Genomic DNA, 68,570 nt, shown 5'->3' on the forward strand with positions numbered 1-68,570 from the left:
AGGTAAGCTTGAGAAGACACATTTTCTCATCACATTAAGTAATTATATTTATTTTTCCATAATTATTGTGCATTATATCAGTATTACTTTATGCTTTTTAAAAGGAAAATTTTATTTGAACTCATATAATTTTTTTTTATACTTAACTTAAACTTTAAATGTGAATTATCTTTCTTGCCCTATTGCATACATGATAAGATTAACAATTAACTAAAATTTATCAATAAACTCACACCCAATAATTAAACCTTAGTTTCACGCAATGTTTATCCTACGTTCATTTTAGCTAAAGTCCTAAGAGCTCTTATACATAAACAAGTTTTTATTTATTTATTTTTTTTTTTATTTTTTTATTTTTTTATTTTTTTATTTTTTATCAATGGATGGTGATTTTGAAGTTCTGAATCCTCCAACTAAGGTATGAATTGATTTATGCAATTTTTTTTTTGTTTGATTTCAATTTTTTTAGAGTTGAGAATATGAGTTTTTAAGTTTCAATCACAACCATCAGCATTGAAAGTTGAAAAGATGAGTTATTGTGTTTTGCTGTGTAAATGGTGGCAAAGCCTCCCCTGCCAATTTGGTTTCCTCGAATCCACTCCATCACCATGGTTGAAAATCTCGAGCTAACCTAAAGAAACAAGGGTTTGCTACCCCTTACCTTAGATCATGGAATAACTGAAAATTGGTTCATTAGGAGGCAGCAGGTACCACAACACAAACAAATCAGCTAGCAACAATAGCGATGGGAGCCATAGTGAGGTACGCAACAGCTCCAGCAATGGGGTACATCATCTTAAGAAATTATGTTAATTTCTACACAAAATAATGTTGTACTACATCAATAGCGACGTAATACTGTATTACATTAATGAAAGAACGCCATACGACTTTATGCTTATGCAATTTGGGATTAATGAGATATTAGTTCTTTAATAAAAATTATTCAATTGGAATTTTATTTTTTAAATGGGTGTAAAGATTAATTTACATATTGAATTGAGTTTGTGAGGGTAGATTAGGTAGTAAACTTGGGTTTAAAGAGATATTAGTTTTTTACTTGAAAATAATATGGATATAGAGAGTAAATTGAGTGTAGAAAGAAGTTATAATGGTTCAAATAAAATTTTCCTTTCTAAAAACATGTTGCATTTTTATATTATAGTAAATTTGCTTAAAGTGAATGAGTTCCTTTTTTTTTTTTTTTGAAACAAAGTATGATATTTATTGATGATGAGTTTAAAAACGTCCAACCGAACATTGAGGACATGATGCAGACAAACGATCTTGATAAAAAGCTTTGTCGGAGATTTCAACTTGGTCGAAGAAAAAAAGTGTCCCGCACCAAAAGATTACAAATGAGAACTATCCTCAATGTGAATGAGTTTTACACTTTGCAAAAGATGTGAATACTAATATGATCATTAGTTAGTTAATGTTTTTAATGTGCTTTTGTTCTTATAAGAAATAGATTATAATTTATAAAACAAATTCAAATTTGAGTGCCAGAAGGTAGGCGGGCACACAACTAACTTGACCAACAAGACTAACCCACTTTTGCAATAAAATTCCCAAGTGAAAAGTTTGTATCCTAAAATCTCAATCTAAAAAAATCATTTTTTTTTAAATCTCTGGCAGTAAGCGGTTGGCCACTGCGATTAATCTCCATATAATTAAAAAAAATAAGAAATGACGCCTAGGTCTACCTAAGCGCCCACCTTACCTACCTAGACCGCTTAGGTCGCGATTTTTACTTATATATAAATTGAAATAGATAACTTTCATATTGCATTATTTTTTAATAAATTATAAGAAACTTGTTGAATAGTTGAATGAACACTCATTATTTGCCTATTTCCCCCTGTTTTCAATATGTTTTAGTATTTTATAATTTATATATCATTTTATTTTGCAACTTATGTATTCCAATACAATTATATAATATTTTAAGTATAAGTAGATATTTATTTATATGTTACACAACAAATTTAGTTAAAATTAAAAAAAAAAAAACAAAAAAAAAAAAAACCACCTAAGCCCCCTAGGCAACGCTAGACCTCTACCCATCACCGGACTAGTGTTTGATGCTTTTTAGAACATTCCAAAAAAACCAACCCCCTCCCACAACTTGGAAATTCAGCTCAACCCAATCTATCTTCTTCTAACACTCTTGTAATTGCTGTGTGAAATTAATAGGACATGCTAATGCAAGATTAATCCAAAATGATAATACAATTTTTTGCAAATTAAACATCAAACCATATAAAGCTTATGCTTTAATTCTATAATTAACTGACACTAAAACCAGCATAATCCACAAAGCTATAGAGTGGCACCACTCCATCCCCATACTTCTCAAACCCATCCAACTCCTGCTTAGCTTTGGCCCTAAGCTGCTCCACCACCTCCATAGACTTCTCCAACCCATACATTTTCACGTAGCTGAACCCCTTCTTCTTCCCATCGTCATCGGCATCATCCCCGTGTTAGAGTATGAGTGTGATTCATACGGTTTGGTTCCTTGTTGTCTCAGATTGCTATAAAGAAGTCTTAGTATGTTTATGAGAGTTAATTCGGCTTTGGTTTGGATTGAAACTCTCTGTTGATAAGCTTAAGAATAGAACTCGTACAGTATTCCTTGTAGGATTATTATAGGGTAATCCAGATTTTGTAGTATAAAAAAGCACAAGCCACTGCTCTCACAAATAATATGCTCTTATTGTTCCAATTACCTATAACTTAGAGAGCATTGAGTTTTGCAGAGAGGAGAAGGTTGTGTGTAGATTTGTCCATGTCTTCTTCATCCATGAACATGTCTGTGTTAAACTTAGAAACACAAAACTTTTCAAATCAATTTCATATCTTAGAAATAGATGGGACAAATAGTCTCGTGCATTCTATAACTTATTTAGACAGGCTGACAGAGTTGAAAAGCTTGCTGAAATTATACAAAGATTGGAGCAAGGTGATCTAAAGCTTAGAGTTCGGGCTTCGGAATCTGAGAGGGCATTCCGGCGGGTTGCAACTGTCCAGAAGACTGTTGGGAATGTGAGTTGAACTTATTCATGACCTAATGGCATACACACATGGGAAAGACTCCGTCAAACAATCTGCAGGTATGTGTTGCAGATATTACTTCAATATTTGCATATGTAGAACATATTTGATGCATTAGTTGTGATTTAGTTGGTAAATTCTTGTGTTCTTGGCTAAGTATATTATAAAGGCTGTGTTTTCTCTTACACCCCGCCCTTCATCTTCTCCTTGAGAATATCATCAACCACCCGATACAATACCCCTACAGCTCTCCCATACGAGTGATTTTTTAGTGTACCGGTGACGGGTAGTTCATCACATGTCATTATACAAATGCTGAGATATGTGTGCTGAATAAAAAGTTAATTACTTAAAAAAATAAAATTTCTCGTCACTTTTATTAAAACACATGATATATTACTTGTGTTCCCGTCATAATTAAAAATTTCTCATTCCATACCTCCTCAGTCTATCCACCCCATCATCTTCACCACCACCCAACAATCATCGGCAAACAGTAGAGCACTGGCTCATCTCCCCAAATTTCTTCTCCTGCGCCAATTCCACCGCATTTGGCCCGCCTTCGAGGTCCAGGAACTGCCCGGCCGCCATTCTGGTGGACCCCACGGTCTGAGCAATCTCCGTGATCACACGCAGGAGGCGTGGTTCCGGGACGAGGTCAGAAGGGGTGTTTGACACAATGTGCTGAAACCCCTATGGAAACAGACTATCGCCGGCGAAGAGTGCCATGTTGTCTCCGTAGATTGTGTAGTTCGAGGGCTGGCGTCGCCGTGATGGATCGTCATCCATGCATGGAAGATCGTCGTGCCTGAGCGAAGCCGCATTTACCTATCAATTGTCATTCAAAGAAAAGCAAGCGACTTTATGGATATTCCAATCACAAAATACAAAACCCAAGTAAAAAATTGAACAAATTAGCGGCTAATTATCCAAAACCGAGTTAAATAAACACGATTTAAAGCAGGATTCCACATCTTTATTCTGAAAACCCAATTCGGATTCTGAGGAAAAAATCCATTTGATGCAAGAATATTCATTGGGTTCTATGGAATCAGTGTAATTAGTTTCTGTAAACAACCATTCACTGATTTAGTTTCTGTAAACAACCATTTCGAGAGCACATGCGGTGGGGAAGGCGGCGAGGCGGTTGCCGCCGAAGAGCTCACAGGCGGTGACGCACATGACAGGTGAGGCTCGGTTGGCGCCGTCGGCCAGCATAGAGTAACGCATGGATTGATATATCTGCTTCGGATACCGAATGGGTATAGCTTCGTGAAGCTTCTGATTGATGCGGTGATCAGGGTCGTCCAATAGGTTTTCAAATCGAAGTTGTTGGATCTCGATTGGGTTGAAATGGACGGTGGCGGTGAAGCGGAGGAGCAACGGGTGGGGAAAGCAAACTTGCTTGGCAGATAAACGTGGAATAATGTAGATATCATTGAGAAAGCAGCCATTATTTCCTGGCTTCTTCTGGGCTAATTTTTAGTTGGGGCTAGAATATGAAAAGTATTTTTATATAAATGATAAAAAATTTTAATTTTTAATTTATTAAATTTTTAATAAATATATCTTACCATTTATATAAAAATACGTAATAACAAGGCCACGTTCTACCATTACAAACCTATAATAGAAAGAGAAAACTCAATAATTACATTTAGTGACTAAGATATTTGTCGAAGTTCGTCAGGTTCCTAGGGAAGTTCTGTCATCCGCGAGCTAGCATGGTATGCTATATTATGCATTTATATTGGGAGAATTTTCCTCGATTCTTAGATTTTTTTCTTCTTTTTTTTTTTTTTTTTCCTTGGGTTTGTGATTCTTATTGGGATTTATTTTCTGGGTTTGTTTTGAATAGAAGCAGGCTTCCAATTGCTATAAATGGGGAGTGGTAGATTTTGGTTTTTTTGTTTGTTTATTTACTTATGAGATTAATGGGTCTCATTGTTGACCGCCGCATAAGAGCTTTCAGCCTCTTGCATGTGCTGTAGCTTAGGTGCCGAGTCAGAAGCAACAAAGGTATGTTGAATCTTATAAGGTCATCTTCAACCGAAAATTAGTCAGAGGGATTCTTTTAGCCTTTTTATCCTTCAAGATATTAATATTTTAATAAACAGTATATGGTCATATTTGTTTCCATTTCTAACTGAGGGCCAAAGGGTCATAGGACCAAACATAAGTTATTATTTAAATTTAAAAACTACAACAACTTAAATTTAAAATCAACTTAAATTTAAAAACTACAACTTATATTTAAAAACTACAAATTAAATTTAAAAAAAAAATTTGAATCCAACGGTAATTAGCTGTTGTATTTGAAATTTTGGCCTACCATTCTTTTCGGATATAACCAACAGGAATAATGAAAATTTTGGCCCGGCCCAGGGCTGGATGGCTGCTTTGGGCTAACTGGTTGGCCCTTTGGCCCTTTTTTGTCTAGTGGGGCGCACGAGCGTTTTGGCTTAACCCTCGGTTAAAGACGATTTTCGGACTATTTTTGGCCCTTTGGCCCTCTAGATCTTTCGATTGGAGATGACCTAAGATGACTTTTGATTAAAGTTTAAAGTCTAGAAATTTTTTTTATTAGTTTCCCTAAAAAGGAAATTAAGCCAGTCGACTATATTTAAGTTATACAATTGACTTGCAAATTTTTCCGTTTTGCTATTTCCAGACTTGATGTAATTCTTTCGAGTTATTGAAGAGCAACTTACTATCTTTAGCTCAATGCATTGTAGGAAACTATTAAACCATGTCTCCAGACTCCAGTACAATGTTATTAAATCATCACAATCATCAAATAAAACATCTGGAATATAATTGGAAAGCTTGTCAAAGCCAAGTACATATATATCCTCACTAAATGAAGCTAGGTTAACCATAAAGGACCCAACTTGTGTTAAATTGTTAATTGTTAGGAAGAAGAAAATTCAATTGGAGTACATAAACATGATTGCTTTCCTTTAATATGATCCAAATAAATACGAGTCAGATTTGTTGATCAAGAAATTATGCTGGCCTGTATGCAACTTGAGTTCAAATCTTCTCGGTATAAGTTGGATTAGTTTAAAGGGTGGTACTCTGCACATAATCACTTTTACTTTTCACACACCCTATCAATTTTCGGTCGTCTAATCGAATGAATTGATTAAGATCAATAAACAAAAATTAATAAAATGTGTGTTGCTCTAGTTTAAATTCAGATATTGCGCTATAAAAATAAGTAAATAAAAAGATGTCTTGTCCAAAATCTCATTAGCTAAAGAGTAATGTTATTCATACCATAGATGGCATTTGATGTAGATAGTCACATCATTTGAATTAATCAATTAATCAATTTTTAAATTTAGTTCATTATTTAATAAACTAATAATTAATAAAAACTACTTAATTAAATGATGATTGTGGTATACAGTCTTTCTCCTTCCTTTCCTTAGGTTTTGCAAATTTTTCAAATGGTGTGGTTGTCCACATTAGATGTTACCTAGGGCGTGTTTACCAAATTGGAATGAAAGTCTAGGAAACAGAATTGCACGAACTCCAAGTCATTTCAGTGTTTACCAAACCGTGGGGAATCAACATTCAGGTGGGACCCACCCAAAATCCGGAATACAATTCATTAAACATCCGGAAATGGATTCTCGATTTGGGAGGTGGGAATTGAGTTTCTGGAAATAGATTCATAAGGGATCCAAGTTTTCTACGAATACTATCCTCATGCTTTTTTGGTAAACCCAAATACGCCTCACAATTTCACCTCCTCAGTTCCATTAACAGTCTATAGACCCATCTCTCTTCTCTCAATCCCACCATTTCCTAACAGAGGAGCTTCAACTCCGATGAAATCCCGACCCCTTTCTCCTTGCCCCTTTGCCGCAGACTATCCAAAACCCATGCATGAACTCACAAAGGGAGGGGAAAATGTGTGGCATGTCCGCATGGTCATCTAAGAACAGGGGGTGGGGAGGGTTGTGATAGGTGGCGAGGAGCTGGGTTTGGGGATGTTTGGGGGGGGGGGGGAGAAGATGGCATCACAGTTTTCTATTTTTTGGGGTTTTTTTTGTGTTATTTTATATTTTTAATAAATTTGTTAGTTATTTATTTTGCTAAATAGTTATGTTTTCATGTAGCTAATTGGATTTTATGAGCATATGTGGTTATCAAAATTAACCATTAACCATTAACTAGCATATAAAAATATTATTTAGAACAAGGGCAGTTTAGTAATCAAATAAGTTTCAATTTTGATTTATGTGAGTGAGTAAACAACTTTTATGTAATCAATATCATTTTTATTCTGATTTCATATAGTTTAGTAAACAACTTTAGCATGACTCCAATTCTAATTCCACCTCATTTCATCTCTTCCTCAATTCAATTTTTTCTTAATTTAATTCATCATACTCTAATTACGAATTAGTAAACCGACCACTGGTATAGAAATGTGGCATTTATTTACTACACTGCTCACTTAAACAACTTCGACCCCCTTCATCACGTTCGTCTCCCTCCTCCTCGGATCTCCGTCCCCTCCAATCCCCAATGGCGCCCATACAATTCCGTGCGCTCCTCATCGTCTCGGCGGTGCTGAGGGTGGTTTTAATCCTGTACGGAGAGTGGCAGGATGCCCACATGGAGGTGAGGTACACAGACATTGATTACGTAGTCTTCTCGGACGCAGCTTCTCTAATGGCGTCCGGTAAATCCCCATTTCAGAGATCCACTTACAGATACTCTCCTCTGCTCGCCTTTCTGCTCCTACCCAATTCCATTCTCCATCGCTCTTGGGGCAAATTCATCTTCTCGGCTGCAGGTACTTTGTTTTTGTATTCGGAAATATGCGCAAATAGAACTGGTTACAGACTTTTAATGGAAAATAGAACTGCAGATACTAAACAGATAATAACCCGTATATAAATTGCGCTTTCTTTTCCCTTTGGTGTTTTATTGAACTTTTGTAACCGGTTTCATTTGCACATATTTCCCCTTTGTTTTTTATACTTTTGAGTGGGGATATTCAAGTGACATGGTTTTTGTGTTGTGCAAATTGTGTAGATTTGCTTGTGGGTTTGTTTATAAGGATCATTCTGAAGCTTCGCGGGGTGCCGGAGAAATTGAGCATGATTTCTGTGATTGTTTGGCTCTTTAATCCGTTTACTTTTACGATTGGGACTCGCGGGAATTGTGAGCCAATTGTTTGTGCTTTGGTTCTTTGGGTCTTCATATGTCTTATGAACGGTGTAAGTTTCTTTCTTTGTCTGATATGTACTGCCACTAATTATAAGTTTCTTTCTTTGTCTGATATTTACTGCCACTAATTATGTCAGTAAAAAATGAGTCATATCTCTGAATTATCTTAATACGAATCAAATCGAATGCTTTTTATGAAAGTGAAATTATATACTTGTATAAACCTCAGCAGAGATTACAGAAAGGGAAGCATTATTGGATGTAAGGTTCTTTTATGTTTCTTTCGATCCGGTGAGAGTATCTTCTGTGTATTGCATTTATCAAACTAGCAATGCGCTTCTATTTCTCGTGTTTTCTGTGATGATGTTCGAGCTTCTCATGATTCATTCTCTTTGAGGTGACTGTGCTAGATACCAACAAACATGGCACTGTCTTTGTTGTTTTCCATTTTTTGATAATAGAATTATGATTTCAATATTCCCAAATGTTTCTCGGATTCAAAAAATCCTGTGCATTTTGTGAGCATGATCTCTCTATGAAAACCCAAGTAGGCATTGCATTCTGCTATAAGAAGCGTTAGTCAAACTAAATTTTTGGAATGGTTGTTATCGCTTCTGCCCATAACTGTTTTTTTCTTCATGACAGGACGTGTGTTACAAGCTGCATTTTGGTATGGGCTTGTTGTCCACTTCAGAATCTACCCCATTATCTATGCACTCCCTATCCTTGTGATTCTGGATCCGCATGTGTTTCGACCTGGTCAGAAGCCTAGACTTCAATATTGGAATCGTCAGCAAGATTCACCTCAAAGCAGTTCTGTTACAAGACTCACTCAGCTTCTTTGCCCATGGTTTCTTTTGAAAAGTGCATTAACACGAGAAAGGATACTTTTCTCCTTTATATCTGCAGCCGTATTCTTCCTTTTCACTGGTTTATTCTATCATCTGTATGGGTGGGATTTCCTGTATGAAGCACTGTTGTATCATCTTACCCGTACCGATCCAAGGCACAATTTTTCCATTTACTTTTATCACATCTACCTTCAGTACCACCGTAAACTTTTGATATTGGAGAAACTTGTCTCATTTTTGCCTCAGTTGATAGTCCAGGTTGTTCTTGTTTTTAGTTTCGCCGAAGACCTTCCATTCTGCTGCTTAGTACAGACAGTGGCATTCGTGGCTTTCAACAAGGTTTTTCTCTTTATTACTATTTTCTCATATATAAATTGCTGGATTAGTAAATGTTTAACGTACCTGATTACTTTCGATGTTGCATTCCTAGTGGTTATTCTCATCAAAAACCTCTGCTTCAATACTGGACTTTTCTCTTTTTTTTCGCTAGCGTGCAATAGTGTACTTTCAAACATATGGTTTCTTATATAATTTTGTTTTCCCGACTGAATCTAAATTACTTCTGCTCATTGTTGACAGGTAATGACTGCACAATACTTTGTGTGGTTCTTTTGTCTCTTGCCGCTGGTTCTCGCTTGGAGCAACATGAAGCTTAAATGGAAAGGCCTATCCTGCATCGCATTGTGGGTAGGCGGTCAACTTCATTGGTTGTTTTGGGGTTATATGCTTGAGTTCAAAGGGCAAAATGTCTTTCTTCAGCTCTGGATGGCAAGCATCATATTCTTAGCGGCGAACACGTACGTCTTAGTTTCGCTCATCCGCGACCACAGATTTTCTCAAGTTTTCGCACGGTTGGAGAAAACCTCCAAGGACTCGAAGAAACTTAAGTGATGATTCAGTTCTCTGTTTCTTCCCGCTGTTTTTGTCGATTAGATGAGCACATTTTGGCTATTCATTGGTTTTGATGTTCATTTTTCTTTCGCGTTTCATTCGGGCAATGTTGCAAAATAGTATGGTGAAAATTTTGGTTAATATACATTATGCGAAAAGTACCGATTGAAAAATATGCGAAAGAATGTGTATTGACGAACGTATATTTTTATGTAGTTTTGAGACACTTAAAAACCAGCTGTTGAATGCATACATAGTATGGTATTTAACTCTTTCTGGACTTAAATTTGTAGGTTATACTAGCAATCTGTCATGGTATTTATTTTAAGCTGCAACTGCAAAACTTGTTATTTGCTTGAGAATTATTATGATATGAATTTTGGTCGATTTACTTGGAAACATTATTATTTAACTTTATATACTACTGAAAAGACTATATTTGGTTCCTTACATTGCAAAAAACCATTAATCAGTTAATGACGACGACGGAACGTTATTTTACTACACAAACATTGAAATCTTAATTGTTTATTCTCTTTATCATCCTCTAATGTTAATTATGAGAATTTTTCGCATCATAACTCTCGATTTATTTAACACATCCACATAAATAAAATATAAGGTTTTGATTATGAGGTTTGCATGTGCTAAGAAACACATTGCCATTAGATGTGAAATAACTCGAGTAAATGGTTGGAATATAAATTTTTTTCAACTAAAAATTGTAAGTTCTACCCAAAAAGTTGACCCTTCCAAAAATTCTCAAGAACACAAGGCTGAACCTAAGCCCAAGAGGAGATTTGAGAATAGTTTTCAACCAGCAATAGACGCGTCTCGATTAGAACCTCATTAGCTGCGTCGTTACCCCAAGCGCAAAAATGTCATGCATCACCGCCGTTGGCTCCATTTTATGCTGCGTGAGCAACTCTGCTTTCTGCACTTTGCCGGTGTGGGCAGTGGCGGATCCAGGATTTTAAACTCGGGGGGTCCCAATTATAAAGGTCAAAAAAATTATAGACAAAAATACATTGAAAATTTAAATATAATACATTTCATTCAAAAATCATATGCAAAACAATATTACAAATTATAAAATCATAATTCAAGTGTCCATTACGAGGTTTCATAAGTTACTAGGGAGTACCTAAGTTATTGATTATCTAATATGAAGCACTAAATTTAAAGGGGTGTGCTATTCACACACCCCTTTTTGCTTCTCACACACCCTTTGTTTATTTCTGTCATTTGATCTTCTTTAATTCAGTCGATCCGACGGCCGCAAATTAAGAGGGTGTGTGGATAGCACACCCCAATTTAAAACACCGGTCAAATAAAACTCTCCCCAAACTCCCACTATCTTTCTAACCAAACACACCATTTTTCTCTTTTACTAGTTTCCAAACATCCACCTTCTCTCTCACTAAGAACAAAGCTGCCATACCTCCACCAACCGCCTCCCTCCCCATTCTCCCGAAGCCATGCTAGCTCCACCACCAAATTTCACCAACCCATGACAGATCATATCCATCTTACTAACCTTATGAAGGAAATTTCACCCATAAGAAAAATTACTAAGATGGTTGAAATAATTTGGGAAAGTTTGGGCTTATGTACTGCCCCCGCCAGACGACAGAGAAAGGTTGGAGGAGAAGTGGGTGGCACCGACGGATGAGACAATGGCAGAAGCAAGGAGGAGAGAGGCAGGAAGGGTCCCTATTTCTTTCTTCTCCGTGCGCGGTCATCTTCTCCGAGAAGAAGACAGCCACTGCAACCTACACAGACCTCATGCTCGAGTATGAGGGGTCCCCGGAAAATTTATAGCAACGATTTAGGATTGCCAACGGGTCCTGGGACCTCCCTGGTGATGTGGATCCGTCCTTGGGTGTGGGACGAGGTTTTCTTCTTTGTTGACAACACATCACACAATTCAATATTATTTTGCCAAAACAATCCATATACCACAAGCGAGATGACAAAGCGAAAGTCGTACAATTAAATATTATTTTCCTTCTGTTGAAAGGATACCTAATGTCTGTAGAGGCGAAAAGCCAAGTACGTAATTAACTTGACAATTTTTACAATCCTGCAACAGAAAAATGAACACAGGGACACAACAATTTGAAAATTCACTTCAATGAAATATTTGTTTGAGAATACAAGTCCGGCATCCTTAACATTTTATCCTCCAAAAATTTGAGGAAACACTTGAATAACAGATTGGATTTATCGTCACTTCTTAAGGATACGAATGCACTCATCGTCACCCCAGTCATGAAGAACCCACTGCGTATCACAAAAAAATTGATAATATCGCACCCTTTTATCATAACGTGCGTATCTTGTTGCGAAAGAAAACTTAGAGAAAGACAATAAACTTAAAGGAATAATGTATAGCCAAAGTTTAATTGCACATCAACCCTTAGTTTTCTTGATTTCATATGTACTAACCATGATAATTGCAGCATCAGCATTTGGTATACGTACGATCGAAAAAGTCACCTCCAACATTCTCAACGCGATCGCACTCTGGAGCAAGAGAGACAACATGACGAAGATCAAAGTTAATGCCTCGAATCCAAGGACAGGCCTTGACTAGTAACCGCAGCGTAGTCCCATTACCCCCACCTACGTCTACTATTGTCTCAATCCCTTTGTAATACCTCTGGACAACTTTCAATCACTGCAAGCACAACCATCTTTGCACCACAGGCCATTGCATCATCGAAAAGCTTGTCGTGATCAGGATTGGCCGAGCAAAAGCTCCATATTGTTAGAACCGAGAATGAACACTTGATAAAACTCGTGATAAAAGTCTAAATTGTACTCAATAGCTGGGAGAATTTCCGTTATTGAATTCAAGAATACGATTTGCAATAAATAGCCTTACAAAGGAAACTGAAAATAAAGCAATGCAGCCCACGTACGAACAGTCCTATTTATGTGGTACACGACTAGAGATTAAAATCAACTAAACAACTTGTCCCTCAAGAATAGGGATTATCAACCACTACTTGAAGCATACCTAAAAACAAGGAACCTAACTGTAACGGCTAGGAAATCCTAACAACTTTAACATCCTCCCTTAATCTGAATACTAACAACAATCAGTTTATACTTGAAGGTAAACAAACACCCATTAACTCCCGCAACTTTTGGAACACGTCCAACTTCAAAGGCTTTGTCATTATGTCTACAACTTGCTCCTGAGTAGAACACTGAGCCAATTCCACGATTCTATCCTTAGTGAGATCACGAAGAAAGTGGAAACGAACATCTATATGTTTACTGCGACCATACATTACTGAGCCAATTCCACGACTCTATCCTTAGTTCTTTGAGAGCTTTATTGCAGAACTATTATCACAGAAAACCAATGTGGATTTGCGTTGTTTATGACTGAGCTGCTGTAAAATCCTTCTTAACCATATTGCTTGACACACACTTGAAGTTGCATCAATGAATTCAGCTTCAGTGGTGGATAATGTAACCACAGGTTATTTCTTCGAAGACCATGAGACTACTCCTGAACTCAGCATAAAAACATGCCCTGAAGAACTCTTCATGTTGTCTTGATCACCAGCATAATCACTATCCGTGTAACCAATGAGATCTTCATTTCCTCCCTTCTTGTAGAACAACCCAAAATCAATTATGCCCTTCAAATACCTTAGTACCCTCTTTGCTGCTTGTAGATGGAGTTCAGTGGGACGTTCCATATACCTGCTAATTAAACTCACAACAAACATAATGTCAGGTCGTGTGGCAGTCAGGTACATAAGACTCCCCACGATCTGTTTGTACATAGTGTTGTCAACCATGACCCCATCCTCATCCTTCATCAGCTTAAAACTAGGAATAGCAGGATTATGCACTGGATTGCACTGATCCATGTTGAACCTTTCCAATACTTCCTGAGCATATTTTCATTGGCCAACATAAATACCTTCTAACCTTTTCACCACTTTCATCCTAAGAAAATAACTCATCCTTCCAAGATTAGTCATATCAAATTCAATCATCATAGAATGCTTAAACTCTTTGAATATACTCATAATTTCCAATAAAAATAAGATAATCAACATAGGACATACAATTAACAGCTTACCTTCATCCATTGTTTTAACGAACAAAGTGTGTTCATGTAGGCACTTCTCGAACCCCTCCTTAATAAAGTAAGACTTTATACGACTATACCAAGCTCGAGGAGTTTGTTTAAGCCCATATAAGGCCTTCTTAAGCTTGTATACTTTCTGTTATTCCCTTTTTTTTTTCCATAACCCAGAGGTTGTGCAACAAACACTTCCTCACTTAATTCTCCATGTAAGAACGCTGACTTGACATCTAGCTGATAAACCGACCAACTTTTCTAGGCTGCAAGTGAAAGTATAACTCTAACTGTGTCCAAGCGAGCTACAGGTGCAAATACTTCAACATAATTCACTCCATATTGCTAACTGTACCCTTTTGCAACCAAGCGAGCCTTGTATTTATCCACTTCACCGTTCTCATTAAGCTTTGTTTTGTAAACCCATTTAACTCCAATCATTTTCCCTCCTGATGGTAGCAACTCCCACATGTTGTTTCTTTCTATGGATTCAATTTCTGAATTCATAGCTTTCTTCCACTTTGCACGCTTCTCAGCTTCTTCATAAGTGATGGGATCACTGTCAACAAACAAAGCTAAATGAGCCATGTCTTCATCTTCAGAAAGGCCTTCTCCACTCACATAATCTCTCATCCATGCTGGCTGTCTTCTAACTTGTTTGTCAATGGAAGTGACTTCATTTGGTGAGTCATAAGAGGAATCTCCTTCTGACGGGTGGTTGTTTTCATCTGATTCTTCACTGTCTAATGCTTCTTCTTCGGTAGGGTCCACATCTGCATCATCTCCTGCATCCTCTTTCTTATCTTTGGTACATTTAAGATCGGCCATGATCGCCTCCTTGTGTTTCTCACCCCAGTCCCAAACTTTGTCTTCTTCAAAGACCACATCCCGACTTACAACTATTTTTTGATATAGTGGATCAAATGGTCTCTATGCCTTGGATTCTTCACTGACTCCAAGTAAGATGCATTTTGAACTCTTGTTATTGAGCTTAACGCTCTTACTGTTAAGGATATGAACATGTGACAAGCATCCAAAAACCCTAAAGTGTTCCACTGATGGTTTGATGAGTACATGAATGGTCTAATTGACTGCTTCTGGCCAAAAAGTCCTTGGGATTTTCTTCTTTGAAAGCATGCTTTGAATCATATCCATAATAGTTCGATTCTTCCTCTTCACAATCGATGTCAGCTGCCTTTGAATGCTATGTATATTGCATAAAGTTATGAACTCCTGTGATGTAAACTCACCCCCACGATCTGTATGTAAGCTCCTTATACCTGCACCAGTTTCTTTTTCAACCCTAGCCTTGTGACTCTTAAAGGTAGCGAAGGCTTCTGATTTTTCTACCAAAAAAATACACCCATGTCTTTCTATTACAATCATTAATAAAGGTAATGAGGTACCTTTTCTTGTTGTTTAACATAGGACTTATTGGTCCACATATATCAACATGCACGAGCTGAATGATTATTGATGCCCTGCATGTGCTTTCCTTTGGAAATGGGTCTCTTTGTTGTTTCCCTACCAAGCAATCTTCACATACCTTCACATGAGCCTTAAGCTTTGGTAATCCTTTCACCATTTTCTTTTGTTGAAGAATTTTCAGACACTCCAGCTTAAGTGTCTGTATCTGCGATGCCAAAGTTGTGGTTGGTCTTCTGTCAAGGAGATGAGGCATCCTTGCTCCCGAAGTTGTGAACGAGCCAAGATAATGAACATTTTGTTGGCTACCATTATTGTCTCCATAATCAAACCCCAATCAGGATGAAATACTTTGCACTTGTCATGTTGCATGATAATTGCCAAACCTTTTTCTTGTAGCTGTCCAATACTAAGTAAATTATTTTTGAGGTCTGGCACATAGAACACGTCAGTGATTACTTGCATGATTCCATTCACCTCTATACGCACATTCCTTTTCCCTTGCACAAGTAACCTCGAGTTATTATCCAGCTTCACAGATTCCCTGAAGTTGTCATTAAACTTCGAGAAGATCTCCTTTTTGCCATACATGTGATTGCTGCAACTTGAGTCTAGAAACCACAATTCATCTCTGCCAGCCTCTTTGACATCCAGGTAAGCCATCAACAACATCTATTCTTTAGTCTCTGCGTAATTGACTTTTGAATCTTGACCTTTCTTTGGACATTCCCACTGAAAATGCCTTAGCTCATGGCAGTTGTAACACTTTAGCATAGATTTTTCGAACATATACCTACCTCTTCCTCTTTCTTTTCCTATAACCACCATGTTTGCGTCTTCCTCCTGGATGATTGTCATGAGTCACCTTCAGCGCTTGTTCTTGCACAGCATGTCTTCCCATCCTTTGTTCATGTACTAGCAAACTACTTTGAAGTTCATTAATGGACAAGATATCCAAGTCATTAGACTCTTCAATAAAACACACCACATAATCATATTTAGGTGTCATAGACCGCATGATCCTTTCAATGACCACGACATCTCTCATCTGCTCTCCGTGGATCCTTATTTTGTTGGCAATGGTGAGGGTTCGTGCAAAATACTCATTCACTGATTCACCAACTTTCATGTGGAGTACCTCAAACTCTTTGTGAAGAGCTTGTAGCTGTGCACGCTTAACTCGTGTTGTCCCTTGGTACTTTTGCTTCAAATAGTCCCAGATATCTTTTGCAGTGTCTTTCTTCAGAATTGTCTCCAAAATTGAACGATCAATGGCCTGGAACAGATAGTTCTTTGCCTTCAAATCTTTCAGCCTTTGATCATCCATTGTCTTCTTCTGTGCATTAGTGAGATCCGTCCCTTCTGCTGCTACAAGGATCCCAATCTCCACCAAACTCCAATATTATTTGGAGCGCAAGAAATTCTCCATGAGCATGCTTCAGTGATCATAGTGTCCATAGAATCGTGGGACTGCAGTTTACACAAAGCTGCTTTCAGTGGCCATGGTGTTGCTGCTTCACGACAAAACTAGTTGCTAAGCTTCAAACTTTTGATCAGGACCCGTGATGGGGCTCTGATACCAGATGTTAGAACAGAGAATGAACACTTGATAAAACTTGTGATAAAAGTCTAAATTGTACTCAATAGTTGGGAGAATTTCTGTTATTGAATTCAAGAATACTAATGGCAATAAATAGCCTTACAAAGGAAACTGAAAATAAAGCAATGCAGCCCACGTACTAATAGTCCTATTTAAGTGGTACAGGACTAGAGATTAAGATCAACTAAACAACTTGTCCCTTAAGAATAGGGATTATTAATCACTACTTGAAGCAAACCTAAAAACAAGGAACCTAACTTTAACGGCTTGGAAATCCAAACAACTTTAACACATATGTCCCCACCATGTACTTCGTCAAACCCGATATTGCTTATATCACCTCAAATTTAGGTACTTATGTTGATCCATGGTGACCACATTGCCAAACTATTCTTCAGCAAGATCAGTGCCGCCATGCTTTTTTCTCTGGATTTAAGTAGCCGGTGAGACAAAGGTGTTGTGCATAACCTTTGGGGCCTGATTGGATTGTCGATTTTTCTTTGAATATTTTGAGGTGGACTAGTGCCTTCATAACATGGTAAATGAGAGAAGGATCACATCCTAGAGCATATGATAGCTATAAGAGTGTCAAGGGCTTCCATGGTTTTCAATTGCTTCAGGTATTCCAAGCTTAATGGCGCAACTTACTACCGCGATTTCAACAAATCCGAACATATATTTCAATATCTCCACCTTGGCATGTTCTTCTTCTACCTCTTCCAAAGTGAACTCCATCTTAATCCCTCATTTCTCTCTGTGTGTGTGTGTGTGTGAGGGTCTCTTAGGATCTTAATTAGCAGTATAAATAATTTGTGTGAAGAGATTAGTTCCAGTATAATTTATTAAAGGTTTGGCCTTGCTTATGCATGTCAATTTTTTTCGATAAAGTATTTTATCAAATGGTACTTGATAAACGATTGGTTTAAGGTTGAAGGTCTGAGCCAATACTGTATTAGTGTAAACTAATATTCTTAATAGAAAACTTCATTTTAATCCTTGGCAAAGATGACTTTTAGATTAAAATATGAGTAAGATCAAAATCTAATTTCAGTCCCTTATGTCACATCCTGGGTTCGACTCCACCGTAGCATGATATTATCCGTTTTGGACCTCGACCACGCCCTCACGGTTTTGTTTATGAGAACTCACACGAGAACTTCCCAGTGAGTCACCTATCCTGGGATTGCTCTCGCGCGAACTCGCTTAACTTCGGAGTTCCGATGGAACCCGAAGCCAGTGAGCTCCCAAAAAGCCTCGTGCTAGATAAAGATGAGAATATACATATAAAGCTTATATGATCCATTCCCCTTGGTGATGTGAGATGTTACAATCCACCCCTCTTAGGGGCCCGGCGTCCTCGTCGGCACGCTGCCGGCCAAGGATTGGCTCTGATACCAAATTGTCACATCCCGGCCCAGGCCCCCACCACATCCCAAGCTCAACTCCACCATAGCATGATATGGTCTGCTTTAGGCCCCGACCACGCCCTCATGGTTTTGTTTCTAGGAACTCACACGATAACTTCCTAGTGGGTCACCCATCTTAGGATTGCTCTTGCGCGAACTCGCTTAACTTCGGAGTTCCGATAGAACCCGAAGCTAATGAGCTCCCAAAAGGCCTCGTGCTAGGTAAATATGGGAATATACATATAAGACTTACAAGATCCATTCCCCTGGGCGATGTGGGATGTTACACCTACCTCATTTATTAATTATATTTTTATTTTTTAATTATTTCTCTTTCTCTTCCTAATTTTTAATGTATTAATTTTATTTCATTATAATTTTCATTTTCATTCCATTCCATTTATCGTAATATATTTTGTTGTAAACACTTGGATAAACTAATTTTTGTTATACAATGTATTTCGATGTACTTTGTCTTCTTCATTTAGGTACGTTAAATTCATTATAATACATTTCGATGCATAGATTTAGGTACACACATTTCGGTATATACATTTCGATATAAACATTTAGGTACATTAATTCAATATAACACATTTCGGTGTATGCATTTTGGTACACACATTTAGGTACATTAATTTAATATAATACGTTTTAGTGCATATATTTCGGTACATACATTTCGGTACTAACATTTAAATACATTAGTTCAATATAATACATTTTGGTACACACATTTTGGTACTAACATTTAGGTACATTAATTGAGTCTTTCAAGTTTGAAGAATGTTAAATAAAATTAATAAATTAAAAACCTCTATTTTGGAAAAAAAAAATTAAAATTTGTATATTAATAAATTTAACTATTTATTGGGAGACATTAAATAAAATGCACATTAATTATTTTGAATTAAGGACACATCAAAGGATTATAATCGATATGTAATTTAACACTAGGTTTATTTTAAATTTCAATATTCTTGAAGTATTAAAGTTAAAAAACCACAGTTAATTAAGATCTAACACCAAAAGATATAGGTGCTAAGGTAGATGTTTTGGGAGTTTAGTAAAATATTAGCCAAAGACTTGTCTTTCGCTGTTGTATCAAATTACACTATGAGCAAAACTACAAAATAATAAGAATATTATTAAATAAACAAGAATGCCAAAATGGTTACAAAGCCCCAAGAGATTACATCCCGACTAACTTGTTATTCAATAGAGTTACAAAGTACCATATATATAACTAACTTGACCCTAATAAGCAAGGAAACGAAACCCTAATACTAATGGGCTAGGCCCAAAATACCATTCATTAAAATAAATTTAAATACTAATATTTTCCAACAAAACATTGATTTGACCTAGCCAGCCAGTCGGCCTTCTCTCTTTTACATGCTCATGGTTGAAAGTGAATCCCACATTAGAAAATCAAAATCATTATCAAATTGTAGAAACCTCTCTTTTGCCTCTTCTTACTTGTCCCTACTCTTACGAAAGTTTCTATCCATCGGTTCAGCCTCGTTAAGGACATTGAAACACGAAACTTGGTTGTTTAATTTGAAGGTTACAGGTAGGTATATCTTAAAACTCAAAGAATTAGGGTTCCCAAAAGTATGCTTATTGCCAAAGAAAGTTACATATCAGCCACAACATGTTTCACTAATTTGATTGCCAACCATTCTAAGACTACAAGCGGACTACACAAGGCAAACATGCCTGCTGGGACCGGGAACTTGAAAATACAATATTACACTACACTTTTGAGAAACCAAGGGCACGTTTTAAAACGATTTCCCCTTTTAGTTTTTAAAACAAAAATGTTATTCGTACCTTCTATTTGTATCATTACTTAGAAGCATCTTCAAAGGATTTAAATTTTGTTCTCTACCTAATAAGTATTTTTAGAACAAAAAATAATAATGAAAATGATAAAGAACATCTATTAATCACTAACATAAATTTGAAGTTGGTGTCAAATTTGGCAGCAACCACCTTTGCTGTCAATCCACATCATGTTAAATAAGAATTGGCATTTTGATTAAAAAACATTAATACTTTCTTTTTTACTGTTATTGTTGATGTGTACTTTTTTTTACTTATCTTCGGAGATACTTTTAACTAGTATCTATCTATTAACAAAACCCTCCATATTGACTATAAGATGGTGAAGGGATAATTTGGTTTTTTTTTTTTTCAATCACAAAATGAAATCATGGACAATACAAAGGCTTGAAAATTTAAGGGGAAACTTGATATAAGTCCAATTTTTTGAGCCAATAGTAGGAATAGTCAAGTTTATTAAAATAAGTCCAATTTGTTATATTTAATTATCAATAGTTATCTGTTTAATGATAAGATTTATTATAAAAATCAAATTTCTTTCTAATTATCTCTTTGCTTATTTCTTTTTATTTAACTTTTTGTTATTTCTTGTTCTTCCTCCTGCTTTAAACCCTATTTATAGATTTTAATTTTAATTTTTATAATCAACTTATATCACAGGTTAATTATATTTATCTACTCATATGACATATTCTTTTTTTATAATCTACCTATCAAAGATTAACGTGTCTTGCTTGTAGGTATATTATGTTTTTTCTACCTTTTAATTAGGTTTCATATATCACGTATAGGTATTATATACATTCATATATTTGTTATTTGAGTTAGGGTAGAATGTTTTGCAGATAAATTTATGTTAGTATATTAGTTTTTTTGCTATAAGATATTAAATATATATTTTTGGAGTTGGAAAATGCATAATATTAGAAAATTTTAATTAATTTTTAATATTTTTAGAAAATATAAAATAAATATAAAAGAAATAAAAACATATAATTAGGTAATTAGACTCACTCGTAAAAACACTCTATTTGGACTGGATCTAAAAGCCCCAAAATTTATTAGCAGAATGATTGGGTACAGACCTGGACTGTTCGTGCATATAGTCAACCATGCGGATAGAATTGCTAAAACCTGATCTAGCCAGCATCTGGAATCTGCAACTGCACCAATCTGTTGCTTCCTAATACGTATGGCAATCTTGCTTCTCAGTTTATAATTTATCTCTTAATATTTATATTTCCTGATCAGGCAATTAATCTGTCTCTCTCTCTCTCTCTCTCTCTCTGCAACTTCTTTTTTGACGATTCTCTGTTAAACCAATATCATAGGTTGTACTATTTCTATCTTATTACTTACCATATGTAGTAATTAGTCCTAATCTCTATTACATCTCTTTTGTAAAACGATCGTTAATTTGCACGTTATATGAATATGTATGTGGATTTGAAGGCTATGAAAACTCACACACATATGCTTCGTTTTGTGTCTAAGATTGAATTTGAATTACTAACCTTCTAAATTTAAGGTATATCGAAGGTAGAGGAGAATGATTTGGGTTACCAGAATGATGTTCCATTTTGAGGGGGTTAGAAGGAAACGTATCCTCCTTAATCCTATGATTGTGGGGATGATTGGAATGGATAAGTTTTCTACCTTCAACATACCTTGAAAATAGTTGCTTATCCTTTCCAATCCAATCTATACCAAATGAGGCCATAAGTTTAGCCTAGGAGATTTAATCGGTACTTTTGACTTGTGGGTTTTCAGGCTATGAATATGGCTGCTTCTTCGTCGGATGCTGCTATCTCCCCTTATGCTTTGAAGTATGATGTGTTTCTTAGTTTCAGAGGCGAGGACACCCGCAATACTTTTACCAGCCATCTTTATGCTGCTTTATGTAGGAAGAAGATCAAAACCTACATAGACGACACCCTTGAGAGAGGAGATCAAATTGCACCTGCCCTTCTAAAAGCAATTGAGAAATCAAAGCTTTCGGTAATCATTTTCTCGGAAAACTATGCTTCTTCCACATGGTGTTTGGATGAAATTGTGCATATACTGGATTGCAAGAAAAAAAATGGACAAGTTGTTATACCAATTTTCTACAACATCGACCCATCACATATACGAAAACAGCAGGGGAGTTATGAAGATGCATTTGTTCAACACGAAGAACGTTTCAAGGACAGTGTGGAGGGAGTGACGAAGGTGTGCAAGTGGAGAGATGCTCTGAAGGAAGCCACCAATCTGTCCGGGTTTGTTTATTCAAACAAAACAGGGTAACTAACTCTGCAACTTGAGCCAATTTCTACCAACCATTTTTATCAAAAAGGTTCGTTAAGGCACACTTATTAATATTTTTTGTTGTTGATATTCACATTTGCTAGGACGGAGGCCAATTTCATTGAAAAAGTTGTTGAAGATATTTTGACGAAATTGAATCGAATATCATCAAGTGATTTGAAGGGCCTGGTTGGAATTGAAAAGAAAATTAAGCAAATAGAATTGTTATTGTGCATTGATTCCCCAGATGTTTGTACTGTTGGTATTTGGGGCATGGGTGGTATTGGAAAGACAACTCTTGCAGATGCTTTGTATCACCAACTCTCTTCTAAATTTGAAGCTTCTTGTTTCCTTGCAAATGTTAGGGAGGAGTCAGAAAAACATGGACTGAACTACTTGCAAAATGTACTAATTCGCGAGATATTAAAGGAAAAGGATCTTGATATCAGCACTCCAACTATAGGATCAACTTCTGTTCGAGAAAGGCTCAGCCGTACAAGGGCCCTCATTGTTCTAGATGATGTGAATGCTTCAAGGCAGTTAGAACTTCTACTTGGTGATCATGTTCAGTTTGGCCCCGGAAGTCAAATCATTATAACAACTAGAGATAAGCGCCTACTTAAGAGAAATGTTGACAAGATATATGAGGTTAAGGGATTAAGTTGGGAAGAATCTCTTGAGCTCTTTCATTTGCATGCTTTCAAAGATAAATGTGCTGAATCACGTTGTGCAAAGTTGTTAGGGACGGTGGTAGATTATGCCGGAGGGATGCCATTAGCTCTCAAGATTTTGGGTTCCTTGTTCCTTCACTGCAACAACAGTAAAGACTGGGAACATCAATGGAATGAGTTGAAAAAATTTCCCAACAAAGAAATTGAGAACATGTTGAGACTAAGTTACGAGGGATTAGAACGAAATGCAAGGGAGATATTTCTTGATATTGCATGTTTCTATAAAGGGACGACACTAGATTGTGCAAAACAAATGTTAGATGTTCGTGGGTTCTTTGAGGGTGGAATTAAAGTTCTGATTGATAAGTCTCTGATATCAATTTCAAAATGGAACTGTTTGGAGATGCATGATTTGGTAGAAGAAATGGGCAGGGCAATTGTTCATGAACAATGTATTGAAGAGCCTGGAAGACGCAGTAGGTTGTTTGTTGCTGAGGATATTTATCACGTATTGAAAAATAATACTGTAAGAGCCAAATGCATCGGTTTCTTCAGAACATGAATATATATAAGTTCTTAAGTTTTCTATAAAATGACACTCGTATATGAAAAGCTCATTTATAATGAACTAGTCAGATACATAACATACAAATGTAGTTCTGATTAAATTTTATTGCATATTGCATATTTTCACATTTATACTTTGCTCTTGAATGTCTACAGGGAACTGAAACGGTTGAAGCAATAATCTTTAACGGGTCTAAGATTGGACAGCTACACTTGGATTTTGCAGACTTCAAAAAGATGTCCAATCTAAGATTACTTATTGTCAAGGATTCTAGCTTTGGGAAGTACTGCAAATTTAAAGTTTCTCTTCCCAATCCTCTTAGATATCTTTGCTGGGATGAATATCCTTTGAAATGTTTACCAGCAAAATTTTCTCCAGAAAATCTTGTTGAGATTCGAATGGCCCGCTGCAAAGTTGAGCAACTTTGGAATAAAGACCAGGTATATATATACTTGTTACTTTCTTGTATAAACTTTGGAGCTTGGAAACTTTTCCTGGTTAAGTCCTTAAGTCTTATAATTTCTCTTTAATTTGTTACAGAATCTTAGGAACTTAAAAGTGATGGATCTTCATCGCTCCGATAAACTGATCAAAGTTCCAGATCTCTCTCAAAGTGGAAAAATAGAACATATAAATCTATTTGGTTGTAGAAGTTTGGTTAAAATACCTTCGTCTTTACAATGTCTTGACAGACTTACTCATCTTGACCTTGGAGAATGCTCGAGTCTCAAATATCTTCCAGATATGCCAGAAAACATTGAATACTTGGATTTATCAAACACTGCTATACGGGACTTGCCTTCATCAGTTTGGAATAACGAAAAGATCTTGTACTTGAATATTCAATGGTGTAAATACCTTGAGAATCTTCCAAGCAACAATTGTAAGATCACAACACCGCTTAGTTTGAATCTACAGGGATGCTTATCTCTTGCCAAGTTTTGGGAGCTCCCCCGAAATCAAGTGGTGTTAGTGATGGTGGGGGCAAAAATAGAAACATTACCCTCATCAATTGAGCGTCTCTTTGGTCTCCGAAGAATTGAACTGACAAGTTGCAATAGGCTTCTAAGTATCCCAACAAGCATTTGTGAGTTGAAATCGCTCGAGGAACTTGATCTCACTGGTTGCTCTAAATTTAAAGACTTTCCAGAAATCTTGAAGCCTATGGGTTATCTGAAGCACCTTTTGTTAAATGGAACGGCTGTTAAACAGTTACCTGAATCAGTCGAGCATCTCTTTGGTCTCCGAAGAATTCAACTGAAAAATTGCAACAGGCTTCTGAGTCTCCCAGCCAGCATTTTTAAGTTGAAATATCTTGAGAACCTTAATCTCACCGGTAGCTCTAAGTTTGAAGACTTTCCAGACATTTTGGAGCCTATGGGAAATCTGAAGTATCTTTGGTTAAGTGGAACGGCTGTTAAAGAGTTACCCTCATCAATCGAGCGTCTCTTTGGTCTCCGAAGAATTGAACTGAGAAGATGCAACAGGCTTCTGAGTCTCCCAGCAAGCATTTTTAAGTTGAAATATCTTGTGGAACTTGATCTCACTGGTGGCTCTCAATTTAAAGACTTTCCTGAAATCTTGGAGCCTATGGGAAATCTGAAGTATCTTTGTTTAAATGGAACGGCTGTTGAGGAGTTACACAAATCTATCGAGCGTCTCTTTGATCTCCGAATAATTGAACTACAAAATTGCAAGAGTCTTCTGACTCTCCCAGCGAGCATTTTTAAGTTGAAATATCTTGTAGAACTTGATCTCGCTGGTAGCTCTAAATTTGAATACTTTCCTGAAATCTTGGAGCCTATGGGAAATCTGCGGTATCTTTGGTTACATGGAACGGCTGTTAAAAATTTACCCAAATCAATCGAGCGTCTCTTAGCTCTCCGAAGAATTGAACTGAAAAATTATCACAGGCATTTGAGTCCTTGGAGTCACCTGACATACATTTATGAGAGACCCCTGACAAACATTTATGAGAGACGGCATGAAGAGTTTGATGCAAGTGGAAGTGAAATGTTTAGCTCATATGAGGAACAAGAAGATGATGTACTTCCATAGACAAAGAAAAGAAAAAAAAAACTGTTAGTGCAAGATCAAACATGTTAAATTGCAGTGAAAAAGCTGTGGCAGCCAAAGTTCTTGCTTGTTTGGTCTTCTTTGTTACAAGCTTTCGGCTCTACAACGTAAGAATTTAAAAGAAAGAAAGATTGATTTATTCGAATTTCAGCTTTAATGCCCTCTACACATATATACATAGTTGAGAATTGCAATTGAATTTAAATTCTTACGAACAGACTAGCGTGCTACGATCTATTGTGAAAGACACTTACATGTTTTTTATTTGGAACAGGTACTAAGCTATTCTATTAGCATCTTTGCATTACATTGAGGCACTACAGGAAGAAAAATAAAAAAGAGCAATCAACTGAGACGGTTTCTTAGCAATGGAATGCAAGGGAGGAAAAACAGAAGATAAAGCAGGAGAGCATCTTTCCTCACGGTATTGGTTTTTCTTAGTGTTGCTAAACGATTCAACTAGCATTAATTTCGACAATATTCCGTCCATATTTTTCCACGTTGTCCATCATTTCTCATTGCGAATATAGCTACACCCGAGCAGCACATTAACTAGCATGTTTTTACTTATCAAATTGCAGGTAATTACAAGTAGGGAAATGATTCCCGCAGATCTTTTCTCGTTCTACACATCACACTTTATTTATGTTACTTGAATCTCCTTGGATTTATTCAACACAAAGGTCAAAAGTAAGCATGGGTGTGGTAAATAAGTTCCCTTATAACTACATATGGCTGTTTTTGCTGTTAACCCTCCTTGAGCAAAAGATGATGTCTTCCTCACTTTCAGAGTGAGGGCACCCGCAAAAACATTTATTGGCCATCTTCAGGCTTCTTGTTACTTCAAGATAATATTCTCACCAACACAAGTCATGAGGTAGGAGGTGGAATTGCGTCTTCCCTTGTGGAAGAAATCGGGAAATCCAAGCGTTTGGTGATCATTTTCTCAAAAAAACAATGCTGCTTCCTCACGGCACTTGGTGTTTGGGATGAACTTGTGCATATACTAGAATGGAGATGAAAGATGCGGGTGGCAGCTTGTTATACCCATTTTTTTTGCAACATCGATCCATCACATGTACGAAAGCAGCAGGGGAGTTATGCTGGCACGTTTCATCGAATTTGAAGAACGTTTTCAAGGAAATAATGGACAAGGTGCACAAGAGGACGGCAGCCTTGACGTCTACAGCCAATCTGTCTGGGTTTGATGCTTCAATCAATATTAGGTAACAGGCTACCTCTTGTAACAGTATTAATTTCTAGTGATGCTCACCTTGGGTCCTTATTTTGAGGAAAATAAAAACGCGTAAGAATTCCTCATTCATTTCTCCAGATTTGGTGTATAAACATATTCCCAACCAAAACATCTTATGTAATTCGTTTAATCAGACGCCCTTGAACTTCCTTTCCAGTTTCATTTATCCAAATGGATTTAACAGCCCATGTTTTCGAATGCAGATGCAGTGCTACTGCAAGAAGCCCCAGAGGATCATAGTCAGAGTTACCCGAATCAATCAAGCGTCTCTCACTAAAAACAGAGCTTTCTTTACCTATTCGTGTATTAAGCATCATCTATTGCCAGCTGCTACAGGAGGTAATCTCTAATCCTACAGCGAAATAAACTACACGAGGAATTAATAATGTTTTGAGTACTTTGTTCATTTCCTCATGAAGTTTTTATTTGACTATCGATATTTTCTTCTCAAGCTTTTATTTTGACCAAGTATATGTTGAGAATGAATCCCACAGGGGACTTTGTATGTGATTATAAGGAGTTGGACTACACATATTGTTAGTTGGTTTTCGGTTGGAACCTCAACTTAGTGTAATAGGGCTTCCATGGTTTTCAATTGCTTCAGCTATTCTCCCCCTTGGCATGTTCTTCTTGTTCTTCCAAATTCAACACCCTCTATTGAATGGTACTAGATAAACGAGTGGTTTAAGGTTGAAGGTTCGATCCAATATATACTGTATTAGTGTAAATTAAGATTCGTAATTAGCTAATTAAGATCAAACACCAAAAGATACAGATGCTAAGGCAGATGTTGTGGGAGTTCAGTAAAGTAATAGTTGAAGAACCTTATTCACAAATGAAGATCCCTTTGTGGACTGCAGTCCAGTAAGGAGTTTGTATAAAGATGCCAACTGAACAGTAATAAATGATGTAAAGGAGCCTGTTTCAACCGCTCATCTAAGCAAAATATTGATTTGACCTCGCCGGCCGGCCGGCTTCTCTCTCGTAGGTGCTCATTGTTGAGAGTGAAATCCATCAACTCAGCATCGTAAGGACATTGAAACACAAAACTTGGTTGCTTCAAAGCATTTTGTTTCCCAACAATATCCTTATTGACATAGAAAGTTACATATCAGCCACAACACATTTCACTAATTTTATTGCCAACCATTCAAAGACTAGAAGCAGACTACACAAAGCAAACATGCCTACTGGGATACTAAGGGCACCTTTTAAAACCATTTCCTTTTTTAATTTTTAAAAAAGTGAAAACTGAACACCAAAACCAAGTCAAATTTTGAAACCTAAAAAAATTTAGCTGTTAGTTTTTGGCTTCCAACTAAAAATAAAATGGTAATCAAACGGCCCTTAAATTCCTAACTTTTTGCGGTCTAAATTTTAGAAAATGCTTGAATACCAAAATATTGGATAGCATGAACATGTGTGATAGTGTGTCCAGTAAAGTCAGCCTCCCCAAGAATATATTCCCATTCCTCCAAGCTCCTTTCTTTGCCTTTCTTAGTGTCGACGATCATCACCACATCTAACATCAATTTCACATTTGCTAGCTTCTTGTCTTCTTTCTCATCTTTTAGTCGATAACGGCATCTATGATTATAACCTTCCCAGTGTCCTTAGGAACAGCTTCCGGACACTTCTTTAGGATACGAATGCAGCCGTCATCTCCCCAATCATGGAGAACCCCCTAGAGGTCACGGAAATACAATCGATCAGATCACAGCCTTAATCGTTATCTCGTTGACCAAGAAAATTTATAGCAAGATAATACGGAGAAATGCTACAAGAACCACACTATATATAGTGAAAGTTCATGAATTAATTAACATATGGTTAATGGTCACAAATGAAAATATAAATGCTTGTCAGCTAGTTTTAAAACAAACCTTCGGGATCACAGCATCGGCCTTTGGAACATAATCAAACATGTCACCTGCTACATTCTCGACGCGATCGCACTCTGGAGAAACAGAGACAACATGCGAAAGATCAAAGTTAATGCCCCGAATCCAAGGACAAACCTTGACCAACAGGCGCAACAGAATCCCATTACCCCCACCAACATCCACTATTGTCTCAAGCCCTTTGCAACTTTTGATCTCCGCAGGCACAACCGCCTTTGCATCACAAGTCATTGCTCATTGAAAAGCTTGCTGTGATCAGGATTGGTTGCGCTGAAGCTCCATAGGTCCTTGTACTTCCTCAAACGCTGGATTGCTACTGTCTCCTTGAATTCGGGCACTTAGGCCTAGCAATGGTGTCATCATTACCGGATTACTCCCCATCAAGATCAGTGCCGCCATGCTAATTTCTCCGGATTTTAGTAGCTGGCGAGACAAAGGTGTTTGTGCGTAACCACTGGAGCCTTTTTGGGTTGTGTTTAGGTCTTTGAATATTTTGCGGTGGACTAGTGCCCTCATGAGGCGGTAAAGGTGAGAAGGATCACAACTTAGAGCAGATGAGAGCTCTAAGAGTGTCATGGGGCTTCCATGGCTATCAATTGCTTCAGCTTCCGAGCCCAATGCCACATTTTACCACCGCGATTTCAACAAATGTTTCCACACATCCACCTTGGCATGTTCCTCTTCCTCTTCCCAAGTCAACTCTCTTCGTTTCCCTTCCATCTTTTTGTGTGTTTCTTAGGCTCTAAACTAGCACTATATCTACACACAATTTACTGGAAGGGATTGGAGTTGAAGCTTGATGAATTACATATGTTGAACATTTATGAAAAAGTCATCACTTTAGTCAAAGATTCAACCACCCAGTTTTCAATAATGTTTGTTTCCTTTTCTGAAAAGTATATCCAGTGAAACCGTTTCCGCGATTGGTTGAAATCCGTATGATGTGCTTGGTGGAAGTATTTAATCCAATAATGTTGGATGGGTAGTAAACTACTCATTGGTTAAGCTCTAACACCAAACGCCGGTGCATAACATGCGTTGATCCAATACTTAAACTTCCCGACTTCTACTAAAGAAACAAGACTAGGCATCCTTGAAAAAGTCTTTTCCGTTGAGAAAGTCCTGCTTTCTTTCTTTAAATTACACTAATCCAACATTTATTGGATCAATCATTTCAAACAAAAAGGAGTTTGATGACAATTGAGTAGTTTACAACTCATCCAACTTATATAGTGGGGTGGGTGCTCCCTGCTTGACAAGCCTGCTAGGCATACCAAGCAGCTAGCAGGCCCAGCACCCATCGCCTCAGAGATGACAAGCTCGCCACACCCATCACATGTTGTGTGTTGATCTTGGGGCATTCTGGCTCATGGGTGTCGGCGACAGTGGTGCTCCAACACCACCGTCACCGCCAACATGGGTGCGGGGGGAGAAATCTTTGGGTGGATTTTTTTCGACATGCTTGGGAGTGAGAACGATACGGTTTAGCTCAAGCATGAAGATTTTAATGTGACCCCCAAACTCGAGAGAGGGGGTGGGAATTTGTGAGTTGTTTTTATTCGACATGCTTGTCTGTGGGAATGCAAGTACTTTTGGGGATGCGGGTACTACACATAAGCTTGTCGAAATTAACCTTAGTAGCAGATTTCTTCCCTCGGTTGCCTTTGGAATTGAGTTGGATATTAGCAAGGGGTGGCATTGGATGAACCAATGCATAGGCTTGTCCTAGGCGTGCTTGTAGGTGCACAGCTATGGGGTTCATGGACGTTTGTTTTCCGAAGGATTCACCTAGTCCACTAGCATGTTGAAGATGATTTTTTGCGGCAGCAATGAAGAAGCTCGTCCCTCTTTTCCTGTTATTGCTATTAGATTTTGGTTATCTCGATAAGATTTTTATTAACCATAGTTCCCAATTAGAAATGATCCCAATTAAGTTTAAGAAAATAGCATAAGATTACTTAGAGGTCAGAAAAAAAAAAATTTGTTTAAGTTTTATCAATAGTCCTCCAAATTGGTGCAAACGTATGCATAAGGAAGAGTTAAGGCACATAGCCATAATAGACGAAGAATCTTTCAGACACTCCTCTATATCACCCTAGAGATAGACTCCTACGCTATAACACATTTTGAGGCATCATGGAACCCAAATGTTAGCCTTGGAGGAATATTTTAATTTAATTATGATATGTTATTAGTAGTAGAACAATAATGCAATAGAGTGAAAAATATTTCACAATAGCACCATGCAAAGTTACGTACAATAATTCAAGCATCAGATAAAAATGTAAACATTAGTGTAGAATCCGCCATAATAAATGATATAATGAGATAAAAATAAATAAAGAATAAGGTTTGGTCCATTAATAAACATTTCCCACCAAAAATATATTTATGATTAAAAGTGAATAGCAATAAGAGCTTTTATTAAACCTCCAAAAAAAAAAAAACTGTTTGGTATTCTATTTGAGTTCAAGGGTTTTAACTCAAAAATTGTTTCTCAATTCACAACTTAAAAACTTGTTTGGTAAGGATGTTTTGTGAAACTTGAATTAAAAAATAACTCAAAAACTAGCCTAAACTCTAAAAACAACAAAAGTCTGTTTTTATTGTTTATTTTTTGCTCTTTCTTCCCAACATCTGCAAGACCTTAAGCCATCTCCAACTGAAGGAGGACCCATAGGCTCTCTTTGACGATATAGCCCTTCAAGAAATTATATTTTAATGAACAGTGTTGGGCTATTTTTCTTACCATCTCCAACCGGGGGGGGCAACATAGGCTAAACATGGCCCTGTAACAAAAAATCATCTACAACCGAGGGAGCCAAAGGGTCATAAGGTCAAACATAATTTATTATTTTAATTGAATTAATATGGTTACTTAAATTAAACTATGTCAATCATTTTTCGAGATGGAATGTCAATAATTTTTCGAGATAGAATCTCAATAATTTTATGCCTCGGATTTCGAGTGACACGTGTCAATGTGTGAGTAACTTTGCAGATTTTTTGTCAATAAAGAATCTCAAGAATTTTACGTCTCGGATTTCAAGTATCACGTGTCGATGTGTGAATAACTTTGCAGATTTCTTGTAGATAAGGAATCTCAATAATTTTACGTCTCGGATTTCGAGTGTCACGTGTCAATATATGAATAACTTTGCAGATTGCAGATTTCTTGTCGATAAGGAATCCCAATAATTTTACTTCTCGGATTTCAAATGCTACGTGTCGATATGTGAGTAACTTTGCAGATTTCTTGTCGATAAGGAATCTCAATAATTTTACGTCTCGGATTTCAAGTGTCACGTGTCAATATATAAATAACTTTGCAGATTGCAGATTTCTTGTCGATAAGGAATCCCAATAATTTTACGTCTCGGATTTCAAATGCTACGTGTCGATATGTGAGTAACTTTGCAGATTCCTTGTCGATAAGGAATCTCAATAATTTTACGTCTCGGATTTCGAGTGTCACGTGTCAATATGTGAATAACTTTGCAGATTGCAGATTTCTAGTCGATAAGGAATCTCAATAATTTTACGTTTCGGATTTCGAATGCCACGTGTCGATATGTGAGTAACTTTGCAGATTTCTTGTCGATAAGGAATCTCAATTTTACGTCTTAGATTTCGAGTGTCACGTGTCGATATGTGAATAACTTTGCAGATTTCTTGTTGATAAGGAATCTCAATTTTACGTCTTGGATTTCGAGTGCCACGTGTCGATCTGTGAGTAATTTTCCATATTTCTTGTTGATATGTAATCTCAATAATTTTTCGGATAAGATTTTGAGTGCCACGTGTCGAGGTGTAATTGGTTGTGGGAATTTTTTATAGGATTTTTATCTACATGACACTTTTTATCTTTAGCTTCCAATGTTCATAAATAGGGTAGATATTGGCCTATAATTCCCACAACCAAGAGGATCCAAATAGGTCAAGGCTCGTGCAAAAATATATGATGGGCCTAATTTGCCTTTGACTCCAAGAACTGGTAATATCTCTTTAAATGAGTATATAAGGCGTCATAGGATGATACGTTCCCACGCCACAAACAAGTAGCTACAACAGGATCTTGTTGCACATCTTAGGGCCAAAAGAAGTATGGAGTAAACGTTTAAGTTTTATGTTGTTAAATGTTTTTTTTAATGTTGTTTAAATTTCATGTTGTTTAATGTTGCACCAAGTTCATGATTTTCGTTTCCAAATTCAAGGTGAAAACTGTAGAAACAAGAACTTCAACAATTCTCTTACTGGGAGCCTCTTCTTATTTGGCCAATCCCATGCTATTCCATACACAAGCTGGATCGAGCATGTTAAAAGAATTCCTGTTAATTTTATCATGTACAAAAGTTAAAGGAGTTTAAGTCCAGTCCTTTACAAGTTAGAAAATCGATCAATATATGCAAAAACATGTTTTTGACCTCTCTCTCTCTCTCTCTCTCTCTCTCACACACACACACACACACATACAAAGAGCATACGAAGTGCAGAATTGCTCATGATAGATTGTTCTTTAAGGATGACTTTAGCTTCTCCACAGCAGCTAAAAGTGAGGAATTTAATTCACAAGTTTCCTTCAGTAACTCGAGCCTCTTCTCAACGTCATTCCCCATAGGCACTCCATCCTCGCGCTTGGTCTCATGTGATATAGATGCCTTGTTATATTGAATAAGGTTCAGCATCATCGCCTGCAATTACATTCCACATTGCATTAGATTTTCTCTCTCAAATGTTGCCTTGTGGAGACTCGGAGACAGCAGCTTTGATATGAATAGTTATTATGGAAATACATATTAGTAGTATCAAAATACGGCACATTCCATAATCATTTTCAACACAGATGGAGTTGTTGTCTGAATGAACATTCATGTTATACATTCAAAGTGTGAGAAGGCATATCTTGTAGGATATACATTTATGTTTCACCCACTTGCTAGACACAACCTAATCTCAAGGCAGACTTACTACAAGATAAACAAGAACAGTTTAACGACTGTAAGAAAAATCTGCATACCTCATGTTGCTGCTTCAGAGAGAAGTCTCGCAAAAGAGACCTTGAAAGCTTATTCCTAAGCAATAGCTTATCACCAGTGTATAAGCTAAAAATGAAAGCCGAAAGGTGATGGATAACCAGTGTATATGCAACTGATCCTCGACTTGCAGCCCTATCGAGGGCACCAGAAGTCCATGACTTAACGTATGCCTCCAAAATATCCGGATTATCCTGCACAAGCACAAGATTTGATAAATTTTCATCACTTTTGTCATAAAAAGGCCACTAATTTTCATTCGCAATTATTATGATTTCTATCTCACACACAACACACACGCACGCAATACTCAAAAATGAATAACAAATCACTCAAAGCTCATATAAGTACTGAATAGCACAAACAAGTCAGTGACGAGTCAGCCGTACCTCTGCAGGCTCAAGGTACCCCTCTGCATCAGTAAAGCATTTCTCTAGAGGTGGCAGAAGTTCAAGAACACGAGAATTGGTTAGTGTATTCCAGGCAGCAAGGCGCACAGGAGCTTCCACACAACGATGCAAATAAACTGCAACTTGTCGGCCATATATCAAATCACCATAAGATATAGCAGAAAACTGATCCACAAGAGTTTCAATAAATACAGAGTAACTTTCGTGAACCTCTGATTGGAATGCCAGAACCTCCAGGTTGTTTTCATTTCTATGTTCTGGCATTAAGTTAGACAACCTTGACTGATGAAGAAGGTTCCCATAGAGATCTTGTAAAGCTTCAAAAACAACCCTACTCTTCTCCTCCTCAACCACACCCATTCCTACGAGTAAAATCACAGATAGAGAATGCAATTTCCAAACTAACGATACACTTTTAACTGGGGATGGAATGTCAGATGGTAAGAAACTGGACAGTGCTTCAATTCCTAAAAGGAAGAAAAGCCCAGCTTTGGCAACTACAACAAAAGTCCCTTGATCCTGCATGAGATCGTGTAAATTGGAGAATTTCTTAAGACCAGCATGCTTGCTATCACAAAGGGTTGAGATTGGACTGAGAAACCAGGAAATGGGTAGTGGCAGTCTCTGGTGAGCCCACTCTACAACTACAGAAGTGCAATCTTGAGTGATCAAAGGTGATGTGTCCGATTTCTCGTATATAGTCTCAAGGGAACCTTTACCCTTTTTCAGTGATTTACTATCAGAGGAATTCACGCTATCTTTGAGCTTTTTCTTTATGGATAACCATCTGTCGCCGAAATGAGAAGCTAATGTTTTACTGAAGAGTACATAATCCTCTTCTTTATAATCCCAATCAAACAGTTTCACACCCCCATTTGATGAAAGAAAACGTCGAATATAGAGATCAAGATACTTAAGAACTGAGACATCAAGCAAAATATTTAACACCTTTCTCACATAAATCCTGCCGGTTGGTCCAGCAGTTACACATACTCCTAAAGATGAATTAATTGCCAGCATAGTAAAAGTCATTTCTTCTTCTGTGGGGCTTTCCAAATTGGACACAAGCTTCCAAGTTTCAAGCAAGTCAACGAGAAATCTTGCATCTGCTTGCGACAACAAAACACTACCAGACCAAAATCCTCCACCAGAGGCACCCCAGCCAACTCCCACCCCGGGAGCAGGTCCTCCCCTGCCAAACATCTCAATGGACTGCACAAGGGGCCACTCAGAAGCAACTAACTTCATAAAAGTATTTTGCACACTTCTCAATTCAACCAAAGAACCCTTAAGTATACCGTCCTTGAGTATTTTCTCTTCTCTTGATGAAGGGTAATTTTGGGGAGGTGTTTGGACTCCTGTCCTGGCTAACATTATCAACTTATCAATGCTAACGACAAGCCCCACTAACCCCTGTAAGCAACTTACAGAAGCTAATGATGTTTCGCATTTACCCAGATTTCTCAAATGAGACAGTTTCTCAATGAAAGAGTCACCTCTGCTAGGATCTTTTCCATATTTCGCATCAAGAGTATCTGAACGGCCTATAAACCCATTTTTAATCATTTCAAGTCCAACTTTAGGAACAAACTCTGGAAGCCATGGCACAAGACTACCACTTTCATGTGAGTGGACAGAATCATCTGGGACCACTCTTTCAAGCACTCTGGAAAGCATTTGTACTACAGCTGAATACACCCATAACAAGGAAGTGACTGATAAATCTTGGGAAGCAAGACCACCACGACTTCCATTTTCTCTCTCAAAGAAATTACATATGCTGGGATCACTCTTCAAAACTATCCACTTGAGAGCTATATCAACCATTGGACCAACCTGGCTCCAAGACCAGAACTCAGTTCCATCACCAGAATGCTCAGAGATTTCATTGCTCAGACGCTTCTGTGAGAACAAACTTGGGAGCCTTCTAGCCAAAACCTCCAGAACAAGGTATCCTTCCGTAGAGATGGACATAAATTCACCAAATACATCATTCTCAATAAGTTTTTCAATTGTAGGTGGGTTCAGCCACAAGCACAAGTTATGGAAAATATCTGAGAAGTATGACACACAATAGCCATGCTGAACAAAAACCTTCCAAAAACGTAGCTGTTCAACCTTCAAAGCCGAAGAAAGTTTACAGTTTTCCTTTCCAGATTTTACCCAGTTGTCAAGGAAGGAAATAGATTGATACAAATGCCATGTCATAGTTTGGAAAGTCCCATTCTTTATAAAAGCAACACAGTTCTTACAATCAGATTGAGCCATCACCTTTTATATACACAAAAATAAGGATAAAAGTATAAGTTTTATCCGGAATTAAATGCAGGCATAATTCCCTTATAACACCAGGAACAAAACGTACTAGACAAGTGGACATAAAAGTTGTACAGAAACTGCTTACCTTTAGAAGTCTAACAGACTTTATTTTTGAAGGCTGGATATCTACACTGTCTTTTTCGATAAATCTGCTGACAATTGTTTCAATAAGCCTTTCACAATTCATGATTGCATTCGCACATTTTGGGGAATGCCTTGCAATTGCAGTAAGTATAGATATTGTGTATTCTTCCAAAGCTGCCGTAGGGTCAGACTGAAACAACATAAAACAATACACTTTAGGAGGAAACTGCAGATCATCTTCAACATAATTTTTTTTTTAGCAGCACCTTACTATATTTGTAACACTACTAATTGTTGATTCATATACCACAAACCCACAATCATATCAATCCAACAATGGGAACTAAGAATATAGCTCAGCCCTCATTACCTTGATAGAAGAATGAGAAAGCAAAGCACTTATTAAAAAGTATGTACGCACACATGACACACCCATAACCCTGTGTCAAGACTTTAGGGATCCTTCAAGCTAGGTACTTATGAGTTTTCTGATGTGTTACACTCGTGTTTAATGTTAAAGAGGCCATGCAATTTAGTAACATTTAACAACCTCTCTACATTAACTAACAAAAAAATTAAAGACATGCAATATGAACGTCAAAGTCCCACTCGGGAGGAAGGAGGTGAGCATCTGAATTTAAATTAGTGTTTGGTTCTCTATATAAATCTTGGGAACCTTGGGTGGTTATCAAACACCTGCACAGCTCTTATAGTTGTCCTGAATGTAAAAACTAAATAAGGACTAACCTCAAGAACATAGCGAAGCCTTGGAAGGATTCCCATCCGCACCAAACCTGCCGCAAAATCTTGTCCAGCAACTACAACATCATCTTGAATGGTGCGTTTCCCTTCAGTTTCATTATCAATAATTTCCTCATCGAGAGCAACAATATTAGAAGGCTTGGCATTGTACTTCCAAAATCCACCACGCAGGAAACCAACATCAATCTCTGGCTTGCTTCTGAATACAGGGGCGGTAAATGTGTCCATATGCAGGGTTGCTATTTTCTGAGGGCAGAATATATTAAGCTTGAAGTAACCAAATACCAATAGATCGTAAACTTCAGAAAAGTTAAAAAAGAATAAACAAATATATAACTAGAGTAGTAATAAGAACAGAAAAGAAAAACTCTACCTCCGAAACATCAAAGAAGTTCTCATTCACATCACAGCTTAATATGCGGTGAAGAACTTTGGCACAAGCTAGGACTACATTATTGTGGTTATCATCGAGACATATCCTGCAATAAATTAGAAGTTAAATTGCAACGATATCCAGTAAAAAAAAAATCGAATAATTGTTTGAAATATCAACTAGTACACAAAACAATCCAACAGAAGAGTAAGTTTACAAGATGAAGGGAAACAATTTATGTATGGTTGGTTTCACCAAAATTTTGGAACATAAGGATCCAGATATTATTCACCTGAGAGATAAAATAAGCTCAGGTTCTGGGCCAAGTGCATAAGCCCAAATGGCCTCCCAGTCAGCAGATTTATCGACTTCCCAGTCAGCAGATTTATCGACTTTACTAGCATCTTTTCCGATAAACTGATCTTGCGCTTGAATATTATGCAATGCCTTATCAAGCACAGTTGAAAGGAAATGCAAAGCAAGTGTCCGCTGTCCAGGAATCTGAAACCACCAAACAGCATATGGTAAAACAAGATCATGAAATCAGGAAGCAAACTTTACCAGGAGCAACAAGATTTGATACAAAATATAATAAAAGGCCATGGACATCGTATATCATCAAGTTTAGAGAAATTCAAAAGATACATTATCAAAACAGTTGATGTACAATTACAGCAATCAAGAATATAAACTGACCACACTCCTAGTGAGCGACACTGCTTCTTTGATTGTATAACCAGCAGCACCAGGGTCCCCCTCAGTACGCAGGTAGTCACGCTCAGATAAATTACCTGTAAAATTGGAGAAAATTTTACCTGATACTCTATTAAGGTCTTTTTATCGTTTTGAAAGTAATATCATCCAGTGCAGTTGTGTTCCCCATACAAGAAAAAATTTACTGATGCTACAAAATTCTTAGTAAGGGAAACTTTAACTACAGAACTAAAAGTCCCACGCTTTAGAGAATATAAAACAGAAAAAAGTAAAAAGCAAAACTGGAGTAACGAGGAATACATAATCTCTTCAAATATAGAATGAAAAAGAAAATTAGCTTCTGCTAAAAATCATATAAACAAGTATTAAAACTTACTACTCTGAGATATCTGTTGGAAGTCATCTATAATAACAGTCCCATCCAAGGAAAACCTTAAGTCCCGAGCAGCCTGGACTCTATCACTCCAAGCATTCCACAAACTGCCACTGGCTTTGCCTGAATTCTGCTCCAATCTATCCTTTACTGAAGTTCGAGTATTGTTTGAAGTAATTTTTGTAGCCACATGAGACGGACCACTGTGAGAGATAGTAGAAGCTTTTGGTTCATTGCTATCTGAGCTGGGGTTTCTTTGCTTTCTCAATTTCTCTTCACCCCTCCTTTTGAGTACTTGGAGCAATGTAGGGTCTAGTCTGCCCATGATCTCCGCCTGTGCTTCTTCAATCTCATCTGCGGACATCCCTTGTAACCGTGCACGGTTCTCTTCATCAATCTGAGCCTCAAGCGACACAGACCCCCCTTGTTCATTTCGAATATTATCAGGCATGGACTTTCCGTACATGTCCGCTTCAATTTCCATGTCATTGTGACCCAAAACAGATTCTTGTTCAACCTTCAAGTTACCCAACACAGATCCTCGTTCAATCTTCGAGCTACCAAACGCAGATTCTTGTTCATTCTTTCGCCGGGAATGCACTTTACTTGACTCAATTTTTCTATTACTAGCTTCCATTGTTTGCCTAAAAGTTATTGAGCTATTTGCATCGAGCTCCTCCTCTGCCCACTTACTAAAGTCCATATCTTTTTTCTTCTTCCTTTCGACCCGCTTAGCGAAATCCCTAATGTGTTCAAAGTCCATTACATCTTCATCATCCTCCTCATCCCCTTCCCCACCACCCTCCTCACCACCCAATTTACTATTTACCGGACCCCGATGCTGTCAAATCAACCAAAACCAACCACAAATTCATATACATGTTTACCGTTTTTCCCTAAATTATTAAACTTTCTTTCAATGAAACCAAAAAAAAATAAAAATAAAATCAAAACTGTTCACTCAACTGACCAAATAACAAGTTTTATTTTTATTTTTTACTTCTCACAGTGGTGATCAAAGTATCAAACTTGCAGGCTTACCGGGCCATCGGAGCGGTGGCGAGCGACGGGGAAAGGAAGAACGGTTGGGCGAGGCGGTGGAGTGGGGCCCGACAGGGGCATATCGGAAATACCTTTCTCGACTATGCCGCCGAGTAAGCTCGAAGGAGCATCGCCGCCGTCGCCGGTTTGAAGTGCTTTGGTGCCAAATATGACCTTCGGCTTCCTCGGGCCTGGACCGCTTGCTTTGGTGCTTTGCTTCTCCGCCATGGCTATGAGCATTCACTCTCAACTCTCTGAAAGTAGGGCTAGAACAGAAATTTGGGCGGGCTCAATTTAATATCGTCAGCAGCAACTCTTGGAGAATGCTAAATTTAGCAATTTTTTTCATAGAAGGGAAGAGTCACGGTTATTCACTTTTTTTTTTTTATTTATTTATTTATTTTTTTTTAACTGATTACGAGAAACTTCATTTTATTTGTAGGCACAATCAAATAGACTTATCACCAGCTCGGAACATCGAATACACGAGCTCACACATTTTATTTATTGAAGAAACGCAATCTGCACTCCTATTATTACTAGATCACTTGTTGTGATTACTATTTAGCAATTTGATTTATTATAGAAAATTTAATTAAACCGAATTTTTAATAAATTTAATACGTCCTAAAATGATTAAAAGAACATAAATGAAGGGGTAAAAAACTGAATGACTCTCTCACAATGTTTGATAAGAAATGAACAAATGACCTCAAATTCCTTAATAATGTTCATCGCCAATAATCGAACAACAAAATAAGAATTTGGTAAGGTGCAACAACAAACAAGGTCAATTTCGATGAACGAGTGTTGAACTCGACATAGTAGCTCTTTTTTTTGTTTTCAATTTTAGCTCATTTTAAGCCTCGGTGAATGGGTGGCCGCATATCAGTTTGATTTGGTTTGACATAAAAATATAACCGAATCAATTAGTATTTAACGGTTTAGTTTGGTTTGGTTTTGTTTTGACTAATATCATTATTAAGACCGAATCAAACTAAACAATTGTTATTCGGTTTTGACCAATATTAACCGAATCAACCCCAACTAGTATTTAATGGTTGAATTTGGTTCGTTTGATTCAAACGAGCCCTAATTCACTATACCGTACACCTCGAAGGAACAGAGATTCAATCAAAACTTCTGCCAAAGGTTTGCAGGCAAAATGATGCCCCCTAGGTCTAGGGCTATCAGGAAAGAAAGGAATGCAAGAATTTTAATTTTCGATATAAAAAATAGGGGAGGGGTAAATTGAACATTTACTTCACAGTACATGGATAGATTTTTAACTACTTAAGTTACAAGCGCCATGCGGAATGCCGGAAATTTATAACCAACTTTCAACTAAAATTGTCATTGTCCTTCATCTACTACCTGATCAGATTCAAAACTATAGAGAAACAACCTATTTCTATTGCTAATAAAGAATATAAAACGTTAGATCTCAACAGCACCCCGGCGTTAGGCTTTAGACCCATCTCTGCAACTTCTTTTTGTAACATGAACCTACTTAACCTTAAACTGACCTAACATTAACTTAGTCAATCCCGTTCAGGAGCATCCCCGGTTGTTCTTCTTGAGCTTAGGCTTCCGGCGTACGACCACACCCTCTCAAAATCAGATGCGAGTAATCTCTCTGACTTGTCGTCTATTATAACGTTGCGCTTTACACACATAGGTGTTCTTCCTGGGCTTCCAATAACTGGGGTGGACGAACAGAAAGCCGGTGTTGCAAGTGGAGACGCATAAGGAGTGTGTTGAATGGAGAAGGGGCTTGGTGACATCCGCTTCTGAACAGGAAGGCCACTCAAACCTCCCCTGCTGAAGATAGACACTGATTCCGCAGCAGCACATCGCTTGGTAGCATCGTCAACAAAGAGGACATCATCTATCCTTGCCATTACGTTAAAGGCCAGACTCTCCATAACTCTTGAGTAGCTTTCCAGAATTGACTGCCCCACGTCCTGTAAAATCAACAAAGAAAAATCCTTCAGAAACTTCATCCTTCGAAGATTTGTTCTTTTATGTATTGAAATTCGGAAGTTACTGCAGTGTGCCGAAACTAGAAAGTAACTAATAATGCGCAATAATAAAGTTGGACGGGAAAAATTTCAAAATCAAGGAATTCAACATATCTGATAAACACAGTTTATAAATTGATGGACGACATACTGGTTCAGGTGATATATATTAAGTAATGTAATGTAGATGGTTATGTGTTTTAACGTAGATGGATAGAGAAAACATGCAAACATGCAGTCAAATGTACCTTGTTATATTGTATTTTGTTCATATCTAGTGAAGTTTGCGGGAGGCCAGGGAAACGATGCCTTAGGCTGTGTAAGAGCGTCTCTGCTCGTTGGGCCAGAAAATGGCTCTTTTCAGTATCGGAAACAAGTCCCTTGACCTTGCCACCCCAGGATGCCCGTTTAGCTTTATGATTATTGTGTTTATTCTGGTCTTTCTGCTTCCAAACATGCACAGCTGCCTCAATTCTATTGGCTATCTCTAGAGTTTGATGTTCTGAGGACAAGTCCAGGCAATCCAGAAGATGCTCTGGTGAAAATTGGTCTGCAGCTATGTAACGATAAATGATATCGCCCAGACAATCTTTCCCCTTCTATCATGAATGAAAAACGAAATGGCGTTAAAAAATTTAAAATCAGCTAAATGAAAACATTATGTAGAATGCGAATGATGAACGGTTATTTCTAATGGTGATATTTGGCATCTATTTACTATCTCACTATATAACACATTTGAGAGATGTTTCAGCACCAGTATCAGCCACAACTAAGCAAACAAGAACAGAACGAGAGTATTATTTTCGTCTGCCATTATGAAAAATAATTTTCCTTTCACTGCTAATGCTATATAATTGTTGCAAAGCTCTACTTCCAAGCTGTAAAAAGGACATGAGTACCATTAACACATTTCTAAATCAGTCAAATGCAACAGGAAACAGTTGCAGAACAACACAAACGATATGAATAAAGAAAATGAACGACAAACTTTTAAGGGAAGATAACAAAAGATCTCCAACAAGATTTCCGTGTGATTTTATAGAGATAGCTCATCTCATGATTTAGAATGGAACTGAAATATAAGCTTTATCACTCGATATACATGTGACATCTCACTGAGATTAAATCCCATATAGAAAAACAAACTAAAACTCAAATAATATTGACAGGAAACATATAAATATATGAAGAAAGCTAATAAAACAGCATTGCTAGTCACTAATATAGTAAGCACACATGTCGAATCCTGGAAAGAGATGTCGAACCCCATACCTTGGGCAACGACTCCATGTACGCTCTTGGGATTTCCATCTCAGCTAGCACACTACTATTAATCGCCATGGCTGCCTTCAATATCTGGTTGCAGCAGTCCCTACACTGCTGCAATTTCTTCCTTGTTTCACAAGACAACCCATTTGGCGGAACTTTAGGATAAGGCAGCCACCACTTCTCTTCTTGCCTAATTGAAGGCCTTCCACCAATAAACCCCTCACCCTCTTTCGAATCCCCCAAAATAATCCCCCTATCAACATAGCAGAACTCTGTCTCACAAAACCCATCTAGCATACTAAGCAGCATTGCGTCAAGCTTCTTAATGGCAGGTAGATTCACATACAAGTCAGAGCGCGGCCGCATTTCCATGACTTCGTATGTCCCCCCACCCGGAAACTGTTGCATCGAAGGCACAAGCTCAACAATTGAATCACTCACACATAACAGCCACTCCATTTCCCGGCGCCACATTGCCTTTCTCTGTGCTTTCAGCGGCTCTAACCTCCATAATTCGCCAAACACGGTCGCTGTCATTCCAATATAGAAAATTGAGTTCCAAAACAGAACATCCACGTAAAATCGAAAACATGCCGATCAACATCGCATAAGAATTTGCACTTTCCAAGAGGAATGTGACTTACCAGAGAGATTGGTGATGGCATTTGAGATAGCAAGGGCAGTGCAGACTCCTTTTCCTCCTCCTGACATGTCTTCTCCAAGCAGAAGCTTGGCAAACCTCTCCTTCATCATCTCAACTTCTACATTCATAAATAATTAAAATAATTGTAAAAAAAATAAAAGTTAATTATCTTAGATAGAACAGAATCAAATCTCTACAAAATTTTCTCAGCTGGAGACACAAATTAATGATTATTTTCACTGATTTATCAAGTTGTGAAATTTACTGGACAAAACATTTTCACTACATTTTTCAGCATTTTCCCCTAAAATTAGAAACAAATTTAGACAAAACAAAATATAATACCAGACAAATCAGCAATTTGTTTCTCCGGCTTCTCATCCCAAGCCACCACATCCTTTCCTCCGATAACCGGAAGCATCACCGGCGCCTGAAAGAAGAAATTTCCGGCGACCGGACGCGGCGACGACGTCATGGAGCTCGAAGCCCCCTCTGCATCGAACCTCCGGCACGAGAAGCTGCTACAACTCTCGGACTCGCTCACGTCGGCGCTTAAGCTGTAGCTCCCGCACCGCTCGCTCTGCAGGTCCGAGCCGTCCTCCGACGACACACTCCCCATTGTCGTCCAAAGATCCAAAACGAGCGTCGTCCGTACAAGCTCAGATCTCAGCCTCACATTCGCTGCTGTGAACCTACCGCAGGGGATAAGAAAAGCAGAAGCAGCAGCACTCGCGTGGTCGGAAGATTGCTTGCAGAGCAAAGAAACTGAGAAGTGACGGATAAAAAAGTGCTTCCAGGTTTTCTCGCACCACCCACTCTCTCTCTCCCCCTCTCTCTCCCTCTCTAGAAATGCTAGTGTGATGGGATTGTCCACAGTGGGGTTGATGATGGAGGAGATAATGATGAGGGAGAGGTCCCAAAAAGCAAAAGTGGCGCCGTTTGGTCTGCAGAGCTTGGGCACCCGACACGGTCCTTTTTCCACGGGACCCACCCTTTGCGGATTGAGGATTTACTGTGCTCGCGTGACGTGGCGCTTTCGCTGACGTTAAGGGTATGTGGTGGGACCTGGTTGGAATGGGGAGGGAATTCAGAAAATTCGCGTGGGAATGATACCAAACGGCGGTTAGAGGTAACTGGAGTGTTATGTTTTATTGTGTGGGGGAGAGTTACGGTGTGGACGTCCGCGGTTTGCTTTCCGTGTGCTCGCATCACTAAGATGACGATTATTATTCTCGTTTGACGACCTCGTTTTCAGTGTACAACTCGTTAATTGCAGTCATTAGTAATTCGTTGTTCTGGGTAATTACTTTATTAACAATTTATTTCCGTGTAATTTATTAGTCTTAACTGAGAATTACGAGTTTTTAAATTCTGAACAGACTCACGTTTTGTATTAAATGGACCGTTGATTTGTTTTTGTCATACGAGTGAGTCCCGCATGATCATGCCGGAGGGAATCTTCTTGAGCGACGGACAGGTTTGAGCCGTCTGACATGGTGTGGCCAACAAGGTATTAGATAGGAGTTCGTATGGGGTAGTATACAATGTTATACAAAGACCATAATGATACGCTCACTTAAGAGAAGAAATATTTTAGGTTAATCTCAATTCATTACTTTAAAGTTTCTTGATTTTCAATTTTTAGTACATGAAGTTTTTTTTTATCCTAGTCTGGTACCTAAAGTCATAACTTTGGAACACTTTCATACATAAGTTAAATTTTTCATCAGAATTTCTGTTAATTGATAACGTGGCGCCCACGTGAACAATGATTAGACACCACGTGTCAATATAGGGCCACGTGAATATTAAAAAAAAGATTATAGGCATCCTACCTCACCCATCCCAACCCCTCCCTCATTCTCCCTCCTTTATTCTCCCTGCACCCTACCCTCTCCCCTCATTTTCCGTCATTTCTCTCCTCTGCACCCACTCAACCTTTATACCCTACCCACCCCCAGATCTACAAAGGAACCTGGGAGGTCCCAAGACCCCTTGGCGACCCTAAATCACTGCTAGAAATTTTTCGGGAGTCCTCTCGTACTCAAACACGAGGTATGTGTTGATGTGCAGGTTGTAGGTCCATGACTCCATATTGTTTTAAAGCCTAGCCCCACATCTTTCCCAAGAGTCCCCTCTTTCCCCACTCATCTGTTTTTCCCCCAATGCCCCATCTTTCTTATATTCACCCAAATTCCAACGCAACTCCTCGATTTCTAAATTTCTAATCCCATCCAATCCCATATTATAATTACATTATTCCAATAACATACCTCCACTTGTTTCAATTCTCCACACCACCACTATTTGGTTCAAAATTCAAGTAAGTTTTTTGGTATTCTAATCTAATCTTAATTAAATTATATTAGATATTGATGGAGATTTTTAGTCTATTATTGATATGTTTTATGTTTGTATAATCATTTTATCATTGGAATTTAGATGGAAATTTTATTTATTGGTTAATTGGTATATGTTTTGTGTTTTTGGTTAAATGCGTAGTTTAAAAATAAGAAATATGGAAAGATTTTTCAAGCCAAAGCCAATAGCACCATCCATTTGTTCAGGTTGTTCGAGCTCAAGACAAAATGAGTGTGACATTGATTTTAATAATCTTGAGAGAGACCTGGGAAAAAGAATTTGAATGAAGGACGATCCTTCTAATATTCAAGATGAGGTCCGAAGAGCATATTTGCAAATGGGACCTTGTAGGCCTACAAAGCATAAGTTCTCATACACTTTGCATTCAAAGAAAAAGCGACGATTTGTTGTTTCGTGGTTTGAAGAATGTGATTGGTTGGAGTATAGTATATCTAAAGATATGGCATTTTGTCTTCATTGCTATCTCTTTAAAGTCAACCTTTTACAATTAGGAAGCGGTGCCTTCACTGGGGTAGGCTTTAAGAAATGGAAGAATGCAAGAGAATGTTTTGACAAACATGTTGGTCCTATTGGTAGTTTCCACAATAAAGCTAGAGAAGCGGCTAGTTATCTAATAAACCCAAAGACACATATTGAAGCAATTGTGATCAAACAGCCAGAAGAAGAGTGTATGAAATATCGTCTTTGCTTGAATGCATCAATAGATTGCACTAAGTTCTTGTTGTGACAAGGCCTTCCTTTTCGTGGCAACGATGAAAGTGACACTTCGAATAATAGGGGGAATTATTTAGAGCTCTTGCAATTCCTTATGGATCATGATGAGAAAATAAAGGAAGTTGTGTTGGAAAATGCTCCGAGAAATCTCAAGTTAATAGCTCATTCAATTCAAAAAGATATTGTCAATTCATGTGCCTTCGAAACCATTAAGGCTATTATGAAGGAAGTGAAAGAGAGTAAATTCTTTTCTATAATGGTAGATGGATCATGTGATATTTCAACAAAGGAGCAAAATAGCGGTGGTTTTGCATTATGTGGACAACAAAGGTCAAGTAATTGAAAGGTTCATGGGAGTTCAACATGTTACCGAAACAACTTCAAGTAGACTAAAGGAGTCCATTGAAGAGTTCTTGAAACTACATGATTTGAGCTACTCCAACCTATGAGGTCAAGGTTATGATGGAGCGAGTAATATGAGAGATGAGTTCAATGGCCTTCAAAACAAAAAAAAAATTTGGATGAAGAAAGTTGTGCATTCTATGTTCATTGTTTTGCTCATCAACTACAATTAGCTCATGTTGCCATAGCAAAGAAAAACTCCAATGTTGCTTCTTTTTTCACATTGACTAATCGTTTGGTGAATGTTGTTGGATGCTTACATAAGCGTCGTGATGCAATTAGAGAGAAACAACAAGAAAATCTCATGAAAGCTATTGAAAATGATTGTCTTGAAACAGGGCAAGGATTAAATCAAGAAACTAGTCTCAAACGTGCTGGGGATACACGGTGGGATTCACATTATGGTGCCTTGATTAGTTTGATTACAATGTTCTCATATGTGGTGGTGAAGCAAAAATGTTATTAAAAGATTTACAATTTTTGAGTTTGTGCCCCTCCTCTTTTTGACAAAATCCATATTAAGCACCGCAAAAGAAAGATCAAGAGATTGTGAATACAATGGCTTTAGTCAAAGGCATGTAACTACATTGCATGAGGAATGATGAAAATTTTGATCTTTTGGTTGATAAAGTATCATCTTTTTGTGTTGAACATGAAATTGAGGTGCCTAATATGGATGATTCATATGTCATTCAAGGGAAGTCATTGCGTAAGGCTCTATGAAAGACCAATTGCCATCATTACAAAGTGGAACTCTTTTTTTAGGCCATTGATTTCCAACTTACAGAATTAGATGATCTCTTTGTTGAAGGTAATACCAAATTGCTTATTTGCTTGGCATGTTTGAGTCCAAATGATTCATTTGTAGCTTTTGATAAAGAAAAGCTTATTCGCCTTGCTCAGATGTATCCTAAAGATTTCACAGATCGAGATAAATTGGCACTTCAAGATCAACTTGATATTTATATTCATTTTATGCATTTTGATAATGGTTTTTCTCAATTGCTGGGGATTAATGATCTTGCTAAGAAAATGGTGGAGAAGGGGTTGCATAAACATTTGCATACGTATATTTGCTTGTTCAATTGACTTTGGTTTTACCGGTTGCAACTGCTTCAGTGAAGAGGCCATTTTCCACTATGAATATCATTAAGGATTAACTTCACAACCAAATGGGAGATCAATGGTTGAGTGACAACTTAGTTGTTTACATTGAGAAAGATACTTTTTCATGTATTGGTAATGAAGCTATCATGGAACATTTTCAGACTATGAAACCTCGTCGTGGACGCTTGAATTAGGATTTTATAGCTTGTAATGTTGTTTTGTGTATGATTTTTGAATGAAATGTATTATATTTAACTTTTCAATGTTATTTTTGTCTATAAATTTTTTGACCTTTATTATTGGGACCCCCGAGTTTAAAATCCTGGATCCGCTACTGCCCATCCCCACCCTTTTCACCTCCCCTCCCTTCTTTCTCCTCCACCCTTTTCACCCAATTCCTGCCATTAGATCGCCACCATATTTGAAACCTCCAAACCCATCCCTGTCACCAAGACCTCCAAGATCAAGACCATTCAACGATCGAGACGGTGATCTGTTATCTCCGAAACGCCGATCCGCTACCAGCTCTGTTGATCCATTGCCACCTGTGGCTAACCTTCGATAATACCGACCCATCTGTGCGGCGGCGAGGCCTGTGTCATACCCAGATATGTGGAAAGGGAGCGAGCAGATGGGTGGGTGTGCGGGGTGGTTAGGTATGCAGGGAGGGTGGGTGCAGAGGAGAGAATGGAAGGAGAATAGAAGGAGAATGAAGGGTGAGGTAAGATGCCCATAATTTTTTATATTTTATTTATAATTTTTAATATTCACGTGGACCTCCATATTGACACGTGGCGCCCAGTCATTGTCCACATGGGAGCCACATCATCAGTTAACGAAGGTCATGACGAGAAACTTAATGGATGTATGAAAGTGTCCTAGAATTATGACTGGGACGAAAAAAACTTCATGTACCAAATGGTGAAAATCAAGAACCTTCAAAGAAATAAATTGAGATTAACCCGAATATTTTTCAATATAGTAGGAACATGACCCGGTACACGTCGAAACATTGCCCACCATATCATATGTGATAATACAATTGGTTAGAAAAATTTATCTTCAAATTAAGTATATTATTATACTTCTTGTACATATATCTATTTGGCGTCATTAAGAGCAACTCTACCGTTGTTTATTGCCTTGCAAATAGGCAACCCAATGCACTCTCTCCCTTCCCGAAAACACTCCAATCCACCCAAGCAATTGGAGTTAAGGCGTGCCCAATGGATTAAGGCAATAATCACCTAGACTAGCGCCACACCTATGTGACATCATAATGACGTCATCGACAATTTAAATTATTAAAAAATTATAGAAATAACAAAAAATTATAAAAAAGATAATTGAAAATATAAAAAATTATAATTTCTTTCAATAAATATCTAAAAATGTTTTTTTTCTTTCAATAAATATCTAAAAATGTTTTTTTACTTGACACTACATTTCAATCTTTTTAAATACTTTTAACCAATCTTTTATTATTATTCGAATTTAAAAATAAAATTATAATTTAATAATTTGTAATATAAAAAATACTAATATTTTAATACGAATTGCCTTGCCTCTTCAGTTTAGAGTCACTAAAAAACACTTAATTAATTATTGTTCATTGAGAGTCACTGAAAATGCTCTAAAAGTATCGGATCAGGCTTGTTGCCGCTAAAATGCCTGGTGGCATATGGTTTTGACGACCGTCATTCACTCATCGTCTTGTTAGATCAAATCTTAACCAATAATCAGTGATAACATAGTGGGACCCATGGAAATTTTAGGTGGAAACCACCGTAGAGTGTTCGGGAATATTAATTGACCCACTTTTTGAATTTTCTTAGTGAATTATTTTTTATTGTATTTTTTAAGTTGTTATTTGGTCAGGACATTAATTGGCTTTGAATTTTTCAGAGATTTGGAGTTAATGATGCGAAGATTAAGATAATTAACAATCTTAATGACTAGTACAAATTAATAGTGGTTAATCTCAGTTTACTATTCTGAAATTTTTTGGTTCTCAACATTTGGTACATAAAGTTTTTTTTATCCCATACCTAAAGTCATAATTTTGGGATACTTTCATACATCTATTAAGGTTGCTGTTAAATCAGTTGTTAACTGGTGATGTGGCACCCAAATGAATAATTACTGTACACGGGCCCTATATTGACACGTAGCGTCTAGTTATTATCCACATTGATGCCACGTCACCTGTTAACGGATGATTTAACAACAACCTTAATGGATATATGAAAGTGTCCTAAAATTATGATTTTAGGTACCACTCTGGGATGAAAAAACTTCAAGGACCAAATGTTGAAAACCAAAAAAATTTTGGAGTAGTAAACTAAGATTAACCCAACTAATAATCTTCAACTGTTGACTCATATGCATGATGGACCTAACCCTTTCGTATTCATTCAACATTTAAAATGCAAGTAGATATGTGTTAAAAACTTTCATGATTTGTGATTATTTGTTTGAGTTTTTAACAATGAAACGATAATAGTTTTATTAGAACTTATGAAAAAGTAAAAACTTTTAAAATAGTACTAGAGATGAAATTTGAGGCCCTTCTCAAACCAAAAAGACTTAAAATAAATAATAATGTTGTAACAACCCATCCCGATTTTATTGAAACGACAAGGGTATTTCAGTATTTTCACTTTGGTTGGATTTCTTTTGGTTTAAAATATTGTGTTTAGGGCCTTAATAGGTGTGCCTAAGGGGCCCACCCTTGGAATTGTCCCTCGGGGCCCAAGTCTCTCACTCTCCTTCTCCTTCCTCTTCCCGTAACTCTCACTCTCGGAACTCTCTCCCTCACCTTCCTTTCACCTCCCCCGAACTTTCTCTCTTGCAGACCTCTCACTCTTTCTTCGAAGCAACTCTCCCCGAGAGTACACACACAACAACTTCAACAAGGTCACCATCTTTGGACCTTACTCTCTCTCTCTCTCTCTCTCTCTCTCTCTCTCTCATTCTCTGTGAAGCACATAGACCACCTGAGTTGTTTAACACACCCATTCGCCGGAAAACGTGTTACATTCTGACTAGGTAAGGCCTTGTTACCCTCAAACCTTCCTTGCTTCCTTGTTTTGGATTGTTAATAAGTATGTTTTGGGAACGTTGTAACAGAAAACTACTCGGGGAGACTTCCCCATAATTTCCAGTGAAAACCCGAGACTTGCCGGCCATTTTCCGGCCAACCCTAGCGGCGACAAGCCACGGGATAGGTATGGTTCAATTCCTAGCTTTAAAGGCTTCATTTTGGTATTTAGTACGATGTTCTTTAGTGGCGATTTCATCCCCATCGGAGCTCGGGAACTTCCGGCCGAATTCTGGCCTTCTTCACTGGCGAGAAACCCAAGCCCAAACCCTTTCAAGTCTTGGAGACGAGTGGCACGAGCCCTTAGCCCAATCCGCCTTAAGCCCAAAACCCAAGCCCTTTATTTAGAACCCAGGGCCTTCGCCCTGTTTAAACTAAACCCAACCCTTGAGGCCTAAACCTTTAAGCCCAACTCGGTTGACCTAAACCCTTTGACTTAGATGGAATATTTTGTCAGGGAATATTCCTTGTGTTGACTTTTTGTTGGCTTTTTCGAAATTTACCCGGGACCATTCTGAAGGTAATTCAACGTCCTGAATCCGTTTTTGACGTTTGTTTTCCCAAATTCAATTGTTATAATATAGTTTTATTAATTGGACCCTTTATGTGCTTAGGTGCATTTATTGTGGTGTTTCCGTCTTTACTAGTTTGCGTGGCTTTTCGGCAGTGAAGTATCTGTGAGTGGACCCCTTCTAAAATGCATGTTTTAATAGTAGAAATGTATACATGAAAAACATGATTTAATGATTACGTTTTATGATATATTACGCTTACTGAGAATATTTTGGAATACTATATTTTATTGAACTCATGTTCTTTGTAGTATAGATGATGGATGACTTTATACTGCCTATAAACATGCTTTTACACACTTCTTTATAGTATAGACGAATGATGACTTTATACTATGAAAATGTTTTGAGATATATGTATCTTTGTTTGGAAAAACTACGTTCAATGATTTTGTGCTTATCTAGTGGTCATGTTTCTGTCTACGGGCAAGGAAGATATCTGGCTGAGGGAGATATATGGCTGGTAGGAGGTATATATTGATGGCTACAGGGCGAGAGATACCGATATCACTAGCTAGTGCACTATATACAAGATATGTTTCATGAAGGGTTTTATGGCATACTAGGGTTTTTAGAAACCTATTACATATTATGCTATTAATGTTTTCGGAAAATTTTGGGGGTTAGTATGTTGAATAATTGCTTTTATTATTATGTATATCAACTTGGTCCACTCATATTTGTTTTGTGCCCCCTCAAGACTTAGAATCAAGACATGCAATCCCGGCGTCAAGGCACTTCTGCATCGGCATCTTTGAGTCCTCTCGGTGTAGGACCCATTCTTTGTTCATTCAATTTTATATTATTTCTTCTTAATGTTTTAGTTAGTTGTATACTCTGAACACGTTCCTCATTTGTATATTAATTATATTTAAATTTATAAGTCTTATTTATTTCTTGTCCTCATGCATTCTAATATGGCTTCGTCACCTTCGAGTGTTGGCCAGCATGTACCTACCTCGGTGTTCGGGGAATATCGGGGTCGGGTGTGTCAAATGCTATCGAGTTGGTCAATTTAAAAGCAACCATGTTGGCAAATATGTAGGGTGTGACCAGTACCTCATACTGTGCCATATAAGAGATTATGTGCACATAACTGCCAATCAACTTAGAGGGAACACTTTTTGAATGTAAGCAACTGCAACTTCAATGAGGAACTGTAAATAAAACAAAGATCGTTGCTGCGTTGCAAAAAGATAATGATGGAGTAGAGAGGAGGAGGGGAAACATATGTTGTTCTACTTCTTTCTCCACCCATGATGACTTTCCCTTTTGATGCTCTATGGAGGCTAATGGTTTTCCAAAGAATTCTCGGTCATTATGATACTGAGAGAAGGGAATCAAATTTAAGATTTCAGATAAAAAGATAAATACTTTTAATCATTTGAGTCCAAACTTTACCTAATGATAAACTTTTATCATTTTACATCCTTAAATAGATTACAATTCTTTCAAGCAAAATCCCAACATGTTAGGATCACCATTGAAAGCGATTATGTGACTTGCAGATGACATTAGGGCATAAAAAACGAAATACACAAACACAACCCCAAAAAAACCAAAAACTCAAAAATTCCAAAAAGTTCGATAATCAATACAACGACATTTCAATCTCTTCGTATCATCATTTATATAAAGAAAAAGGTTCCAACAAAATCACCATGACAATTCAATATTATGGCAAAGAGAAATGGTAAGATGATTCTCTCAAAAGTGGGACTCTCTATAGACTCTTTGTCACCTCACATTTTTTTTATAATGTTTTATAATATTAGTACGAAAATTGACGTTAAACTGTGATTTGATAGATAACTATGAAAAGTCCCACTTTAAGAAAGCCTCACTATCATTTTCTCTTATGACAAAAATGTTAAGGCTTAATAGGCACTTGGGGAAAATTGTACCATGGTTAGGGAAATAATTGATTTGTCATCGGGGCGGATGGAATTTGGGCTAGCCTTTTGTTTCTTGAGCAGCACGAGTCTAGATTCAATATTTTGGGCCTTTTGATTTAGCCCAGTTAAAGCCCACTTAGCTTGCTACCCATAAACCGCAACCGCCTTTTATCTTTGTCCCGTCACTGTCTGTGAACGGAACACGTTCCCAGAGTCCCAGTAACTCTTCACATCACATCGCTATTGAACGGGGTGGGAGAATATCACCACCGTCGTCGCAGACGATCAAAACCCTAAAGCGTGTGCACAAAAAACATGCCGAAAAAGATGGGTGTGAACAGCAAGGCGGAGGCCGCCAAGGCTCGGAAGAGCTCCACCGAAGCCGAGCGCAAGGAGCGCGAGACTCGCGAGAAGGACGAGCAGTACTGGCGCGAGGCGGAGGGCAGCAAGACCCGCGCGGCCAAGAAGCGCGAGGAAGAAGCCGAGAAGCGGGCGGAGGCCGCCGCGCGGAAAGCCGAGGCCCGCCGATTGGCGGAGCTGGAGGAGAAGGAGCTCGAAAAGGCGGCAAAGAAGCCCGATAAGAAGGTCGGCCGAGTCACGATCCCGGTTCCTAAGGTGACTGAGGCCGAGCTGAGACGGCGGAAAGAGGAGGAGCAGGCGGCGTTGGAGAAGAAATCGGATGAGGTGAAGAAGAAGCAGAGCCGTACGGCCGAGGAGGAGGAGTATGAGAGGATGGTGGTGGTAGAGAATAAGAATCGGGATGATTCGTTTATTGAGGCTAGGTCGGTGGAGGAGGCGGTTGCGAAGATGTCCGTCTCGGAGAGCTTGCCGGTGGATCGGCACCCGGAGAGGAGGCTCAAGGCTTCGTTTAAGGTGCGTTTTTTTTTTAATTTAATTTAATTTTTTTTTGTTATTGGGAGAATTTAGGGTTTGTTTGGTTAGGGGTACTGGATTACATCGGTTTCAATTTCGTTTTGGAGTAGTAATGCTTTCCTTGATAGCTTTGAAACCTAAAATCTAATGCATTCGGATTCGGAAAAGAATTGTTGTAGTTTGTATGGAATAACTGAGCTTTAGGAATTAGGAATGGTACTGTACTAGCTTGAAGCTCTGGGTGTTATTTGAGTAAGGAATCCGACTCGGCATTGAAAACATGCCATACGAAGGAATGCAAATGAAAGCCTTCTAAAAAACCGCTCAGTGTGTCAGTTGCGATGATGTTCATTTTGCTCAGATAGTCGTGATCAGCTACTCGAAGCGTCGGTGTGTATGTGTGTGCTTGATTGCTTGTGTTGGCTCTGAAATCTTAGCAGTGTGAATCGTTAGTAGAACACCTCTTTTGGACGGATGGGTTGCCTATCCAGTCCTGAGCACTTTCTGTTTCATCATGGAGCTCAAATGTAGCTTAAAGCTATGAACTTGGGCTTTCAGAATCATTCTTTATACTCACAATCTCAGTAATTTCCAGCCAGGGTCCAATAAAAGGAATTCACGTTGCACAATGTATGATGTAGTGTGCTCTGTGCATAGAATTTGACATCAAACGCATGTTTTTTGTGTAGACTGACGAATGTATCTAATGAGTGATGCCTCTTATGGAATGGCAACTTAAAATATGATTTTGGTAATTGTTGTTCCTGCCCCACTTCTACAGGACAGTATTGTCATCTGCTAATAAAGTATAATGTTAATTGTTGGCGTTTCTTGAAGAATAATAATTTTAGGTGGGGATTGGTAGAAGCTAAGTCATATTCTTAGGAGCACTGATTTCTTTTGTTAACAGCCATGGAACTTTTCCAACTATGTCTTTTTAAACTTTCGTTGATAAGTCAGCCTAATCAATCTTATCTCTTGGTTTTTACTGCTTCGGTCTTATGAAATTTTGACGTAGTGATTTCTTGTGATAATTTCGTGTAATAATTGTAGGCTTTTGAAGAAGCTGAGCTCCCGAGGCTGAAGGAAGAGAAACCAGGTCTTACTCACAACCAATACAAGGATATGATATGGAAGCTTTGGAAGAAATCTCCGGATAATCCTCTAAATCAGGTTGAGTTTCGTCTCGGATATATATACAGTCATTGCTTGTGTGATAATTAGTTGCACTAGTCTTATATACTTTATACAAAGAACCATCGGTACAATCATAAAATGGCAATGCCAACCTTATAATAATGTCTTAACTCCCCGAAACTTGATGCTAGGGCTTACCTATGCTGTTTTTTCTGGTAAAGTAAATTTAATTTCAGACCCCATATTTTGGAGCGGATAGCCCATAAAAAACCTGTCACTTTGAGCTTGACTCCCGTGGAGGCATATGCTGCAACGACAACTTATTACCTTTTAGTTCGGAATGTCTCAATGAAACGGAGCTGGGATTGTTGTTTCTTCACAGTGCTTTGTTAAATACGTTGACGCATGGTGATGGCATTTAAGTAGTTAAATACGTTGACGCATGGTGATGGCATTTAAGTAGTTAAATACGTTGACGCATGTTAATGGCATTTAGTAGTTAATGGGTTTGGGCTAAGCTTAAATCTATGATGTAAAGCGTCCAAGGTGATAGATGTCTGTGTTACATGTTCGGATGTGTAGAACGTTATTTAACTAGTTCAGATATTTTTTGTAACTATGAAGCTAGCCTAATTCCTACCTTCAAATGTGCAGCTTGCTGAGTGATCGCCTAACATCCTCATCATGCAATGGGAATCTGAGTTTTTCTCCTGGGTTTGTTTTGTCGATTTCATAATGTCCACCGATGTGCATTTGCAATTTGAAACGCATAAAAGGTTTCTGCCCTACTATATGTGCAATGTCCACTTCTGGAAACACGATCTGAATAATATGCAATCTTCGTTTGATTAGCCTAATCAACTCTCTTCGTTCGATTAGCCTAATCAACTCTCTTCGTTCGATTAGCCTAATCAACTCCCTGCATATTTCAGAACTTTTGTTCAGATCGTCTGCTGTAAAATTGGTAATTGCTGTTTTAGCATTTCTATCTTTTTATTTTTTGTTAGAAATCCAAAATTACCAACCCAGTTTTCTGGGACATGACAGAATGGTGGGTGTCTATCATATTTTTAGGTGGTAGTATCTTGTACTGGATACATGCTAGCGAAACAGCCAAATTATTGTACCCATGTACTGATGGTTTTAATATCGTCATTGGGACCAAGCCCTTAAAGAAGCTCTCTATCTTTTCTTTTAATATTTTTTTTTTTTTTTACATTATCTTTCTGATTAGTTTCTGATTTGCAATTTATTTGTTGCTCAACCAACTCTTCAAACCCTCAACTTCTCACAAATGCAAGAAGAAAAAAGAAAGCGAAAAATTGCGCCCATTACTACGGTCTGATTGGTTTAGGGTTCAAATCATAATACTCGGATTGGTTTGATTTAGGCCTACAAAACATTTTACTTTGCAAGCTACTTTCAATTTTTATGTTGAGATTTTGTTTCATAATTCTTCGATACAAGTTTTCCTATGTTTCTTGAGACTTTGCACCCGATCGTTCTAACTCATAACTGGCAAGACATTCATTAAAGGAATTGTTATTAGCACTTTAAAATTTTTATTCTACACTCCAAACTTTTTATATTAGGAAAAAAAAAAAAAAAACACGCTGTGAGTAGTGTAGAATGAGATTTTTGGAGTACTAATAACACTTTCCTTCATTAATCGTAATTAATGTTTATTTTCTGTTCGTCTATACAAGAAATTGTATTCTTAATTAGATAATCTTTGTTGACTTGTCATATGATTAATGTAAAACCATTTTCGTTATTACAGATTGTGTTTCGCAGAAGCGTAAAATTTAAACATCTGCTTACAAACTTGTTATTTCAACAGTCAACTTCAATTATTGTCTTCTCTACGGAGGCAATTATTACTTCATAATGGTTACTCACTGCTATTAAGCCTTGGCCAACTGAGCAAAATTAATCGGGGTTACGAATTCTGCTCCACCAGTGTAGAGGGTTACAGCTGCTAACTTAGAAGCAGCCTGTGTTGGATGAAATAAATCCCAGAACAAGTAGTTGTCGCGATTCGAGCAAAGTTTGGCACTTGGAATGCAGAAGGATTCAGCGTTGAGCTTCCCAGCTCCGCAACATGCAGCTTCCACCTGCGTAAAATCTGAAAAATGGAAAGGAAATTTGATAGTAATTAGATTGCTCCTTTTCCTTCACCTCCTAGTTGCAGGACCTCGTTTGCTAACTGTAAGTTGTTTGCTAACTATTTTCAAAAGGTCCAAAATACAGGGTTTTGACACTTGAGTGCAATGCATATTTTGTGAGATAAAATTGGTGAATGAGATAAAGTACGTGTTGACTTACTGAATGGAAGAGGATTCTGGATGACATTTATTGTCATTTCAAATGCATTCCCAAGTGCATACTTGATGTCCTTGCATTCGGAGCTGAGCTTCAACATTAGAGCATCCAACCTTGCATGGAAAGCTTTTGCAAGCTCGTTCAAACCCTCCAAACATCCGCCGGTAGTGTTGTGAATCCTTTGAGATGGGCAGCATCCAATGGGGGCAACGCTAATGATGCCAAATTTCCTCGCTCCAAGATCGATTAAGCTCTGCCATGTCAACAAAGGGCTCAGCTAAACTATGAAACTTGTGCATTTGGGTTTAGGGTAGTGCTAAGCATAGAGGAAAATATCACCTTCAGGTGGTTCTCATAAGCAAGCATTAAAGAAGATAAGAACTCTTCCCTTGGAATGGAACTGTTTGAGTGGTAATATCCGAAAAGGTCATTGCTGCCGATGCTGATGAAGAACAAAGACTTATTAGTTACTCTCCTCCCCCCTTTTATGGCAGTAAGATTTTTCTTGACAGTGGTAAATTGTTGTATCTGATCTGTTAATGACACAACATTTTTTTGATTGCCGGATGGGGCAACAACCGGAGTTTTCATTGGTGTTCCAAACTTCATCAGAGTCAGCTGAAACAAGAAAATGACAAAACTGTTCAAAAAAAAAAAAAAAAAAGTTTCTTTCCAACATCTCATGCTTATGATGATAACAATTATCTTAAAAACGTACCGATGTTTTTCCAGTTTTGTCAAGAAGGCCTGACCCTCCAGACGCAAAGTTCGCACCACTAAACCTCTTCTTGCGAAGAGACGTGGCGTTGAGAGAAAGAAAAGGCGGCGGACTTCTCTTGCGACCAAGCATCTGAGCTATGGTCACCACCAGAAAAGCAATGATTTATGTTAAGCTTTGTAATCCATGCAGGGATTAGGGTTCGTTCTTTTATTGTTATGTCATTACTTAATAAAGATAAATAAACGAACGCCCTATCTTAGTGAACAATCAAATACACTAACCAAGAAAATCAGCACTATTGAGGCCATTGCTGAACCTCCCAGTGGGTTTTGAGCAAGGAAAGTCAATGCCATTATGAGGAAAGTCAGCCCTAGCCATGCTGGTGGGCAAGAAGTTATTGGTTCCAACGTCAGCAGTTGAGTCCCCTAGTACGAAGATTAGTTGCAGACCTGGGTCTGATGCACTAACAACAGCCACAGCCACAGCCACACATAGGACCAGAGAAAGAACAACCCATGACTTGTTTGCCATGGGAGATTAATTAAGATGTAGTTAAACAACAATTAATTTAATTAAGCAATCTGTGTATCAACAAATTTTATGTTTGAGAACAAGCTTCTAATGGGAATTTATATGCATGGAAATGATTTAGAGTTGGCATACCTATGGCCGGTTTGAGCATTGATCAAATATTTAATTGCTTCGTTAAGTATTTAATAACCATGAACTTAATGTTAAATACGATAAGAACTATGATATCCTTCTTTTATTAATTACTGATCACTTTGTAAACACATTGGTACTAAACAAATTTGGTTGTTTCATTAGTGATCGCTTTGTAAACACATAATACTAAATCAAAAGTTTCCTGAAAAAACAAGGAGGCTGACCTGTTTATTTGTCCTCACCAATTTGCAATTAATTTATTTTTTATTTTTCTTTCTTTAATAAAATAACTCCACAATATGTTTGTTCCCGTTGGCTTCTAATACATGAAGCACAAATTAATTACATGCCAAATAATTAAATGAAAGCTGCATTTTATTGCCAAAGTACAAATGTTACAATTTATGTGGCAAAGAATGTGACTAATTTATAAATTGCAATGGTTAATCAAATTTCTGTGTAAAATCATCTGCAGCAGGTTGTTGCTTAAGGACTAGTTGTTCTGCCGGCAGCCCTACCACAAAGAAGGGCATTTCTGGGAATTGGGTACTCATCCCTAGGTGACTCCACAGGCGAGTAAACTCGAAGGTAAAATTGTTGTCCAAGGTATTGCCTTGCCCAAAACTCACTCCTCACGTTCCACATACCAACGTTGTCCAATGCAATGTAAATTGCAGTCCATGACATTGGATACACCTGTGACATATTCAAACCTGACTTTAGTCACATTTGTAAAACACGAATTATTGTGTGTGCTAGTTAAATTTCAGTTACAGGATATGAATGTCAGTTATATTTATTATGTGATAGCGTACCCTACTTTCATTTATATCTTTAAAACTCTCATATATTCATCCTCATTTACGGTTTTACTCTCGTTGGATCAGTTTTTGACATCAATAGGCGACTAATTACCTGTGTGGTACTTCTTGACACTGCATCTCTAAGGTTATATTCGTTCCGACTAGCCGGTGTCCATTGACCTCCATCCATTCTGAAATTCAAGTAAAAATGTGAGAATTAGTGACCAACTTTACCATCTTCAAATTCATTGTATTCATAACATGCTGCAGAATTATATCATCAATTTACTTACCCAACAACCCAGAAGGAGTAACCATCCAAGTGAAAGCTTTGCAGAATATTTTCTTTGTTCTCAAACACAATCTCAACAAAAGCCCTAAAATCAGCACCCATGACTGAAGTGTCAAGGTACATGCTTTGGCCAGTCGGATTATCTGAGATGCTTCCAACCTTGAAAACTCCATCAATCTTGAAGTGGTCTGCAAGCTTCAATGGTGTGTCAGCTGGGATGAAAGATACACTGTTCACTGCATATCTTTGCTTCCCACTTACTTGAGCTGCTGAGCTCTCTAGCCTGATTGTTCTGCTCACATTCACAAGACCATAGTGGTAGGAGCCTTGTGGGTTTGGTCTTGGTCCACTTGCTGTCAAATTAGTCCTGAAAATTGTATAAAATTTAAACGTTAAATCGGTGTACAACAACTACAAATAAAGCATTTCATTTTTTATATAGGGGATTCGAACTCTAAATCTTTTTAAATGAAACATTTCACTGATCGGATACTATAGATTGTAGATCATATACTTGTATACATCTCTAAAAAAGATAAGACTTATAGAGATAGATACAATTTTGTAATTTTAAACATAAAATGGATTGTAGATCATATTCTTATACACATCTCTAAAAAAGTCACATACCTAATGGAGCGGGCCTGGCTAATAGACCAGTCAGTTTGGGTGGGAGCACCAGGAATTGGGCCTGAAACTTGACTGGCAGAGTTACTGTAGTGAAAAATTGCAGTGCTGGTGAGGACCGTGCTGGTAAAACGAGTTGAAACAGCAATGTAGTAGTCCTGAGGGGCTTGATCTGCTGTGACGAGAACAGAGTAGGATTGACCCACGTGGATATCAAGCGAATCGTAAGTGGTCTGGAGAGTGTGGGTCCCTTCAACCTCAACCAGCTTCAATGTGTGTCCCTGAATTCTGAAGTTCAGAGAGTTCTGGAGCCCAACGTTTGATATTCTAAGCCTGTAGGTTTTACCTTGTTCAAATGTGAAAGTTGTACCACTTGGTCCACGTCCATTGATTATAACACCATCTGGGAAGGCAAGCCTGTGACCACGATCTAGAATGGTCTTTAACACCTGCAATATTAGGTTAAAAAATTTGATCAAATTCCAATTTCACCTCACCATATAGTAAGTAAGAAATAGTTACAAAACGGGTTTATTTAATCGGTCGCGCGCGGAAGTTCCAACTTGCTCTTAATTTAGTAGTATTTTTATTCGCAGTATTGAAAGACGTTGTAAGTTTGAATCTTCATTACCTTGTGATCAGTCTTGTACCAATCTCCAATAAGAATGGAGTAATCTCCAGCTGGTTCCGGGAATGGGACTGGGATCAAGGGCCTGCTGAGGATTTTAATGGCTCCAAATCCACCGGCTGCTTTGTGGAAGGCAAGAGATGGGAAGTAGTAGAAGCTTCCAATTTGGTCCTTCACTTGTAGTGTGTAGGTGAAGTTCTGGCCTGGTGGGATAGCGCAAGTGGTTCCATACACTCCATCTTGGTACGAGTTTCTCCTTTGTTGCACTCCGTTCCTGTTTCAAGTTTCCCGTTGACCAATTTAGTTTTACTTCAAAGTTATTTTACTTCAAAACTCTAGAAATAATTCTTAACCCTAAATCCTAACAAGCTGGACTCATTTTACGACTAATTATGATCTTACTGTTAAGCATTGTAAATCCTATATGTACGTATTTAAAATTAAAATTCATAGTTCTCACACATGCATGTAAACAACTGAGCTTAACACGTGAACAACTTAAACAATTTTACAACCAATTAAAGAACGTCCAACAAAGGGTAGACGAGGGAAGTGGGTACAACATGTTATGGGTTCTCAACTCTTGAAAGTTGACCTAATCCCCACAAACTGGAAAGAATTTGGAAATAGTAAAAGCTAATTTCCCCATTGCAGTTTCACACCATTAATTTTTATAATTAGAGGAAATAGTCAATAAAAGTTCCTAGTGAATTTGGTTTTCCTGATCAAAACAAAATAAATGCGTGATGTCAAATTGCAAATGCCAGCAACAAACCCGCATATAATATGATCATAAAATATTCATGTCATGTTGTACTTGTCATTGTCCACTCACAGTGTAAAATTATGTGATAATTATGCTTATGTGACATATAATCGTATAAAATTCAAATTAACTAAAGAAAAATATTAAAAAATGTTGACAAGATATATAGCATTATGTATTTGAAAGAAGAATATATACCACACACTTTTTTTGACTTTTTCAATAAAAAGCCGGCGATTTGACAAATGGAATTCTGGAGATTACATGATAAAGGTTACTAGTCAAGATTTAACTATAACATTTTTGTTCGTATACGAAAAATGTGTAAGAATATTTAGTTGCCATGAAAGTGACTGAAAAAAATCCTTTAATCCCATTTTATGAGAAATACTTTTTCAACTTAATAATTAATTAAGGAAATAAGATAACAAAATGTCCGACAAAAAAAAAAATTGACAATTGGCCAGAAAAATAGAAAAGAGAAAGTATAATATAGAGTTAGAAGAAAATCCAACCATGAAATGAGGAAGGGCTCCGGCAAGCTGTTGTGGACATTGATAATAAGGTTGTCATTGGTGACGGAATAGATTTCCGGCCCCGGAAACTGACCATTAATAAGAATCCCCTGCAACAAAAGTTGAAATTTACACAAATTAGTCATATAAAACATAAACATTTTATAAAAATATGATCAAAGATCATGATCACAGCACAGAGAACAAGTGTGTGAAAATTGCAAACCTGTTGACGAACACCGAGCGGATATATGTCACCATAAGTTACATTCCAATCGAAGAACCGGTAAGGATCCTCGGCACTCACAAGACCCAAAACCAAAACAATGACAGCTAGAAATTTGAGCAGCATTTCGGAAGAAGGTGGCAATGATCGACGAGCGAATTGAAGAAAAAGAATAAGAAAGAAGAGAAATCGGAAAAAATGAGTGCTCGAGAGCCTAGTCCAATTACAGAGAAGGTTACGAAAGAGACACTTTAATATGCTGAGAGGTAACAGTCGACGACTTATTTATAAAGAGCGAGCGAGCAAGCAAGCGAAGGTTCAAAACCAAAACGAGTAGCCGTATAATATATCACTCAAGTGGTGAAGGGCCCACATGGCAAGTCCATGTGTGAACCAATGGAACTGCCCCACGTAAGAAAATGTGCAATTTTGGGCTGCTTAAATGACTAGAATGCCCATGTCTAGGTTGGGACTTGGGTGGCGCCCTAACCGCGTAAAAGTTATTATTCTTCTGCATGGCTGGCTGGAGTGAGTGGGGAAGCCCGGGAATTCTGACGCGGCACACGGCATTTTCATATGCTGAAAATTTTCTGGCTTACCAAACAGAAAAGAACAGAAAAGAACAGAAAGGGTTGTGTGTTGGTGTGGGCGCAAGGAAAAGGAAAGAAATGGTGGGAAATATTTTTTAATTGGATTTTACGCGGAAACAAATAATTTCTTTTCCTTATGGGACATTCTAATTAATATTATTCTTATTCTTGCTAATGAGTGTTACCTTTTTGGATTTTTCCTTAAAAGCATCTGAAATACAACAACCGTGAAGCTTCCGATGGATTTCTTCTTTCTTCTGGGGGAAGGATTAATTAGTGAACGATTATGTAGATTGTGTTTGGATGCTAGCTGCTCTAAAGTTAGAGTAGACAGAGAGGAAATTGAATGTTGGAATCCAATAATTTTTTCTTTTCTTTTACTTGCCTTGTTGATATAATACATTCACATTTTTACATGAAAAAAGTCGGATTGCTTTTTAAAGTTAAGATTAAGGAGTAGTCTGACACATGAATAATATATATTCGGCGATGTTAGAGTATGTAAGGCGTTGGACTCAACACGTGTTAACATGCATGCTCTAACATTACAAAAAAAAAAAATGTTAAAAAGTTATACCATAAAATCAATTGGCAGTATTAGAAATGAGGAACTTTTTGTTTATGGCTATCGAATTAAATAAATTAAACAGAATCAACGATAATCATCAAATGTAAGTGTAAAAAAACTAATAAAAAGTGTGTGAAAACCACTTTTCTATAGAAAATAGTTCAACTTCAATATATAATTAAGCACATGCAAATTCATTTAATCCCGGGTACAAAATTCACTCTTTAGCAATTTGACCTTTTATAAGAGAAAAAAAAACAATTTAAATGTCAATAGACTGAGTTGATTGGAGAGTAGTTTAATGTTTCTAGATGAACTGGCCGGTGTATTGCATCACGAAAAAGTCTACGTCCATCTGGCATGTGATCATGGGTTGTTATACAGCCGGCAATGGACTGATGACTTTCATTTTCTATGGCATAAACCACGATTTTGACACAGTTGTGTTGGCAACTAGTTTTACGTGCTTACGGCGTAGGGGGTTTGTACAGAAAGGAGCCCGGCTTTCTGCTTGATTCGCATCTCTCTTAACATTGCTTGTGTGAAAAGAAAACAATACTTCTGCACGTTGATTGAGATTCGATCGCTTACAAAACAATGCGACGTTTCTTAATGGAGGTAAGAGTAAGAAGGGCGTAATGTAGGGGTCCGTATACAAGCAACCTTACACAATTAAATTGGTAATTTATAATTTGTAAGGACTAAAACATCATAGAAAATAATTTCTAATTTTTTTTTGGGTCGGAGAAAATGTATTCTAATTTGTATGATTAGTTTTTAACTCTCGCCATGATAATAAAAGACCAAATTTGACAAAACTAATATTATTATTTATACAAGTTTCATTATACGTAGGAGCAAGCAAATCAAATTTCCAATATAAAACGTATGTGGTCCAATATTCTAGTGGATAGGGTGTTATGTTTCTACTCATGCCTCCCGGGTTCAAAACTCCCCCTCCCCTAGATTATTGTAATAGTTTTGCATGTGGTCCAACATCCTATTGGATAAGGTGTTGGGTTTCCACCCTTGCATCTTGGGTTCAAAACTCTCCCTCTCCTAAATTATTGTAGTAGTTTGAACCCCTCCTCCTCTCCTTAATAATAATAATTTAAAAAAAAAAAGAAAATTCTACTATAAAAATGGCTCAATGCAAGTAATAAAGTTTCCCCAAAAACTCTAGCAGTCTAAAGCAAAAACCAAAGAAAGCTTATTTGCAGTTGGCCATTGCTTTGGCTTTGGGGTCGGTGGCAATCTTCTTGAAAATCATTCTTGGTCTCTTTCAATTTACTTTGTTTGGCGTAGAATTGTAGCCATGAAATACTGTAGATGACGTGATAATCATTGTCTTTTTGTCCACTTACATCGTAAACACAAGGTTTGGATCCAGCGATCACCCTCGATATAGCATTGAAGTTGGAAGCCATGGAAGATGTCGAATTGTGTCGGAATTGGATTTAGCCAGAACAACACTATGGGTTTTGCCAGTGCGGTGATATGGCTCTCAGATGTTGGGAGGATGTGGAGCAACGACATTATTTTATCCTTTTATATATTTTGTTTGTGTCTAATAATTTATAAGAATTATCTTGGAGTTTGGTTTTGATCTCTCTCTTTAGAAGAGTTTGCTAGTTGGATTGCTCTTTATAGGAGAGTTGCTTGATTTTAATTTTTGTTTTTGTGTGCTACCTCTTTTGGATCTATGTGTAAGGGTGGAGCTGTTTGATTTGCAGGATCTACTTCATTTGGTGTTCCAGGATTGTGGCAGCAATTTCAGGTGATGTGATCTACCCATGGGCATCGTACTCCCTGTCCCAATATATGATTTGAGATTTTGTTCTCACATGATCTCCTCGTAACATGAGATTTAATGCTTGTATTGGTTGTGTAAATTTGTAGCTCTAAATGAGCTGGGATGAGTGCTTGAAATCTTCTCATTGCTTTGCAATTAATGATCCTTTATTGTAATACTTTTAGATTTAATTTGTAGGGACCCTTTGAGGGGCGAATTAATAATGATATGTATTTGTAATGTCATTTTTTTTCAAAAAAAAAAGGGCTTGATGCAAGTAATATAAGGGATCATATTTACATGTCAAAAGGAAATGTAAAGAGTTTTTTTTTTTTATTTTTTTTTTAATTTTTAATTTTATTTTAAAAAGGGGGACAACTTGTGGCAAACCACGGTTATCCACCTTTTTCGGGGGTCAAGAAGACTCACAGAGGCATTTTAGCCTCCCCCTGGCCACAAGTTTGGCTTCCACAACAGCAGCAGGTTTCGAACCTGAGACCTTTAGTTTTTAGTTTTAAGGAAGTCTTGTAATCCGTCCTTTACCACTGGGCTACCAACTAATGTAAAGAGTTAGCTAGCGTTCTTTGCGCGTTTCACTTCTCTAAAGGTCCTATTAAACGGGGCTAAAAATGCAACCATTAATGGGCTTTATTAGTATTGAAAAGTAATGGGCTTATCAGTTTAACAATTGGGTTAAGTTTGAACCTCAACTTTTAGTGTCAAATTTGAACCTCATAAGCAACACATGAAAACACCAACAATGTCCCACTTTCACTCCAAAGCAAGCAAAAGCAACCCATGACACATGGATTGATGGGATTTCTTATCCTCAATCTTTCCAACACTTACCACTATCCAAAACACTCCTCAGAGCACTACCAATGAAAGTTCATTTACTCCTCTAACAACCACCACCACCAAAACTCCATGGACGCTCTCTTCGTTGACTAGTACTCCATCTCCGGCCTCAAACACTCCCCAAACCTCACCACCACCTTTTCCTTCCCTCCCCAATCCTTCCACCGCCTTAAATTCACCACCTACACTGCCACTAAGCCCACAACCCGCACAACCGTTTTTGTCATCCATGACCAACAAGGAATCTAATCCATTGAAGCCCAAAACCCACTTCATCTCTCGGATGACAATGAAGTTGAAGATATCAACGAGTCGTACAACAAGGTAGACAAAATCATCAAAGGTAGAGTGTTGAAGGGCATCAAGGGAACATAATACTTGATTTCCTGGAAAAACGGCTATACGCCCTCATGGGTCCCATCAGATTCCAAAGCCAAGGACATGATCTCCAAGTATGAGAGCCTGTGGTGGACCGCTGCAAAAAAAGCTGACAAATATACACTAAACCAGCTTATAACATCTGAGAATGACTCGTGCGACGCTGTGGATAGGGACAACCACACGACTCTCATATTCATCTCTAGTCTCGGGTTAAAGTTGTGTGTTCGAGTTTTAGCCGAAGCAAGTGCCAACTTGGATCATAATGATAATTGCGGGAGATTGACCGTGTTGCACATGGTGGCTCATTATGTTTGGCTAGGTGTTGTGAAATTATTGGTGCAGTGGGAGCGAATCTCGAGGTAGAAGACGAGATAAGACGGAAGCTGTTGGATTTGGCTAAGGAGATACTGAAAACAATGCCACAGGGAAACTTGATTCACTTCGCAAGGCGGTTGAGGTTGAAG

At 37.7% G+C, this 68,570-nt stretch overlaps 7 protein-coding genes, 1 non-coding gene and 5 pseudogenes across 15 annotated transcripts; 5 read left to right on the plus strand and 8 right to left on the minus strand.

Annotated features, from left to right (window-relative positions):
- Positions 1-2,288: 2,288 nt before the first annotated feature.
- On the minus strand, positions 2,289-4,522 carry LOC137727438 (heterodimeric geranylgeranyl pyrophosphate synthase small subunit, chloroplastic-like; annotated as a pseudogene). Its single transcript, XR_015952447.1, has 4 exons — positions 4,165-4,522; positions 3,497-3,885; positions 3,257-3,315; positions 2,289-2,485 (listed from the first exon to the last, which is right to left on the minus strand). The product of XR_015952447.1 is annotated as a heterodimeric geranylgeranyl pyrophosphate synthase small subunit, chloroplastic-like (transcript).
- A 2,981-nt stretch (positions 4,523-7,503) lies between these two features.
- On the plus strand, positions 7,504-10,255 carry LOC137730027 (GPI mannosyltransferase 1-like). Of its 2 annotated transcripts, XM_068469096.2 has the most exons (4): positions 7,504-7,867; positions 8,110-8,292; positions 8,890-9,434; positions 9,675-10,255. In XM_068469096.2, the coding sequence occupies exons 1-4, from the start codon at positions 7,597-7,599 to the stop codon at positions 9,984-9,986; spliced, it is 1,311 nt and encodes a 436-aa protein (XP_068325197.2). In that variant the 5' UTR covers positions 7,504-7,596; the 3' UTR covers positions 9,987-10,255. The 2 variants fall into 2 exon arrangements, with proteins under 2 accessions (XP_068325197.2, XP_088533244.1); XM_088677118.1 differs by lacking the exon at positions 8,110-8,292 and having other exon boundaries at positions 7,508-7,867.
- A 459-nt stretch (positions 10,256-10,714) lies between these two features.
- On the minus strand, positions 10,715-10,866 carry LOC148693630 (U4 spliceosomal RNA). Its single transcript, XR_015952814.1, has one exon. It is a non-coding gene; the product is annotated as a U4 spliceosomal RNA (small nuclear RNA).
- Positions 10,867-12,215: 1,349 nt separating this feature from the next.
- Positions 12,216-17,851, minus strand: LOC137728262 (acetylserotonin O-methyltransferase pseudogene; annotated as a pseudogene).
- A 3,553-nt stretch (positions 17,852-21,404) lies between these two features.
- On the plus strand, positions 21,405-27,839 carry LOC137729306 (disease resistance protein Roq1). 5 transcript variants are annotated; one of them, XM_088678775.1, is made up of 9 exons: positions 21,405-21,557; positions 22,138-22,649; positions 22,758-23,850; positions 24,048-24,332; positions 24,433-26,075; positions 26,243-26,392; positions 26,550-26,673; positions 26,759-27,194; positions 27,427-27,839. In XM_088678775.1, the coding sequence occupies exons 2-5, from the start codon at positions 22,141-22,143 to the stop codon at positions 25,948-25,950; spliced, it is 3,405 nt and encodes a 1,134-aa protein (XP_088534901.1). In that variant the 5' UTR covers positions 21,405-21,557; positions 22,138-22,140; the 3' UTR covers positions 25,951-26,075; positions 26,243-26,392; positions 26,550-26,673; positions 26,759-27,194; positions 27,427-27,839. The 5 variants fall into 5 exon arrangements, with proteins under 5 accessions (XP_088534901.1, XP_068324312.2, XP_088534902.1 ...); XM_088678776.1 differs by having other exon boundaries at positions 21,420-21,557; positions 22,138-22,193; positions 22,272-22,649; positions 26,550-27,194; XM_068468212.2 differs by having other exon boundaries at positions 21,422-21,557; positions 26,550-26,658.
- A 661-nt stretch (positions 27,840-28,500) lies between these two features.
- LOC137729307 (acetylserotonin O-methyltransferase-like) lies at positions 28,501-29,960 on the minus strand (annotated as a pseudogene).
- Positions 29,961-33,438: 3,478 nt separating this feature from the next.
- Positions 33,439-40,708, minus strand: LOC137728728 (transcriptional elongation regulator MINIYO). The gene is made up of 10 exons (XM_068467478.2): positions 40,234-40,708; positions 39,196-40,033; positions 38,802-38,896; positions 38,398-38,606; positions 38,106-38,211; positions 37,718-37,978; positions 36,972-37,160; positions 34,547-36,838; positions 34,142-34,351; positions 33,439-33,815 (listed from the first exon to the last, which is right to left on the minus strand). Exons 1-10 carry the CDS (start codon positions 40,471-40,473, stop codon positions 33,624-33,626), a joined length of 4,632 nt encoding a protein of 1,543 aa, XP_068323579.2. The 5' UTR covers positions 40,474-40,708; the 3' UTR covers positions 33,439-33,623.
- A 731-nt stretch (positions 40,709-41,439) lies between these two features.
- LOC137729125 (rop guanine nucleotide exchange factor 1) lies at positions 41,440-45,104 on the minus strand. 2 transcript variants are annotated; one of them, XM_068467961.2, is made up of 5 exons: positions 44,515-45,104; positions 44,171-44,287; positions 43,530-44,056; positions 42,503-42,853; positions 41,440-42,197 (listed from the first exon to the last, which is right to left on the minus strand). In XM_068467961.2, exons 1-5 carry the CDS (start codon positions 44,786-44,788, stop codon positions 41,775-41,777), a joined length of 1,692 nt encoding a protein of 563 aa, XP_068324062.2. In that variant the 5' UTR covers positions 44,789-45,104; the 3' UTR covers positions 41,440-41,774. The 2 variants fall into 2 exon arrangements, with proteins under 2 accessions (XP_068324062.2, XP_068324064.2); XM_068467963.2 differs by having other exon boundaries at positions 42,503-42,850; positions 44,515-45,035.
- A 1,709-nt stretch (positions 45,105-46,813) lies between these two features.
- LOC148693631 (uncharacterized) lies at positions 46,814-48,968 on the plus strand (annotated as a pseudogene).
- A 5,559-nt stretch (positions 48,969-54,527) lies between these two features.
- LOC137728917 (uncharacterized) lies at positions 54,528-57,549 on the plus strand. The gene is made up of 3 exons (XM_068467717.2): positions 54,528-55,214; positions 56,268-56,387; positions 57,006-57,549. Exons 1-3 carry the CDS (start codon positions 54,657-54,659, stop codon positions 57,015-57,017), a joined length of 690 nt encoding a protein of 229 aa, XP_068323818.2. The 5' UTR covers positions 54,528-54,656; the 3' UTR covers positions 57,018-57,549.
- A 587-nt stretch (positions 57,550-58,136) lies between these two features.
- LOC137728919 (GDSL esterase/lipase At5g55050-like) lies at positions 58,137-60,054 on the minus strand. Its single transcript, XM_068467719.2, has 5 exons — positions 59,676-60,054; positions 59,392-59,528; positions 59,013-59,291; positions 58,677-58,926; positions 58,137-58,476 (listed from the first exon to the last, which is right to left on the minus strand). Exons 1-5 carry the CDS (start codon positions 59,923-59,925, stop codon positions 58,256-58,258), a joined length of 1,137 nt encoding a protein of 378 aa, XP_068323820.2. The 5' UTR covers positions 59,926-60,054; the 3' UTR covers positions 58,137-58,255.
- A 363-nt stretch (positions 60,055-60,417) lies between these two features.
- Positions 60,418-64,230, minus strand: LOC137728918 (protein SKU5 SIMILAR 14-like). Its single transcript, XM_068467718.2, has 7 exons — positions 63,918-64,230; positions 63,692-63,801; positions 62,414-62,684; positions 61,786-62,231; positions 61,157-61,522; positions 60,976-61,054; positions 60,418-60,756 (listed from the first exon to the last, which is right to left on the minus strand). The coding sequence occupies exons 1-7, from the start codon at positions 64,041-64,043 to the stop codon at positions 60,547-60,549; spliced, it is 1,608 nt and encodes a 535-aa protein (XP_068323819.2). The 5' UTR covers positions 64,044-64,230; the 3' UTR covers positions 60,418-60,546.
- Positions 64,231-67,794: 3,564 nt separating this feature from the next.
- The window catches only part of LOC137727749 (signal recognition particle 43 kDa protein, chloroplastic-like), a 4,274-nt pseudogene continuing 3,498 nt past the window's right edge, over positions 67,795-68,570 (plus strand).

The sequence above is a fragment of the Pyrus communis genome, chromosome 10 (genome assembly GCF_041283825.1).
Source record: "Pyrus communis isolate YQ-2024b chromosome 10, ASM4128382v1, whole genome shotgun sequence".
Taxonomy (NCBI): domain Eukaryota; kingdom Viridiplantae; phylum Streptophyta; class Magnoliopsida; order Rosales; family Rosaceae; genus Pyrus; species Pyrus communis.

What these genes read in the sequence shown, in the direction of transcription:
- LOC137728917 (XM_068467717.2), top strand. Translation starts at nt 54,657, where the DNA reads ATGCCGAAAAAGATGGGTGTGAACAGCAAGGCGGAGGCCGCCAAGGCT. An exon ending in GGCTCAAGGCTTCGTTTAAG is followed by an intron (nt 55,215 to 56,267) that starts GTGCGTTTTTTT and finishes TAATAATTGTAG; the next exon opens with GCTTTTGAAGAAGCTGAGCT.
- LOC137728728 (XM_068467478.2), bottom strand. Translation starts at nt 40,473, where the DNA reads ATGCTCATAGCCATGGCGGAGAAGCAAAGCACCAAAGCAAGCGGTCCA. An exon ending in ACTTCTTTGATGTTTCGGAG is followed by an intron (nt 37,979 to 38,105) that starts GTAGAGTTTTTC and finishes TTCTGCCCTCAG; the next exon opens with AAAATAGCAACCCTGCATAT. An exon ending in CTCTGAAGCAGCAACATGAG is followed by an intron (nt 33,816 to 34,141) that starts GTATGCAGATTT and finishes ATGTAATTGCAG; the next exon opens with GCGATGATGCTGAACCTTAT.
- LOC137728919 (XM_068467719.2), bottom strand. Translation starts at nt 59,925, where the DNA reads ATGGCAAACAAGTCATGGGTTGTTCTTTCTCTGGTCCTATGTGTGGCT. An exon ending in CAATAGTGCTGATTTTCTTG is followed by an intron (nt 59,529 to 59,675) that starts GTTAGTGTATTT and finishes TGGTGACCATAG; the next exon opens with CTCAGATGCTTGGTCGCAAG. An exon ending in CCAGAATCCTCTTCCATTCA is followed by an intron (nt 58,477 to 58,676) that starts GTAAGTCAACAC and finishes TCCATTTTTCAG; the next exon opens with ATTTTACGCAGGTGGAAGCT.
- LOC137729125 (XM_068467961.2), bottom strand. Translation starts at nt 44,788, where the DNA reads ATGGGGAGTGTGTCGTCGGAGGACGGCTCGGACCTGCAGAGCGAGCGG. An exon ending in ACAAATTGCTGATTTGTCTG is followed by an intron (nt 44,288 to 44,514) that starts GTATTATATTTT and finishes TTATGAATGTAG; the next exon opens with AAGTTGAGATGATGAAGGAG. An exon ending in ACAAAATACAATATAACAAG is followed by an intron (nt 42,198 to 42,502) that starts GTACATTTGACT and finishes TTGATTTTACAG; the next exon opens with GACGTGGGGCAGTCAATTCT.
- LOC137728918 (XM_068467718.2), bottom strand. Translation starts at nt 64,043, where the DNA reads ATGCTGCTCAAATTTCTAGCTGTCATTGTTTTGGTTTTGGGTCTTGTG. An exon ending in GGTACAAGACTGATCACAAG is followed by an intron (nt 62,232 to 62,413) that starts GTAATGAAGATT and finishes CTAATATTGCAG; the next exon opens with GTGTTAAAGACCATTCTAGA. An exon ending in AGCCAGGCCCGCTCCATTAG is followed by an intron (nt 61,523 to 61,785) that starts GTATGTGACTTT and finishes TACAATTTTCAG; the next exon opens with GACTAATTTGACAGCAAGTG.
- LOC137730027 (XM_068469096.2), top strand. Translation starts at nt 7,597, where the DNA reads ATGGCGCCCATACAATTCCGTGCGCTCCTCATCGTCTCGGCGGTGCTG. An exon ending in ATTCATCTTCTCGGCTGCAG is followed by an intron (nt 7,868 to 8,109) that starts GTACTTTGTTTT and finishes CAAATTGTGTAG; the next exon opens with ATTTGCTTGTGGGTTTGTTT. An exon ending in CATTCGTGGCTTTCAACAAG is followed by an intron (nt 9,435 to 9,674) that starts GTTTTTCTCTTT and finishes CATTGTTGACAG; the next exon opens with GTAATGACTGCACAATACTT.
- LOC137729306 (XM_068468211.2), top strand. Translation starts at nt 22,141, where the DNA reads ATGAATATGGCTGCTTCTTCGTCGGATGCTGCTATCTCCCCTTATGCT. An exon ending in ACGTATTGAAAAATAATACT is followed by an intron (nt 23,851 to 24,047) that starts GTAAGAGCCAAA and finishes GAATGTCTACAG; the next exon opens with GGAACTGAAACGGTTGAAGC. An exon ending in AACTTTGGAATAAAGACCAG is followed by an intron (nt 24,333 to 24,432) that starts GTATATATATAC and finishes AATTTGTTACAG; the next exon opens with AATCTTAGGAACTTAAAAGT.